We start from the raw sequence: 72089 nt of genomic DNA on the forward strand, positions 1-72089 counted from the left end.
GCTTCTGAAGGGGGATTGGAAGTGCAATAAATATTTTAAAACTTTGCCCAAAAGCGACTAATAAGTAAGCCAAATAAAGAATAAAATTAAAACATTTGAGGAGCGAAAGACTTGCAGTTGGTGGCGCACCGTCGGCGAAGTGGACAACAGTTGATTGGCGCCTTTTACCATGTTCTGGGCTCGCGCAGGACTATTAACCGCGCGCCGCTGGTGTAGTGGTATCATGCAAGATTCCCATTCTTGCGACCCGGGTTCGATTCCCGGGCGGCGCAGGTACGTTTTACAGCAAAACAATTGCCCCCTTTTCGTACATAATTTGTAAATAGTGTTATTATTTCCAACGCATTTTCTCCATTGCAAGTTACTTTTGCTTCAAGTTTTAATTCTGTTGATCGTAAAATCATTGCTTTGATTGACTCCCCCTACCCCCCCCATTGCTTTGTCAGTAAAACTACATGCACGTGTTAAGCATATTTATGTGAATTTACATGTGAAAAGCCTTTCGATCTTCAGTATTGACTGGAAGCAGAAAAAAATGATTTAAGAGAATTAAAAAATTCTTTAGCCCGCTGTGAAAACAGGACAACGTGGAAAACAGGGCCTCCTAAAATGAGGGGGGTTGGGGGAAAGAGAGAAAGAGTTGTTAACAGGTAGTTGCATAACTCATTTAAATTTTTTTTTAATCTGTAATTTAAAAATGGTATATTTATTGACGCCTCATGTACCTTCTCTCAAAAAACATGCCAAAGCATTCCATAGGAAATGGATAGTATTGAATGCAGGCACTGTCCAAAAAAAAAGTTGTACACATTTCTTAAATAAAAACAGAAAATGCTAGAAATGCTCAGCAGATCAGGCAGCATCTGTGGAGACAAAAGATTGAACATATTTATTTGAGATTTCCAACATCCACGGTAGTTTGCTTAAAAATATATTTCTTTCTTTGCCTCTGCAATTCTTTTTATGTATATTTTTTCTTTGCATATATTTCTTTCTATGTATATAGAATCTGTTTCTTTCTATATATAAAATAAAATTGATCTTTCTATATGTTTTACTATATCTTTATGTAAATATCTATGTATTGAAAATAAAATGTATCTATTTCTATAATTATTTATTTCTATATATTTCTTTCTATAAATATCATTATCTATATAATCAAATGGAAATTAATTTCAATGTATATTTCTTTCCATATATGTATTTATTTCTATCAATATCTTTATCCATATATTCAAAATGAAATGTATTTCTATGTTTATATTAATGTCTTCTTCTTTGGCCTCCTTGTCTCGGGAGACAATGGGTGGAGGTGGTCAGTGGTTTGTGGAGCAGCGCCTGGAGTGGCTATAAAGGCCAATACTGGAGTGACAGACTCTTCCACAGGCGCTGCAGAAAAAATTGGTTGTCGGGGCTGTTACACAGTTGGCTCTCCCCTTGCGCTTCTGTCTTTTTTCCTGCCAACTGCGAAGTCTCTTCGACTCGCCACACTTTAGCCCCCCCTTTATGGCTGCCCGCCAGCTCTGGCGATCGCTGGCAACTGACTCCCACGACTTGTGATCAATGTTACAAGACTTCATGTCGCGTTTGCAGATGTCTTTAAAGCGGAGACATGGAGGGCCTGTCGGTCTGATACCAGGGGCGAGCTCGCTGTACAATGTGTCCTTGGGGATCCTGCCATCTTCCATGCGGCTCACATGGCCAAGCCATCTCAAGCGCCGCTGGCTCAGTAGTGTGTATAAGCTGGGGATGTTGGCTGCCTCGAGGACTTCTGCATTGGAGATACGGTCCTGCCACCTGATGCCAAGGATAATCCGGAGGCAGCGAAGATGGAATGAATTGAGACATCGCTCTTGGCTGACATACGTTGCCCAGGCCTCGTTGCCATAGAGCAAGGTACTGAGGACACAGGCTCGATACACTCGGACTTTTGTGTTCCGTGTCAGTGCGCCATTTTCCCACACTCTCTTGGCCAGTCTGGACATAGCAGTGGAAGCCTTTCCCATGCGCATGTTGATTTCTGTATTGAGAGACAGATTACTGTTGATAGTTGAGCCTCGGTAGGTGAACTCTTGAACCACTTCCAGAGCGTGGTCGCCGATATTGATGGATGGAGAATTTCTGACGTCCTGTCCCATGATGTTCGTTTTCTTGAGGCTGATGGTTAGGCCAAATTCGTTGCAGGCAGCCGCAAACCTGTCGATGAGACTCTGCAGACACTCTTCAGTGTGAGATGTTAATGCAGCATCGTCAGCAAAGAGGAGTTCCCTGATGAGGACTTTCCGTACTTTGGTCTTCGCTCTTAGACGGGCAAGGTTGAACAACCTGCCACCTGATCTTGCGTGGAGGAAAATTCCTCCTTCTGAAGACTTGAACGCGTGTGAGAGCAGCAGGGAGAAGAAAATCCCAAACAGTGTAGGTGCGAGAATGTCTAATGTCTATATATTCAAAGTGCAACTTACTTCTATATATATTTCTATTTACATCTACGTCTTCATAAAAATATCTAATGTGAAATATAAAGCAGTACAGCATGTTCTGCTGTCATTATATCAATAAGAATGGGTTTGTTGCCAAAGTTGAGTTGGAAAGTTTGTGAAAGTTTGGTCTGAACTTGCTGCAGCCCCGCCCCTGACTGCATGAGGAGGAGGGGCCAATGGCAGGCGCAGGCGCACTGGGGCGAGCCGCCATTTTCTCTCTCCCAGTGTCTGTGGAGTTATTTTGCTCTCTGCCCGCCCGACAATCTGCTTAAAAACAACCTCCTCCCTCCGGGCTTTGTTCGGACGCTGCTTTCTTCACATTCAGAAAAACAAAACACACCTAGGCAGGTTAATCACCGGAAGAAAATTAATTGTCTTCTTTATATAAAAAAAAAACCCCGAGGCTCAGCGCTTCACACGACGCTCCCACCATGATGATGGAGGACGACGGGCAGCCGAGAACCCTGTGAGTAGGCGGCCGGGAGAGGCTTGCGGCCTACAATCCACTCGAACGACCAACCCCCCGCTTCCCCCCCCCCCACCCCCTGGGTTATGGGTGCAGGGGACAAGATCAGGTTCAGGGGTGGGAGGAAGAAGCCCTGAGTCTCTGCTTCATCCTTCCCCCCCCCCCCGCCTCAATTTTCTCTTTACGCTCCAACTCCTCTGAAGGCCTCAGGCCTCGAGTCGACCGGTTATATTTGTTTTTGGTGACGTGACGGTGTGTTGGGGAGAGAGCATCGCACTTTCCTCACTGCAAGTGCCTGAATAAATCCAATGTAACTCTCAAGGAAAACTTCCCCTGAGGTCAGAGGAGGCATTTTGTCTTTGCCGGAAGACATTCAAACTTGGCTCAGCCTTGTGTGTTTACATACTTAACGTCCATTCTCCTTTCATTTAGTGATTCAGCTATTCCTTCACCCCCGCACTCAATCTGAATTTGGAGTTGGGGAGACCTCAGATTTTTTTTTTTTTCTTTCTATCCCCACCTCACTCCTCCCCAAGTTTTGTGTGGGTCTGAAGAGCCCTATGTTACTCCTTTCACATATTTAGGCTTGTTACCAAAAATCCTCGTGGGATTTAAGTTTAGACATGACTCTACCCATTGTCTCCCAATGAATTGTGGAGTTCCAGTGGATGAGACAAATCCTGATTTTTTTTTTAAATATCAGTTTGAAATGCAGTTTGTGTTCAGTGTTTTTAAGTGCTTTTGTGTTTGGGTGATTAATATAATGTGCCAATTAGAGCATTTTTTTGTTTTACTTTGTTTTTAGAATAAAATCTGTGAGCAGTTACGCAGTTGGGAGTTGAGTACAGTGGGTTATAGAAGAATTAGTTGGTGGTTAAGTGCGGACAGAACAATATACCTAACTTTGAGGGATTTGTCAGAAGCGCTTATCCTAAGTTGAATCATTTGGCATATTAAATTCTGTTCTTTGGTTGGTCAGTGAAAACTGCAGTATATGAGAATATATATAGTTGTACATCTGGTTGACTATTGAGAGTTTAATATGAAGACTGCTCACTGAAATGTCTCCTCCATTTGAGAGTCTAGTTTGTCTGCCACCGCTTTGCCAGTCGGTTGGCCACAGTTGGATTTTAAAACTCATAATTTCTAGATTAAAAACCCCAAAGAAAATTTCCAGTGCATGTATTGGTTTCCAGTCTGTTTTTAGTCACATTATGTGATGTATTCAATCCAATCACAGAACTAAAATTAGTATATTACAAAATGTAGTCATTGAAACTAGTCCTTGCATCATCCAACATCTGAATAGGAAACAACATTATCTCTCAGGTTGTGCAACAAGTACAGTACGTTGCATTTACAATCCTGGGAAGGACAATACAAATGGTGCACTTTTACCAGTGGTCATCTTGTGTGATATTCTGCACAGGGCAACTTTGAATTGTAGAAATCGTTCAAGATTTTTAAGTATTATTTTGATTCTCTGATAGTGTTATTGGCAAGAATCTGGCAGCCAACGGAGAGTGTGTTTGATTGTCAGAATCTTGCCATTGGAATATATGAGGAATAGTTTTAGTTCAGTCATGTGATTTTTCCATTGGCTTTGGTTAAGTTTAAAATTCCTTTGTGGAAAGTGAGCTGAACTATTGAAAATAGCATAATCTTAGCCAAAATGGCAAACTGAACCTGTTATTGTAATGTCTCTTCACACAGCACACTGGTAGCAATACACAAGAAAAATTGCACTCAAGGCCCTTCAATGTTCTGTGTACTCAATTCATCACAGATTGCTCCCACCACTAGTACTTCATACTATCCTATAGCTGAAACTGTTTTCCAGATATACAAACTTGGGAGAGCAGAAACTGTAATTGTATTGCTGTTTTTTTTTGTTTAATCATTCAGTGGCACATTGTATGAAATGTTCACATGTACTTTGCTAAAATTCCTAGTGACAGCACTACATTTTTGATGGTGGCTGCCCTACTTGAAAAGATTCTGTTGGAAGATTACATGCTTGAGGTGTTTTTCAAATCACGTGGACAGTTGCTCCGTTGTCGCGACCAGGTTGGCAATAAATGCTAGCGAACCTTACTGTGATGCTTTCTCTTCCAACTCTTGTCTACCATTTGTTGCATTTAACTCTTTGCTCCATAGTCCCACCCTTTTGGCTTTTACTTTCAATATAATTCTTTCAGATTGGTGCCTATATTCCATTACTTTAATAATAAAGCACACCTGCCTTTCTGATTGGATACTGGATCTGTACTGATATGTAAGCCACTCCTCACTACTTTATCTTGGTCACTCTGTCCCCAGCTGATAGATGCAACCTTGGACAGCCCAATCCAATGTGTTCATGTGTACTTGTTTAATAATGCAATGACATTACATTTCTACATTACAATAGTGACTACACTTCAAAAGTACTTCATCTTCATGGGTTGTAAAGTGTTTTGGGATGTCCTAAGGTCATGAAAGACATATAAAGGCAAGTTCTTTCAGTTTATTAGCCCCAGATTCTCTGGCACAGCTCACAGCTGGAATTAGTAGTCGGGGTGTTAGCCTGCTTATTAATGGTAGTGTTGTCTATATTTTTTGTTTTAATTCCTTTTGCTGATGATTTCAATTATCTAAAATTAATATTGAAATGAGAGTGATTGAACTTTTTTTTTTACTGTAATTTAAATTATATTATGGTTCTTAAGATAAATCGTAAGCCTGAACTGGTTAGCTACTGTTGAACCTCCTGTAGATACTGTCTACAGTGCACATTGTGGAGTACTACAGTGGACCAACAGAAATTAAACTCATACAATGATAATCAAATCCCATGTCAAAAAAATGAATTCAATGAATAAGCAATTACACACGAAGCTGTGTTCTGCATTGGTTTATGATCGTTGGTAAACTTTGTTGATTCTCAATTGAAGGTTCAACACTTAATCATGTGGAAAATTTTATTTATGAAGTGACTTCAGTAAGATCACTTAGATCAGGTCCTCTAAATGTGATGTGTTGATGAAGAACACTCAATTCCCAGTGAAAAATGTGATGTGCTGATCTGGAACACCCAATTCCCAGTGAAAAATGTGATGTGCTGATCTGGAACACCCAATTCCCAATGGAAAATGTGATGTGCTCATCTGGAACACCCAATTCCCAGTGAAAAATGTGATGTGCTGATCTGGAACACCCAATTCCCAATGGAAAATGTGATGTGCGGATCTAGAACACCCAATTCCCAAAGATATAAATGTGCTGTGCTGATCTAGAACACAGAATTGCCAATAATAAATGTGATGTGCTGATCTAGAACACCTAATCCCCAATAATAAATGTGATGTACTGATCTAGAGCACAGAATCGCCAAAGATAAATGTGCTGTGCTGATCTAGAACACAGAATCGCAAAAGATAAATGTGATGTGCTGATCTAGAACACAGAACTGCCAATGATAACTGTGATGTGCTGATCTAGAACACAGAATTGCCAATGATAACTGTGATGTGCTGATCTAGAACACAGATTTGCCCATGATAAATGTGATGTGCTGATCTAGAACACAGAATTGCCCATGATAAATGTGATGTGCTGATGTAGAACACAGAATTGCCAATGATAAATGTGATGTGCTGATCTAGAACACAGAATTGCCAGTTGTCAAAGTTGTAAATTTAAAAGAAAGCCAAGTGAACTTGTACATTGAAGGAGTTTTGCCACAGAATATTATGCTCTCATTGCTTTTTTGCTCTAATATAAAGAAACTAACCTCCCAGAAGCTTAGCTAAATTGAGTACCCACATTTTTAAGGATATTTGCCATGATTGCTGGGTTTCCATTCAAAACTTAAGTTGCAGAACCCCATTCTTCCTCCCCGTTCCCCCCTCCCTAACAGAATTGCAAATCTCGAACCTTCAATAGGACTTTATTAAGAACAGTGACCTCATTATAAGTAAAGTGGAAAAGCAGTGAACAGAGATACCAGTTCTCTATTGTGGTGCAATTTTCCCAGAGCCTCTTAGAAAATAAAACTAGTATTAATTTCAAACAGAAAATCTGTGGCATGAAAGCAAATGTTTTCATGGAAGTAGCAGAACTTTATGTGGCACTTGGATTGTCTTATTTGGGCTGTTCCCTCATGATCATTGAAACTTACATTTCGATGAGCCTTTAACATGGAAAAATATCCCAGTTAGACATATGACTTTTTTTTTTATAATGTGTATAACTAACTTTGGAGTTAATTATTCATTGCTTTGAACAGAAGTGTTTGAATAAATCCATGAAACAACTAGAGTTTTTCATGTTGCTCATCTTGGTATACTGAAAAGGGTATAAGTGCACTCAGTTGGTTAAAATTGTAACATTTTACTGCTGGTGTTCCATAGCACGTAGTCACTGTGACCATGTTCTGGTGGTTTAAAGGGCACATTAAATGAAACAAAATGTAATCTTAGTTTGGACTAAGACCTAAAATCAAAAATGGCAGGAAATGGCAAGTAATGTAACATTGTAGCTTTCTGAAAGGATCAACATGTGTTAACTTGGCATAGTTTAGTGAAATTGCTAATGTCGAAATTCTGCTGCAAAGAGCAGCTGTTAAAATTTTTATTTGGCAATATTTTAAATCGGTGAAAATGTCGGGGAGTGGGATCTCTTAGTATGTCATCAGATTTATCATTTACATTGTGGTGTGCTAAGGGAATTGAGATTGCTGCTTCCTGTCTGCAGTGGACTCCCATTTTCCAGGTACTTGGAAGTTTAGTAGGATGGGGTGGGAGAGTGGTGCGTTGGTGGAAGTTCTGTCCCGGGCTGTGTAAAAATAGTTGATCGCACTTCATTGCAGCAGAGAGCGCACAACGGTGGGCCTCTAGGTACGGGAGGAGCATCAGCCAGAGTTTCTGCTCCTGATCACTGTTTAGTGATCTAGATGTCAAATGCAGGTGTGCATGACAGGTGAGAGCAAAATCAAATCTCGTGGACAAATAGTCTGCTGGAACATTCTATTCACTCGCATGTGAAAAGTCATCTCTTCGGTGAGGGACTGGATGGCTGTCACGACATGTGGAACCATACCTCAGCATGGTTGCACCTTCAATAGAGCAAAGATAAGATTGTGGTAAAGTTCAACGTCTGTCATATTTGTGCTCAGGACTTTGAAAGATGGGGACACATCTTGTGTCCCAGTGTAAGTGGTCACTTGCCACTTGGCAAAAGTGATAACGTAGATGTTTCAGCAATACTCTGTCCTTGAGCAGTAATACTGCAATTATAAACGTATGCCAATGCATAGAGAGTAATAACATCTCATTTTCTGTCAATTCTTAGTTAGAACTTCTTAGACTCCTGACATTTTTTGGTCAGGTTCTTGAGTTTTGTCAAAGCTATTGGGAATTCTCTCTGTGGCAAAATATTTAATTTCACCTTTGCATATCAACTAAAAAGAGCCATGTAGGATCTGCAGTCAACTGCATTCATATTCTGTACTATTGTAATCCATTTTCTTCCCTATTATGTTAAACAGTAGTACTTTTTAAAAGTTTTGATGTCAGTGAATCTTTGTGTTGGGCTTTTTGATCGTGCATCATCTTTTCTAGTATTTCATGAATGTGATAAATAAGAATCGTGAACAAGACCAGCTTGATCAAAGGCTAAATAGTAGTAAAAAATCAGTAACACTTTTCTTGTGTAGAAATGATCATAGAATGATACAGCACAGAAGGTGGCCATTCAGCGCATCTTGCTTATGCCGGCCCTTTGATAGAGTTATCCAATTAATCCCACTCCCTTCCTCTTTCCCACAACACTGATTTTCCCCCGCCCCCAAGTATTTATCCAATTCCCTTTTGAAAGTTAGTATTCAATCTCCTTCCACAACTTTTTCAGGCAGTTCATCCCAGATCACAACAACTTGCTGTGGTTTTAAATAAGATTCCTCATCGCCTCTGTTTTCTTTGCCAATAGCCTTAATTGTGTGTCCTCTGGCTACAGGCCTTTCTACCAGTTTCTCCCTATTTACTCAAAACCATTCATGATTTTAAACACTTATAGCAAATCTCCTCTTCACCTTCTCCTCTTTAATGAGAATAACCCCAGCTTCTCTGGTCTCTCCACATCACTGAAGTCCTTCAACACTGGTACCATTCTAGTAAATCTTCTATTCACGCTCTCTAAGGTGTTAACATCCTCATCGAAGTGTCATGCCCAGAACTGAACACAGCACTCCAGCTGAGGCCTAACCAGTGTTCCATAAAGATTTAACATAAATTTCTTGCTTTTGTACCCTTTGCCTTGATTTAATAAAGCCAAAGATCCTACATCCTTTTGTAACAGCCTTCTCAACTTGCCCTGCCCATCTTCAAAGATTGTGTGCATATAGCCCCAGGTCTCTCTGTTCCTGCACCCACTTGACAATTGTCCCATTTAGTTCATACTGCCTCTTCCCATTTTTCTTACTAAAGTATCAGTTCGCACTTCTCTGCTTTACATTGCATCTGGCATATGCCTTCCCATTTCACCAATTTGTCTTTGTTTACGACATTTCCAAGTTTCATGTCATTTGAAGACTTTGAGATTATGCCCTGTATACCCAACTCCAGGTCATCAATGTATATTAAAAAAAAATGTCCTTAATACCTATTCCTGGGGAGCGCCACTGTATACGTCTGTCCAGTCTGAAAAACCTTTCACCGTGAATCTCTGCTTTATGTCCCATTGCCAACTTTGTATCTACGTTGCCACTGTCCATTTAATCCCATGGGCCTCAACTTTGATAAGTCTACATTAGCGTTGGTTTCCTCAAAAGTGCGGACGTGCATTCTTTCACAAATGAGCAATACATTTTAATCCATCTGCATTAAAAAAAATGCCCTTTTTACATGGCACTGGGAGCTCTGTTCTTCACCTTCTTATCTCTTCCCTTTTTTTGAAAAAAGTATCGCATCATGAAGAATTGGATAGTGACTGCCTTAAATGGCAGTTCTTAATTTAACTTAATCATGTTTTTAACTTGTAATTATTCGGAATATATAAATGGTTGTGCTGCAGAGTATTTTAAAGCTTTTCAAAAATTAAAAATGCACACCTGGATGAAGTTACTGATTTACAAGAGGAAAAACTCAGGTAACCTTATCTACAATGTTTGCACATCTGTGATGGGCCAGTGATTTTTTTTACTGTGAGGTTAGGTGTTGACATGAAAATCCATAACTGGTTTGATATTGGTGTTCAAAAAAACAATTGTCAGGGGGTAAGGTAAAGAGTTGTGCTAATACTTCTATCCCGGAGGGTGCTTTTGCAGAGGGAGTAATTTTGTTGTTGTTTCACCTTAAACCATGCTGATCCACCTGTGAGAACAGCTTTTGGAAAATCTTGAGCAGCTGAATATGAAGAAGTAGCAAAAATTAAAACTCAAGTCCTTGCGAGCTTTTTTAAGGAAGTGGGGTCTTTAAACTGTTCCATCATGGGGCATTACACTCCTATCATACTTTTAAAAGAAAAAAATTGATTGTAACATTTTTTAGTGCAATAGATTATTAATAAAATTCAAACAGTGGCACAGTGGTTAGCACCGCAGCCTCACAGCTCCAGCGACCTGGGTTCAGTTCTGAGTACTGCCTGTGCGGAGTTTGCAAGTTCTCCCTGTGTCTGCGTGGGTTTCTGCCAGGTGCTCCGGTTTCCCCCCCACAGCCAAAGACTTGCAGGTTGATTTGTAAATTGCCCCTAGTGTAGGTCGGTGGTAGGAGAATGATGGGGATGTGGTAGAGAATATGGGGTTAATGTAGGATTAGTATAAATGGGTGGTTGTTGGTCGGCACGGACTCGGTGGGCCGAAGGGCCTGTTTCAGTGCTGTATCTCCAAATACATAAATAAACATTCCCATTCATGGAAAATGAAGCAAAATAGTGTGTTCAATATTGAAGTCCTAAAGGTGATTTAAGTCGCTAAATTTTTCGACTTGGTAAATACAAGGTACAACTCTAAACTTATTGCGCAATTTCTATGGATTCTATAACAGCAGTACATTAATGCATCTTGCATAGCATTCAAGCTAAAAATTCATTTGTAAACCTACGGCTTCTTAATCTGAAGTTTAGATTTGGCCTTTTTCTCCCACCTGCCGCCGCCCCCCCCCCCCCCCGGCCCCTGGATTAGGCTGGGGAAACTTTATAAATGTATTATGTAGCCACATGATCTCCTTACTTCTACAAATTGTGATTTGCTAGAAAATGTGACTGTTCATCCTAGTGTTGTTTTCAGATTCTGAAGCAGACCCCACATTGCTGTTCTTGGTTAATAAAAGCAAAATACTGCAGATGCTGGATATCTGAAGCAAAAACAAAAAGTGCTGGAAATATTTAGGTCTGGCAGCATCTGTCCCGAGAGAAGCAAAGTTCACGTTTCAGTTCTGTCAACATTCATCAGAACTGTTCTTGGTGTCTGTCCACTTTATTCAGACTACATTGTTTATTTTACTGTTGTCCGATGGTGGCAAGAACAGACACATATTGTTGCAATATTTCAATCCACAGGACTTTCTGAAAATATCAACTTGAATAATGAAGAAACCCAGAATAATACCGTATATCTTTTCATCAAACCCTCAAATGAGTATCAGAATAGAATATCTTCCACTTAACTTTAGCTCTTTAGAGGAATTCCCATCAAGATTGTTAATTTTAATAAAATAACAACTTCAGCATTTCTGGATTTTTCTTGTTGGTAAAGGTTTCTACCTTTTCAGTTTTAAAATATATAAATTGGGGTAGCATTAGTTTGGTGAACTCACCAATTTGGAATGGAACCATTAACACATCTACTTTCCCTTGGATGAGGACAGCAAGACTGTTGATTTGTAGGATGCAGTTCTGCCGTCTTACACTGTATATTCCAATGAAAATTGGTACCTTCAGGAGTAGAGTGGCGGAAATTGCAAGAGAAACAAATTACTGAATGATCCAAAAGGTAGTTTACACCTGTTAATATTTCTGTACCAAATGTACAAGACAGCTTTGAAGTAATTGAATTGCAAGCACACTAAATTTGAAATTTGAAGACTTTTTGACCATTTCTTGTGTGGCACTTGAATCTAAATTTAGAAGTGCCAGGCAGTAATCATCTCCAACAAGGGAAGTGCTAACCACCTTTCCTTGACATTCAATGGCATTATCATTGTTGAATTCCCCCAACATTAACATAAACTTAGCTGGACCAGTCACACACATGCTTTGATTACAAGAGCAAGTCAGAGGCTGGTTATTCTGCGGCAACTAACCCATCACCTTACGAAAGCCTTTCTATTATCAAGGCACAAGTCAGGGTCACTGCTCCCTCTAATTTCTGTTTGCTGTGTGTGGCGTACTTGTTGCACTGCGCGGCCCCTTGTATATTGCTCCGCATGATTGCTGCGTGGCTTAGAGGGAAGGTTGGTCAGGAGTGTGATGGAATATTCTGTGGTTGCCTGGATGAGTGCTGCTTCAACTATACTGAAGAAGCTCATCATCCAGGGCATAGCCTGCTTGATTGGCACCCCACCCACGACCATAAATGTTCACTCTGTCCACCACCAGGGCACCACATCTGCAGTGTGTACCATCTACTAGATGCAGTGCAGCAACTTGCCAAGGCTTCTTGATGAACACTCTGTCCGTTTTGAAATAATGGTTCAAAATGTTATGGATAGTGTCGTCAAAGTTTGCTTTGGAAATAAGTGAAAGCTTAATATTTGGGCAACATTTGTTGCACTTAGCTGGTGCTTAGCAAATTTTAGGAAGTTTTCTTGTATTGTTATTCTATTACCCTTTTTTTGAAGCATCCAAATGGATACAAAGTTTGAATATTCCCCCTATGCAGTATAGGTTGCCTGCATGCAGTAAGAGGATATGTGCAGAATTTTAGAATTCCGTCAGGTTTTTTTCCCCCCTGTGAGTGCACTTTCAAGTGAACTCAGTTGAAACTTTGTCTGTGTTACTATTTAACATTACAAACTCAATGAGTGGGTCATCTATACCCTATATTTGTACAAGTGAAAATATACCATGATAGAGTTCACTACTGTCTTGACAGTGAGCCAGCATCAAGTCTTTTTTCCTTCATGTTTATGTGGCTGTGCTGTCCAGTTAAATTCTGACAGTATACGTGCACATTACATATGTAGGTGAAGGTTTATGCTGTTAGTATGTTGACCCATTTATGATAAATTATAAATTCCGCTGGTTTGTTCAGTGATATATTTCGTGTTGGAACACTAAGGCACAGGTTTCAGTGCCCACTCTAGATCGACAGTGGACAAAAGCAAAATATTTTAGAAACGGGGAAAGGATATATTTGCCGCCAGACCTGCTGTATGTTTCCAGTACTTTGTTTTTATTTCAGATTTCCAGCACCCGCAGTATTTGCCTTTATTAACGGATATATAATTGTCTTTTGATTGAACTCAACCCCATCTTCTCAACATCTCCCTCTATTGTGTTGAGAGGTGTTCCTTCTTACCTGTCTTAGACTGAGTTAAATATTTGCTTTATTAATTGTGCATGATCTCTGCTTTTTGAATCCACACTGGCAAGCTTTTGTTAGTTTGTATTTTTCCACGTGTGACCCCTCAAACCAGTCTCCTTGTGATGTATCAAAATACTTTCTGTGGTTGTTCCTGCTTCAATTAAAAGTGACTGGTCGATAGTTTTCAGGTATTCCTCCAGACTTTTTTTTTAAAACAGTGGAGTTCTCTTTTTTTCCATATTCTAATTGAGAATCTCCCCAGAATAAAATAAACTTTTAAAAATGAAAGCATTATTAATTCTGTTATCAACATCCTTTATTTCGTTCATGCATGGGATGTGGGCGTTGCTGGCAACGCCAGCATTTGTTGCCCATTGCTAGTTGCCCTTGAGAGGGAGGTGGTGAGCTGCTGCCTTGAATCGCTATAGTCTGTCTGGTGTAAGTACACCTACAGTGCTGTTAGGGAGGGAGTTTCGGGTTTTTGATCCAGCGACAGTGAAGGAACGGCGATATATTTCCAAATTGGGATGATGTGTGGCTTGGAGGGGAACTTGCAGGTGGTGGTGTTCCCATGCATCTGCTACTGGTAGAGGTCACGTGTTTGGAAGGTGCAGTGGAAGGAGGCTTGGTGAGTTGCTAGTGCATCTTGTATATGGTGCAGACTGCTGCCAATGTGTGTCAGTGGTGGAGGGAGTGAATGTTGAAGGTGGTGGATGGTATGCCTATCAAGCTCGCCACTTTGTGGTGGTGTAAAACTTCTTGAGTGTTGTTGGAGCTGCACTCATCCAGGCAAGTGGAGAGTATTCTACCTCACTGCTGACTTGTACCTTGTAGATGATGGACAGACTTTGGGGAGTCAGGAGGTGAGCTAGTGAAGAATTGCTAGCCATTGACCTGCTCTTGTAGCCACAGTGTTTACATGACTGGCCTAGGAGTAGGCCTAAGTTTCTGGTCAATGGTAACCCCCCCAGGATGTTGATGCATTTTTTTTTGTTTATATTGCAGATTTACAGCATCTACTGTACTTTGCTTTTTCAAAAATAGTTGTCTGCTGCCTGAATAATATACATCAGATCTAAAAAGAGAAAATGCTTGAAATACTCAACAGGACAGGCATCATCTGTCCAGCGAGAAACCGAGTTAACGTTTCAGGTTGATTACTTTTTGTCAGAACTGGATAAATCAGATATAAAATAAAAGCAAAATACTGCAGATGCTGGGAATCTGAAATAAAAGCAGAAAGTGCTGGAAATACTCAGGTCAGGCAGCATCTGTGGAGAGAGAAGCAGAGTTAACGTTTCAGGTCTGTGACCTTTCTGCTTTCCATTTCTAACTCTAGTGCATTCCCCACTTATCAAAATTTTATAAATTAAAGCATCTTTAGAACTTGTAGATGTGAGTTGCATGGACTTGTGATTTGTCTGCTTAAGCATCTAATCTTTTTCTTTGGCCTCCTTGTCTCAAGAGACAATGGGTAAGTGCCTGGAGGTGGTCAGTGGTTTGTGAAGCAGCGCCTGGAGTGGCTATAAAGGCCAATTCTAGAGTGACAGACTCTTCCACAGGCGCTGCAGATAAAATAGGATGTTGGGGCTGTTACACAGTTGGCTCTCTCCTTGCGCTTCTGTCTTTTTTCCTGCCAAGAGCTAAGTCTCTTCGACTTGCCACACTTTAGCCCTTTATGGCTATCCGCCAGCTCTGGCGATCACTGGCAACTGACTCTCACGACTTGTGGTCAATGTCACAGGACTTCATGTCGCGTTTGCAGACATCTTTCAAGCAGGGACATGGACGGCCGGTGGGTCTGATACCAGTGACGAGCTCGTTGTACAATATGTCCTTGGGGATCCTGCCACCTTCCATGCGGCTCACATGGCCAAGCCATCTCAAGCGCCGCTGACTCAGTAGGGTGTATATGCTGGGGATGTTGGCCGCCTCGAGGACTTCTGCATTGGAGATACGGTCCTGCCACCTGATGCCAAGGATTCTCCGGAGGCAGCGAAGATGGAATGAATTGAGACGTCGCTCTTGGCTGCCATACGTTGTCCAGGCCTTGCTGCTGTAGAGCGAGGTACTGAGGACACAGGCTTGATACACTCGGACTTTTGTGTTCTGTGTCAGTGCGCCATTTTCCCACACCACCTTGGCCAGTCTGGACATAGCAGCGGACACCTTTCCCATGCGCTTGTTGATTTCTGCATCGAGAGACAGGTTATTGGTGATAGTTGAGCCTAGGTAGGTGAACTCTTAAACCACTTCCAGAGCGTGGTTGCCGATATTGATGGATGGAGCATTTCTGAAGTCCTGTCCCATGATGTTCATTTCCTTGAGGCTGATGGTTAGGTCAAAATTGTTGCAGGCAGCCGCAATCCTGTCGGTGGGTCTCTGCAGACACTGTTCTGTGTGAGATGTCAATGCAGCATTGTCAGCAAAGGGGAGTTCCCTGATGAGGACCTTCCGTACTTTGGTCTTCGCTCTTAGATGGGCAAGGTTGAACAACCTGCCATCTGATCTTGTGTAGTGGAAAATACCTTCTTCTGAAGACTTGAAAGCATGTGAGATCAGCAGGGAGAAGAAGATGCCAAACAGTGTAGGTGTGAGAACACAGCCCTGTTTTACGCCACTCAGTAGAGGAAAGGGGTCTGATGAGGCACCACTATGCTGAATTGTGCTTTTCATATTGTCATGGAGTGAGGTGATGATACTTAGTAGCTTTGGTGGACAGTCTGAAGACACCACGTCTGCTGACAAGGTCAAAGGCTTTGGTGAGATCTAAGAAAGCAACGTAGAGGGGCATCTGTTTGTGTCATTTCTCCTGCAGCTGGCGAAGGGAGAACAGCATGTCAATGATGGATCTCTCTGCTCGAAAGCCACGCTGTGCCTCAGGGTAGACATGCTCAGCCAGCTTCTGGAGCCTGTTTAAAATGACTCGAGCAAAGACTTTACCCACTATGCTGAGCAGGGAGATTCTATGGTCGTTGTTGCAGTCACCGCGGTCACCCTTGTTGTTATAGAGGATGATATTGGCATCGCGCATGTCCTGTGGTACTGCTCCCTCATCCCAGCACAGGCAAAGCAGTTCATGGATTGCTGAGAGTATAGCAGGCTTGGCACTCTTGATTATTTCAGGGGTAATGCTGTCCTTCCCAGGGGCTTTTCCGCTGGCTAGAGAATCAGTGGCATCACTGAGTTCCGATTTTATTGGCAGTTCGTCCAGCTCATCCATGATTGGCAGAGACTGGGCTGCATTGAGGGCGGTCTCAGTGACAACATTTTCCCTGGAGCATAGTTCTAGGTAGTGCTCCACCCAGTGGTCTATTTGCTTGCTTTGGTCAGTGATCGTGTCCCCTGATTTAGACTTGGGGGTGGGGGTGCGATCGTCTTGATGGTTGGCCCAAAAGCGCTCTTAATGCATTCCTCTGATACCAGCATCGGAGGCCAGCTGAATACGATTGCATCGGTGTTGCCAGTAGTCATTTGCACAGCGCCTGGCTGTTCTTTGTGCAGCGCTTCTGGCTACTTTAAGTGCTTCGGATGTTAACTCTTAAACATCAAATACTTTTATTAAAATCTTGTAGCATTATTTATGCATTAAATATTTTTGCTTTCCTTGGAAATCTGATTCTGTGCTTGTCCAAAGATTTACCCTAATCTTCTTGAGAGATGCAAAGTAGCTTATATAGCATTATTTCTTTATCAAATTCTGTTACTCACCATCAGCTTTAAGTGACAACAGTGCTCAAGTGAAGCCCTTTTTGTAGAGTTGTGAGGATGTGAAATTCACTTACTGGGTTAGTGGTTGAGTAGAGACTGTGTCACAAGTTGTGGGGGTCAGTTGCCAGTGATCGCCAGAGCTGGCGGATGGCCATAAAGGCGGGGCTGAAGAGACTTAGCAGTTGGCAGGAAAAAAGACAGAAGCGCAAAGAGAGCCAACTGTGTAACAGCCCCGACAACCAATTTTATTTGCAGCACCTGTGGAAGAGCCTGTCACTCCAGAATTGGCCTTTATAGCCACTCCAGGCTCTGCTCCACAAACCACTGGCCACCTCTAGGCGCTTACCCATTGTCTCTCGAGACAAGGAGGCCAAAGAACAAGTAAGAGACTGTGTTGACATTCAAGATTTGATTTGCTTAGCCCAATGCGGAAAAAGGGGTTGAAGGGCTGTCGGAATAGGATGAATAAGTGTTATTAGAACTATTTGCTCTTGGGGATAAATACTGACGTGGGAATGTTGATCTGGATGGCCTGTTTCTGTATCTTTTATCATTTAGTTAATGTTTAATTGTTTGAAAATCTACTTGTTAACCAAATTGATTTCTGCAGTTTGACAATACCTTTTGCTGCTTTGAAGTTCTTCCAACTTTTATAAACTATAGTTTTTCCAATCCTCCTCTAGCTTATTTGTATTTTGAAGTGTATTCCAATTATCACCTACACTAAACTTTAAACCCTACTTAATCAAATTGGTCTGTCAAAATGTTAGGCTGCTGATGTTTTGCAAGTCAGCATGTTCGAACTATTGCAAAAATATGTGTTGGAAGTGATGTTGAATCGGTTCTCGTTTTTCACACTGAGCACTTGAACCAACATAGTTCATTATTTACTAACTATATTTAAGCAAAGCTAAATCTCCATAAACCATTGGTGTTCCCTATCTGCTGTAATATATTGTTTGCTTCCAATGACCTTGAGCCAAGAAATGTTTTGTTAAATGAAAAATGGTTTTAAAAGATCCAAAGTTACTTTTTAAATAGAAAAAAGTGGTCTTGTAACACTGCGACATGGTTGTTTGGTAATGTATTGGTGTGGAACGAGTCGATGCATTCTGAATCTTAGCTAGGGATGAGTTTACCCTACTTAGTTTTTTAGTTAGGGAAAGGTGTTTAAGGGGATGTAATGGGAAAGATTTGCAGATAAATTTTTTGTTAGTTTTCTGAATGTATGTGTGTGTTTGTAGATAATTCACTACTTTTGTATGGTTACTTGCTTTTTATTCTTGTTTTGATAGCTATGTGGGGAATCTCTCCAGAGATGTGACGGAAGCCCTCATTCTCCAACTTTTCAGTCAGATTGGACCATGCAAAAGCTGTAAGATGATTGTTGAGGTATGATGGCTTTTTTTACACAAAGGAAGGGTGTTTGATTGTCTGTCATATTTATTCATTGAAAGGATGCATCTTTGACAAAGAACACTTAAACCCAAATATTACTCATTGGAAGAAATGCAAGAAGTTATTCTCTTACGTCATTTTTCACTTTTTCTAAAAAAAAAAGTTCCATTGCAAAGCAAAATTAAAACTGAATCACTTCTCTCCACTTTAAAAATGATTTAAAAAACTTTCATTGAGTAATGGAAGATGTGCAGTCGCACAATATTTTTAAACATGTTTAGTCTTTTTAAGAGAGGAATTGTTACTCCAATGAATCAAGTTTTATAGCAGAAATTAATTATTGTAGTATAGCCATTGACTTCACTCGTGCAAAGTGACATTTCCATTCTTTGCATTCAATTTGATAACTCAAATACAAGAATTGGGGGAATTTTGTTCACAAACATACTTTGATTTGCCTGGCAGAGGTTATTCACTAATGTTTCCCGTCTTTGTCAACTTTTCCTCACTCACCCTACCATATAACTGTCATTCCTGTGTTAGCTGAACATGTTTGTGCTGTTTGGTTTGTGGTCCATCCAAGCTAGCAAAATCCCTGATGTGTATTGTAAACTAATCTTTTGTAAGCTAATCTTAGCCAGGGAAATCATTGAGGTGCTACACATGCCATGAGTTAGGGAGAGGCGAATTGAACAAACTTCTCATTCCTGTCCTGCAACCACTGCAGGAAGCGCGAGTTTCGGGTGAGAAACAGTCCAGCTAGGCTGTGTCGAGCCTCTCGGCCAGCGCATGCTAACACTTGCTTGCAGAAGAATAATGGCTATGATTGCAGCCGTGCTCTGCAAGACATATTCAAAAGAGCATTGGCGAAATGAACAATTTAATGATTTGCCAGAGTTTTAGGCTTATTTGGTTCGGTTTATGCCACATCGATTTTCTTGTAACTTCTGAAATCACAGCGCTTTTGAGATCTGTTTTAGTTTTCCCAACACCCCGACCACTTCCCCCACCTTGCAAAACCCCTCTTGAAAGAATCAATCTGCTTTTGTTTTGCTCTTCTAACAGACTGGCAATGATCCATATTGCTTTGTGGAGTTCTATGAGCACCGGCATGCAGCAGCAGCATTAGCAGCTATGAATGGGCGGAAAATTATGGGTAAGGTAAGTTACCACCTAGTGTAATGGTGAGTTGTAATTGGAAGGGAATGTGTGCATGTGAATTGCCACTTGCATTTGCTCTGCTGTTTAAGAAAAAAATACTGTGGCACCATTTGTTATGGCATTCCAGTCACAAGTGACTTAATTTCTTCTTCAAATTGCAAGCGTGTCATAGTTCAATCTTTCTTAAGGTTTCTTAAGCGACTACTTTTATACCACCAATTCCCACATAACCTCAATTCTGCAGTCATCTATAAAACAAAATGAGTTATACGGAAATGTTGCTGTATAGCCACTCTGAGCCAATAATGTTTCCAAGGAAAATGAGTGGTGAAAATTGGAATTGACTTTCAAAATAAATGACAACTAATTGTAATCAGGATTGAAACAGTGGTCTAATCTCTCGAAACAAGTTTTGGAAGTTGAAATAATGAATGAAGTTTGTTGCCATTCAAGAATAAATTTCTTAGTATGTGTGAGAAGTGAAATAACAATTGACTTTTTTTGAAATGTACACTGAAAAATAAAATTTGAATGAAAATACAGAAAGCAAAAGCACATTTTGGACTAGAAATTTTCCATGAATTAAAACTGATGCTCTTAAGGTTAAGTAACAGGAAAGTAAAATTTGAACTTATTTTGAGTTATTTCGAAGACTAAAGGCAACATGATTTTGGTGTGTGCAGATTCAATTCTGAGTCCTTATTCCAGAATTGGGACTGTCATTCAGTGACCACTGCCATTGGTGGGTTGTCTTGAATACAAGACAATGAACTGCTGGGTAGTTTCAGTCACGTGACTGGAAGTCCGTCTGGCATCTTTTTCCCTATTGTGAATAGAGTTGTGTCCAACATTATTCATAAATACTCTTCATCTTTAACACCCAAGATAGATTCTTCCCTTGTTTGCTGTATGTAGTACTGCTGTTGCTGTCAACTATGCCAACCTGTTCAATTGACTAAATGTAAAATGTTTCAAGTAAAGCCTCACTGTTCAGATTGCTGAAGGTGTCACAAGGGGCTTGCTGAAGTGAAATGTTGCTTTGCGGTGGTGAATAGATAAATGTGAATGCTGAAAATCTGGGGGAGAAAGTGAAAATTCCAATGGTCTCGGTGTATGTGGAGGAGGTGGTCAACTTGGTGTCCAAAATGCAAACCTTTCAGCAGTTGCTGTGCTGTGCTCAGACTCTGTTCTCTGCATTCTTGCACAGTATAGAATAAATCCAGTGCTATTGACAGTGGTAGTTCAATTCCAAGTGAAAGGACCATTAATGAGATCTGCATGCAAACCAAAAGGGAGTGTGGAGTGCTTCTTTTAGACGCCAGTGAAACAACAAATGTGTTTAATCGATAGCAAAAATTAAGTGAGATTGATGCTTTAGTGTACAAGTGTAAATTTGACTTGTCATGCTGCATCTTCAACTTGGAAGGTGATACTTGTTGGCAGTTGCAGCAACTAGCAAAACTAGCTGTGAATATATCAACTACTGTACACATGCCTAAACTGTAAAAAGTATCTAACAAGCCACTTTATAATGCATCCTATGTAACAAATAAACCTGAAAATACCTTAATGCCTGTCCTATGATGTTATGTCTTCAGGTTGAGGTGTCACAGTTAGCTGTAATGTCCTTTGTCCCACATCCTGCTTCTTCAGTCTCCCAATTGCATTCAGCTACACACCACAAAACAGTAAGGAAAAACTTTCTAATTGTGATAAATACAATGTACAAAAAAAAATTTTGTATGCTAGTGGTTTATCACATCCTATCAGCCTGTTGATGGAATTGCTGCTGCCCATGTATTCTGTGTACAGGACCCTCAGTACTGTGTCTCCATCGTCTGTCACACAATGGTGCCCTCACATGAATGTTTAAATAAAATTGGCTACATTGATTGCCACTATCAGCCCAATTGATAATGATAATAGACCAGAATCCTGATGACTGCCAGCTTTGTAAAATAAAATGTAGGTCATGCTGTATATATGTGATGTTTATTGTGATTTGTTTATTTCAGTCATTTATTATTAATCTAACTGCTCAGTTAACATTAGCTTTGCAATGCACTGTAGACTAGCTGCTGCTGTATGTTCAGATTACTGCCTAAATATTGTTTCCAAAACAGGCATTGTGGATTAAATCCACCAATTATAGGTGGCCACATTTCGGTGAAATGTAAAGAGGGTGGCAACTCAATTTTAGAATCTGTCTTTAAGTATTTAACCACTTAGTGAGATAACAAGTACAATAAATAGGGACACTGAGTGCAGGCTAAACTTTTGAGTGTATAATGCTGCATTGAATAAAATTGGGCTAATGTATTTTATTCTAATCTCTGAAAAAAATTTAGGAAGTTAAAGTGAACTGGGCAACAACTCCAAGTAGCCAAAAGAAAGACACAAGTAGTAAGTATTACACTTAAAACATTTTCCTTTTGAAACTGAAGTTCATTTGACCAGTGCAGTAGGCATTTTGTAAAACATTTGGAGGGTGCAGCCTCTCTCAGTTTTATAGTATTTTGTCAATTTGTGTTTTTTAAACACTTTTGTGTCATTCTCATTTCGAAGTCAAGGCAGCTGGAAGTTAAAATACCAGTTATAATTTAAAGCACAAAACTTGATTGGAATGAACTGGTGTGTATAACATTCTATTCGCTAGTAATGTATAATGTTAAAGAAACTCAAATGAGAGATATCCTGGAGCTATAGTTACAGACCTTGACAGTTTCAAGATAACATTTAAAAGTCAAGGTGTTTCATCAAGTCATTGCAAGCTGCCTGACCTTTTCTATTCATGAGTGGGTCATTTCATTGATGTACAAATCTGAAATCTAAGGTACGTCACTGAAAGGGATGGAATTTTTTTTCTTAATATGACATGCTGGTGCCTGCTCCTGCAACTCCTGGCATTATGGATCTCAACAATTCCACTCCTTGGTAGGTTTCAAGAAAGATGGCTTTTCCCAGTCAGGAAATGCTCATTTCACCAAGCAAGCACAGAAGCTTACCCTGTTAGAATTAACAGGGTTAGTTTAGAGTTAGAGAGATGTCGGTTTAAGACCTCAACAAGGTCTGTAATTTATGTATTTTAAGAACCATTATATCCACCTGCAGTTAATTGTGCAGTTAGGCATTCCATATATGCATTGCGGTGTCATTCTTGCACATGTACTTTCTAAAATTAAGTCATAGACTTGTAAATACAGTACATTATCACAATGAAGCATCATGTCTAACCCAGTTTTAGAGGAAAGCAGCTTCTTTGAAAAGTATCCTTGCTGATTGTTATGGTCTGCAAAATAATTTTCAAGTATGAAGTAATAGTTGAATCCAGGTGCATTATAAAAATCAAAGTCTACAATGTTGGCAAGCTAGATCATTAGTATATTCTTTCTGATTGCAGAGATGATAGTTTAATTATCAGGTGTCCATATTGAGCACATAATCAGAACCAATTGTAAAACATCTGGTGCAAAAACTGAATTAGGATTTTCATTTATTTTCAAATCTGCCTTTTTAAAAAATTGTATTTGCCGAGAATCATCTCAAAATGGACTAATCTCATTGTGCATTGTTACGTTTTTAGCTCTTTTTGGTCTACTGTCAGCAAATAACAAGACTTATTTTTGCAGATCAGGCCTTCAAGGGAAGAACCTTTAGAGGTTGGAATAATTTACATATTCTAGCATCTTTGTGCATTTTGCTCTGTTGTTTTTGTCAGTGTGTAATTCTAATGCCACTGAAATATTGTTAAATCCTCTATCTGCAGGGCAGTTGCCCTTTGACAAGTTTTACAATTTTAGCTTCATCTGCTATTTTTTAAAATTGAAAATAAATTGTTTCCAATGTTCAACAGATCATTTCCATGTATTTGTTGGCGACTTGAGTCCAGAAATCACCACAGAAGATATAAAAGCAGCTTTTGCACCATTTGGAAGAATATCGTAAGTATATCTTGGTGTGTTCCTTTTTTACACTGTGGGCTTTAAGATGTTTATGGTTAAAGCACTAGTTCTTGATAATTTCAGTGTTTCTGTCTGAGTGTAGTGTAGTGACATCTGCACTATGATCAGAAACCTTTTAAATCCAGATGGGTGTATTTGTATTTGTGGATTGGTACAGGGTAAGGGTTTCAGAAAAGGAGACATTTTTTGCTTTCTTGAAAACTTCATGTTAAATCTGAGTGAATTGAAAAACGCTGCATTATTCTTCTAAGTAAGCATGCAGTCTTGATTCACCCACCTCAGCAGTAGAATACAGCACTTTGTGCATATACGCTTGGTTTGCACATAATGTTTTGAATTTGACTGCGTATGTAATCTTCATTAATAACCATTCTGGAGTTAAACTTAAAACTCTGCAGCTGAAAACAGTGGTTGGAACTGTGAACTTCTTTAAATTAACATCTCTTTATTCTGCAGTTTCAAAAATGCCAATTGCACTAAGATTATGAACAGTTTTTCAAGCTAAATTCTATTCTGACGTGAGAATACAAAATAGTGAAAGGGCCCACTTGAGTTGTTGAGAGCTTTTCCTTCAATTTAGTTACTATTATCCATGCAAAGATGCTGACGTGAAAACGTCATGCTTATTTTTATGAAAACTTGAATGCAGTTGGCTAACTGAATTGTTTTCAATTAGTGTAGAATTTAAAGATCCATTTATAAGGACTTTTTCTTTGACTCGAACAAGGATGTGACAACTCTTTTCACTTGAGAAGGAGACAATCTTTCTTTTAATAGTTTCTGTAGCTCTTTTGCTATTTAAGTGTATCACAGTGAATTTTGCTAGATTTTCTGTTTCACAGAATAATTTATATAATTCTGTTGCAACAGATAGAGAATAACTTTTGCTGAAAATTTAGGTGATCCAGGCTAGCTGAGGATCAGCTGTATTGAAATCCTTCAATACCATTTCAATAATTGTTTCTTCATCCAGCTATCACCAGCCATTAAATGCTTGTTCTTCATTGATTTTTACCAAAGTAAACCCTGGTAACTTGAAACCCTTTAAAGTATCAGTCATTTATACTATACATTAATCCAGTTGTGTGTTGAAAAGCCTTAAATCTCAATTTTTTTTTAAAAGTTTGTGTAAATTGTTATCTATTAAAGAGTACCTTTACTCAAGTTTTTTCATTAAATATTGTATTCTGAGGTCCCCTACAATTTCTTTTAATTAAGTCCTGGAGTAATTTCTTTGAAATGTTCTGTTTAATCGATAGTTGCAAGTTTCTTAATGTTGCAAAAGCCTTTACCTTGAGTAAACTATTGCAGCTAGAACCAATAGGAAGCCATAGGCTAACGGCCCAAATTCTCCATTGTTCTGGATCACGAGCTGTTCTGCTGAGGGGGAGAGAACAGGAGATGTTGCAGGCTCGCTTCTTCCCCATAAGAATAAAATCATACTATCATATTGCACAGAAAGGGGTCATTAAGACCATTGAGTCTGTGCTGGCTCCTTGGAAGAGCAATCCAGTTAAGTCCCACTCCCCAGCTCTTTCCCTGTATCCGTGCAATTTTAGTTCTTTGACAAAGGAAGCAAAGTCACACCAGATGCTCACCAACAAGTGAACTGAAGAAACAACTGTCCCTGTTTTTACTCGGGGAATTCAGCGTTTCCCAAGGGGGAGCAAAGGGATAGAAATTTTCAAGAAAGCAAATTACTTGAAAAAATTCACTGCACGAGAGGTGGAGAAGATGGTTATTAGGTTAGATTTCTAGGATAATTTAATGTTTTCTGTTAGTCAAACTGTAAACGTGTGTAATGTTTTAATCATTTTAGTGCTAAAGGGAAAGTTTAACCTCTAATATTTTTGCAACAAGAATCAAACAAGCCAGTGCTCTTAGTTTCTTGGATCAGTGTGTACGACTTGATAAAACTTTGGAACTTAGCAATCATTGCAGTAAGCTGGAATTTTGCTTCGTGTCCCAACTCCAGACTTGGCAAAAAATTTGTGTTGGGCTCTTAGTTGTGTTAATATATAGTTGTCAGGGGCTTCTGGTCTGTGGGTTTACTCCTCCAGGAGTAACTTAAAATTCTGCATATGAAGACTATAGTTCAGTGTGTTGGAATATTTTGGAATGTTAGAAGTGACCGTTTAGAATCTAAAAATTCTCCCTGTTAGGATGTTCAGTATCCAAATAAAGTGGGTTGATGTAGTCTTGATGTAGTTTCCGGAGGACCTTGATTTACAGTGTAAATTACTTTTGAATCTAGCACATAGAACTTCTTTAAAATAAGCAATTAGCAATCACATTTTCAATGTAGACTTGTATTCTGAACTATTTAACACAACTGTTCAACCCATCTGAAGGATGAGACGTCTGCCCTCTCAGGTGGACATAAAGGAACCCACCGCATTTTTCGAAGGAAAGCAGAGGAGTTCCCCCAGTGTTCTGGATAATATTTACAACATCACTAAAAGAGGTGGTTTGATCATTTATCTGATTGCTGTTTGTGGGACCCTGCTTTGGGCAAATTGGCTGCTGTGTTACCCTTCATTGCAAGAGCGATTATACTTCAAAAAAGCCACAAAAACATTTTGGGGCATCCTAATTGTGAAAGATGTTAGTTCTTTCGTAGTAAGCCTGAGTACAGTCCCTTTTTTGACATGTTGGCAGTGTGTTCTTTGTATCCTGCTGAGTTTCCCTATGACCAGTCAAGGGACCATTATTAGGTGATAATTAGTGAAGTGTTAAAATGAACAAAGATTATTTTCTGTGTATTGTATTTTGCAAAATCACAGGTAGTGTGTGACGTAGCAGCTCAGCTGCTTTTCAGAAATTGGAATTGTCAATTTCAGAAGATATAAATTCTCTTGCTGTTTTTTTAACTTGGGGTTAATACTTGATGCGAAACATTATTGGTTTGATTCTGTCGCACAAAAGTTAAAACCGTATTGCCTCAGGGAAGCAGCACCTATTACAGTGTGTCTTGTGTTGCATGAAAAGTCTGATTTTTGTTCCCCTTTAAGATACATTTTCCTTGTTAAATATAACACTATACCTGTTACTTTGTATTCTTCTAAACCTTTTGTTTTCAAGATTTCTGTTCAGGTAAGTACAATATAGTTCATTTTCATTGCTCAAAGTTTTAACAGCATTTTGCATAAGTCGATCATCCGGGCTCAATAATTTCGATGTTTCTTGGGCAATTTTTCATGAATTTTTTTTTTTTAGTAAGCTTCTTAATGTTGCCTTAAGGATAGTGTGGTGACAGGTTAGAATACCACTTTCTATAAGAAATGCTGATACTTAGAATCATAGAAATTTGCAGTACAGAAGGCGACCATTCAGCCCTCCGGGCCTTTGCTAGCTCTTGGAAAGAGCAGTCGTGCTTAATCTCGCCTCCACGTATATTCATTAACCCTCATCCTCAAGTACCTATCCAATTCCCCTTTTAAAATTGTTTATGGAATCCGCTTCTACCACCTCTCTTAGGTAGAGCTTTCCCGATCTCGACAACTGAGTGAAAAATTTCTCATCTCCCTTTAAATCTTATTTCCAATTATTTTTGAATCCACGTCCGATAGTTATTGACTCACTCACCAGAGAGGATATTTTTTCTGTCTACTGTATCAAAACTGTTCATCTTGAAAATCTCTATTAGGCCAACTCTTAACCTTCTCTGTTCCAAGGAGAACAGTCCTAACTTTTCCTCTGTACCCTTGTTAAGGCCTTTATGTCTTTTCTGGTGTGATGCTCAGAATTGTCCACAGTACTCCAGCTGACGTCCAACCAGTGATACATGAAGTTCCAGCATGATCTCTCTCTTTCTCTTTTTATATTTCATTTCACTATTGATAGACCCAAGTAACCCAATGCTTTTTTAAATAACCTTATAAATTTGGACGTGAGGTTCTTTTTCACAACCTTATCAACTTTGTGGAGTCCCATCTTCACACTGAGGATACCTTTCATCCTGTTGTGTGGTACTACCACCATACGAAATAGGATCGATGCAGCTCAAAACTGGGCTTTCGTCCAGCAGCAGCAAAATTGTATAACACCACAATTTGCAACCTCATGGCCTGGCATATCCCTCACTCTACCATTACTACCAAGTCAGGGGAGAAACCCTGGATCAGTAAGGAGTGCAGATGAGCATGACTGGAGCAGCAACAAGCATAACTAAAATGGAGGTGCCAACCTGATGAACCTACAGCACAGGACTACATGCATGCTGCAAACAGAAGCAGCATGCTGTGATCAGGGCTAAGCAATCCCATAACCAACAGATCAGAACAAAGCTCGGCAGATCTGCCGCATCTCGTCATGAATTCTGGTGGGCAATTAAACCACTAACGGGAGGAGGAGGCTCTGGGAACATCTCCATCCTCAATGATGGTGGAACCCCAGCAACTGAATGCAAAAGACAAGGCTGAAGCATTTGCAACTATCTGAATTAGCTGATGATCCATCTCTGCCACTTTCTAAGTTCCTCACCATCACAGAACCAGTCTTCAGCTGATTAAATTCACTCCACATGACATCAAGAAAAGGCTGGGAACAGATACTGCAACGACTATGGGTCCTGCCAACATCCCAGCTATAGTGCTGAAGACGTGCAGTAGAACTAGCTGTGCTTCCAGCCAAGCTGTTTCAGTAAGCTACAACACTGGCAGGCAAATTGGAAAATTGCCCAGGTATGTCTTGTTCCGAAAAAGCAGGACAAATCCAAACCAGAAGTTAACCACCCCATCAGTCTACTCAATTGTCAGCCAAGTTATGGAAAGTGCCATCAACAATGTTATCAAGTGGCACTTACTCTGCAATAACCTGCTCACTGATGCTCAGTTTGGGTTACGCCAGGGTTACTCAGCTCCAGACCTCATTGCAGCCTTGGTCCGAATTCCATAGGTCAAGGTAGTGACTGCCCTTGACATTTTGGCAGCATTTGACAGAGTGTTGCATCAAGGAGCCCTAGTAAAATTGAAGTCAATAGGAATCGGAAAACTCTCCATTGGCTGGAGTCATATCTAGCACAAACAAACAAAGATAGTTGTGTTGGCTAGAGACAAGTCATCTTAGCTGCAGGGCATAGCTGTCAGAGCTCCTCAGGGCAGTGTCCTAGGCCCAACCATCTTGTGCTGCTTCATGAATGACATTTCTTCCATCATAAGGTCAGAAGTGGGGATGTTCACTACACAGTGTTCATTTCCATTCGCAACTCCTCAGATAAGCAGTTTGTGCCCATGTGTGTGGCAAGATCTGGGCAACATTCAGGCTTGGGCTGTTAAGTGACAAGTAACATAATGGCACGCAAGTGCCAGGCAGTGACCACCTCCAACAAGAGAGTTTAACTACCTTATCTTGATGTTCAACAGCATAATCACTGAATCCCCCACCATCAACATTGGGGGTCATGATTGACAAGGAACTTTACTGGACCAGCAGCATAAAGTAAATTTTGGCCTCTTGGAAGATGAGAATGGGGAGTTTATAATGCGAAATAAGGAAACATTTTGTATCTGTCTTCACGGTAGAAAACACTAAAAGCATCCCAATAATAGTAGAAAATCAGGAGGCAAAAGGGAGGGAGGAACTTTAAAAAATCATTATCGCTAGAGTCAACTAGTGGGCTAAAGGCTGACAAGTCCCTGGACCTGATGGCCTGCATCCTAGGTTCTTAAAAGAAGCGGCTGTAGAGATAGTGCATGCTTTGGTTGTAATCTTCCAAAATTCCCTAGATTCTGGAAAGGTCCAAGCAGATTGGAAAACTGCAAATGTAACTCCCTATTCAAGAAAGGAGGGGAGACAGAAGGCAAGAGATGGTTTAAAAAAAAAAATGCTGTAATTCATTATTAAGGAAGTAGTAGCAGGACATTTTCTCATAATGCAATCAAGCAGAGTCAACAAGGTTCTATGTAAAGGAGTCATGTTTGACAGATTTTAGAGTTCTTTGAGGATGGGCCGAGCAGGATAGATAAAAGGGGAGCCAGTAGAAGTAGTGTATTTGGGCGGGGAATGGCTTAAAAAGGGCGCCTTGAGGCTTTCTTTCGTGCACCATGAATCATTTGCGACTGAGTCAGTAGCTGGCTGCTGGTGCCACTGTGTGGTAAATGACTCTGTAAACGCGCAGTCATAAACTTGTGTCCTGCCCTGTGTTAAGCTTAACACTACTGTCCATTTTTATAGAAAATGGTGACTGACAACAGTGCTATTGGTGTTTAACTCATCAGTACAGTTGTGTAGGGACAGCATAACTCTTTTTAACTAAATCAACAATACGTGCTCATTCATGCCTTTGTTATGAGATTTGACCATTCAAGCGCGCACGTGACTGGCCTCCCACAATCTCCCCGCTGTAAATTTGAGGTCATCCAAAAACTCTTAGTCACACCTAGTGATGGAGCCATCCAGTCATTTTACAGCACAGAAGGAGGCTGCTCGCTGACCTCCATTGGTCCCGGTCAAGCAATACCTTAATTGTAAAAAAGAAAAAAATTCTCATCCTTGTTTTCAAATCTCTCTCTATGGCCTCGCCTATCCCTATCTCTGTACTCTCCTCCAGCCCCACAATCCTCCTGAGATATTTGTGCTTCTCCAATTCTGGCCTCTTGAACATCCCCCATTTTAACCACTCCACTGTTTCAGCAGCTGTGCCCGAAGGTCTGTATTTCCCTCTTGACATCTCTCCAGCTCTCGAAATTGCTTTCCTCCTTTAAAAGCCTACCTCTTTGACCAAGCATTTGGTCATCTGACCTAATATTTCTGTGTCCTTTTGTTTGATAATGCTCTTTTGTCGCGCTTTGGGAAGTTTTATTACGTTAAAGGCACTATATAGATATAAGTTTTTAATGACTGTACATGATCAATATAGCATTTATATTTTTCTATTGTTTTGCCTCTCCTGGTTGGCAGGATGCATTGTATAGGAGTTTCAAGTTTAACAAGGAAATTCTGTGTAAATCCCCTTTATTTAAAATGTTGTAATCAATGGATTCATGTCTTCATTGCCATGATATCCTTGTTAATTCATGTCTGAAGTTTATTTATCTCGATGGCATTTGGTCACCCATTGAAGCCATGTATCAGATGTTAGTGCAACAAAAGCCACAAATGTGACTGGTTCATTTGCATACTGTTGAGTTGCATTTCATCCAGATAGGTAACTTTTTAGTACTTAAATCTCCATGGGGTACATCGCCTTCTGAGTGGTGTGCAGAGTTGAATCTGCAATCTTCCATCTATACCCAAACAACAGAACCTTTTAAACCATCTGTGTGATGAAGTGAAACCTGTCGCAACTTGTTCAGGCAGTAAAACTTGACAACTTGTGTCGATTTGTTTGGTAGGGGGAGGGGGAAGTGGAGAATCTTCTAGCTTCCTTACAAAGCCTACTTTTACTTGAAAGCTTGGTTGAAGATAGATGTGTTTCTAAAATGAAAAACTGATCTTTGTATATTTATGTTGAATGTTTTGAAGGTGTTCTTGCAAAGGGTATGTTTTTGATGCATGAAATAATCTTCCAATGATCAAAAGGCTCTGGGAATTTTAATGTATTCCTCTCGTCCTGCATTCTAATCAGTTGTTTGCAGAATGCTGTCTGTCTTTTCCATATAGAAGGTACAAGTTGTTGATTCTTAATCATGTTAACATCTAGAACAGCATTACAGTCTTGGCTTCAAGATATGATTTTTCTAATGTTAAACCTTCATCCGTTTCAATTTGAGGAGACCTTATGGTTTTTGTTTTGGTCTTGTTTGTTGAGCTACATGGATGTGGTCCAGAAGCACATAGTATCTTTCCAGCAAAGTTACTGTTGGTTAGGTTTAGCCTGTTCCTTATTGGTTTTTTGGCATTAGCTTTGGTTGTTAATGGATCAAAGCTTTCAGCCAGGGCAGCTCAGTATGCAGTCTCAAGTTTTGCGCAACCTGTTCAACAGAAAGCTGAGCTTCTGTCTATTGTGTATCATCACAACAATAACAAATGAAGTGAGCACCACACTGTGAAATGTTTAATATTTAAATCATGATTTGTGACTACCAACTCTGAGCTTCGGGTGGTTTTCTTCAGTTACTGTTTCAAATAATGTTCGTGGCACTGATCTGCAATGTTGTCTGCAACTTTCTGCTAGAATATCCAGTACAGCAGCGAGTTTCCAATCTTGTCATGATAGTTGGTGGATGTCAAGTGGAAGGGAGATGTTTTTTGGTTGGATTGGAAATCTCCCTGGGTTGCTGGGAAGTGCCTTTTGTGAGATGGTTTGCGAGTTATTGAGGACTTGGGAGCAGAGCAGACATGCACCTCTTGCTTGGGGACTATGTATGGCATTGGAAATCTAACCTAGGAATTGATGAAAAAGTATCTAGAATTCTTCTTAGTTTTCTCAAGTTGAGACATTTTGTGAAAAAAAATTACAGAAAAGCACATGTTGCAACTTAGTCGCTGCTTCACAACGTCATAAAAATATGTGTGCCTGATGGTACTGTTGACATTTTTGGGGTATTTTGGATAAAATCCGATCTATGTGGGCCAACATAAGGCAGCCAATACCTGGCTTGTTTCAGGGTGAATCTTCCAAACAGCTGGTTTAAAATGATTGGAGCAGTGAAAACCAAGTACTCATACCAGATTGAACAGCACATGTCCTCACAGACCGTTTGTGTCCTCTACTCTTGATCCACACAGAGTTGGTATTTTCACGTGCGGTTGCATGGTAATCTCATGTTAAACGTGGACTGCAAATGCATTTTTATACAGGAGCATACCATAGATGTTAGTAAAGCATTCACACCTGAAGGTAAAAACAGCACTTTATTCATCCTAACAATAGATTTCTTTAAAGCATTTTACAAAGTTATTTTTGAGTTAACAAATTGCCTAAGAAACATTTTATACTAGACAAACCACATAATTGGGGAAAGGAAGATACACCACAGTTGGGTTCTGAATCAATTTCAAATAATAGGGCTCTGGTTATTTTACAGAATGTCTCTGAAGAATGGACAGGATTTCCATGGCTAACTGCAAGGGACTGTCACAGTGGATAATCGTTCACTCAGTTGTAGATTTCTTATTTCCTTTTGTCTTTGTATACAGATATAATTGACTTTGTTTTTTTTTTCTATTGTGCTTAAAATAGTTCTCGATCAATTCTTTAGTGATCTGATCCTGTCTGTATATAATGCACTTTTCGTAAATTGATGGCTAGTCTGCGTAGTTCTGTTAACACTTTTGGAAGTACAGTGTCTTATTAGTGTTTTCACTTTTTCTGAATATTGCAACCGTTTCTGAAAATCTCAATTTCTCAAAATTTACAGCTGCCCACAGTCCAAAAAGGGGTAACGAATTCACCCTACCGAGAAACTAAAAGAATTGTTAACAGGCGATGTATGCCTTTTAATTCCTATTTTTTATTTTTCTAGTTTTTTTTCTATTTCATATACTGTATTTTTAAGAATAGATAGAAAACTTGTTGGCAACAAGTACTAAGTAATGTGCATGGTTAAGGAAAGCCATTCAATTAATCTTGCAATCTACAATGTTTTTTTTTTCTTTTTGATTTGGCCTGGTGACTCATACCACTAGGAATAGCTGCTTTGACCATGCCTAGCAGACGTTTTACTTTTTTTTAATGAATGAACTTACAAACTATTTCAATAGTTTTTAAAAAGAAAATAAATTCTGTAAGAAAATTAGCCAGCTCAGCTACAGTTTGCATGTTTACCACATTAAAGTTAACAATGCTGTTTATAACTGAATTAGCAAATCAAGTTGTAGTAAACTAGCAGATGAAGACTTAGTACATTTTATAGCGGAGAGGGAGAAAGGTGCTTTGTAGAATATGGCGCTCTTGCAATAAGTGGTCCCTTTATCAAAGGTGAGACGTGATGAATTGACAATAAGCAGTATGTGTGTGGTTCCTGTCTTTTATTCTCTACAGTAGGCTTACTCCAGCAAGAAACCTGTTCGTTCATTATGTCTTATTTATGTTTCCAGCGATGCTAGAGTGGTCAAAGATTTGGCAACTGGAAAATCCAAAGGGTATGGCTTTGTGTCCTTCTACAATAAGTGGGTAAGTAAATGAATATTCATATTGGGTAAATAATTACACACAGATGAGAGCAGTCACTTTGTCGGCTAATGAACACTTTTAAATCCCAAATGTTCAATTTGTCTAAAGAAATAACAGATGCGAGGTGTATGTCCGAGTGTGAACTGAACAGAGAAATGCACATACAAAATTATGAGGGGCATAGATAGGGTAGATAGGAAGAAACTTTTTCCCTTTGCAGCAGTGTCAGTAACCAGGGGGCGTAGATTTAAGGTAAGGGGCATGAGGTTTGGAGGGGATTTGAGGAAACTTTTTTTTTCACCCAGTGGGTGGTTGGAATCTGGAACACACTGCCTGAAGGGGTGATAGAGGCAGGTACCCTCAAACTTTTAAGAAGTATTTAGATGAGCCCTTGAAATGCCATAGCGTACAAGGCTACGGGCCAAGTGCTGGAAAATGGGATTAGAATAGATTGGTGCTTGATGGCCGACACTGACACGATGGGCCGAAGGGCCTGCTTCTGTGCTGTGTGACTCGATGACAAGCTACTGTAAATATCAAGTGGTTGTTGCCCTCTGCCGTGGCATCTTAAATATGCATATGTGGATTATTATTGCTCAGCCCTCCCTATCTGTGCACCTTTATTCCAACATGCCTCCTTTGCTCGTTCTGGCTCCATCTTCAATGGCAGAGCCGTGAACACTTTTTGACTGACGTTTGTGATGCTCTCCCTCCAGCTTTCATAAGTCTCACTGAAACCGAACGCTTTGATCTTGCTTTTGGTATCTCTCTCACCAGTGGTCGCTGTCTGTGTACTTTTTCACCTCTATGAAACATTTTGGGATTTTTATTGCAGTGAAGATGTTATAAAGGTCCCAGTTCTGTTTGAGGTGCCAAACAGTGGCAGAATACCTTCCCACAGAAAGAAAAGGGACTAGATTTTGACGGATGACCTGTATTGGAAAAGGCTTATGATGGGTAAATAGGCTAGTCTCTTGGTTGGAAATTAGCACATAGTGCAGGAAAATGGAGGAATTGGAGAAGCAGTACCTTGTCAGATGGCTCAAGTTTTACGAGGAGCAGCTACTCGTGTCCATTGCTAAAAGCCTTTTTATATTTGTTAATGAACATTTTGACTCTTTCATCCAGTTGCTGAAGACTTGTGTTGCTCTGTTAATTGTCAATGGTTTGATTATATGCAGGTAAAGAGTATTAATTGAGCACTTAGAAGCAGACATTTGCTGAGACGAGTGGAGGGTTTTGAGTGAGGAGCTACATGTTTGTTATTCCTTTTCCTCCGCACAATAAATGTGAATCTGAGTAAATAGAAGGTCCAGCATTATTGTTTCATAACGAGCTTTCTGGAATTTAACAATTTGTTTCTATTTTATTATTTCAAATCACAGGACGCTGAAAATGCCATTCAACAGATGGGAGGGCAGTGGCTTGGAGGAAGGCAGATCCGAACAAATTGGGCAACCCGCAAGCCGCCTGCCCCAAAAAGTACATCAGAGCGTAAGTTCAGTAAGCAACATATTGGAGAAACAGCAAGAGCAAGTGGTTGTATTCCATATAACGTCAAGAAGTATGAGTTTTGCAATCAATACTGCCCTGATAATGCAGCTTGCCCTCAGTTCGCAGCACTTGTGCATCTTAACCAGAAGGCCGTGGATATGAGTTTAATTTTAATGTGTTTAATGGTGATGCTTTATGGGAAATCAGGGGGGGGCTCCAACATTTTTTAGAATAAAGTAAATTGTCGTGACAGCATGTGTGAAATTCCAAGTACCCTCCTTTCCAGGCTTATTTTGTGAATATCAGAAGAACAGAGTTTCAAAGAAAACTAACAAAATCTACAGCCATCCGTGGCCGTATCTTTTTTTCTTTTGACCGGTGCATATTTTTCCTTTGCAGCAAATACCAAACAGCTCTCCTATGAGGAAGTTGTCAATCAGTCCAGTCCCAGCAACTGTACTGTCTATTGCGGTGGCATAGCGGTTGGACTTACAGGTAATACTTAATATCTGAAATTTGAGTTTTAACTGTGTGGCTGTTGTGGGGAGAAGCTGCAGTGATGGCTTAGAAAGATCATCTGCAAAACTTTGCCATGGAAGCTGCTTGATATGTTTCATCCTGGTAAATGATGTACACTTCACACATCGACACCCACAAGGACTGCAAGCAGCAAGTTCACAACCATCAACTTAAAGAAATGATCAGTGGGCAATAAAACTAGTTGTGCCTACATTCTAAAAGCAAAACAATACCCACTTCGTCACTTGAATTCTCTTTTATTATGGAGCAATTTCCATTTTTTTTTATGTGTATCCCATTAGTATGTACACGTGCATTGCATTACCTTTATCAGCATTAAAGTATGTCTGCCATTCCTTAATCCACCCACTTAATTGGTCCAGTTCCCTTGAAATGCTATTAATCACCTTTATGCTTGTCATCTACTAGTAGTAACAGCACATTTAACTATATTTCTTGAAACACCTAGAATACACTTTGAATTGTTTCAATAAGAAGACAGAAAAGCTTACTGTCATCAGCAACTGTTTTCCTTTCAATGATTGTTACCTTCCACTGACTGCTAAATCACTTCGTGGCTCATTTGCTGTTCCCTGTTCATTTTTTATTTTTGGGCTGATAAAGCTGAGAGGTGTTGGTAAATGAAATGTCAAGTGTCGGCATCAGGCAGTCCCAAATCAGCGACAGCACAGATTGCTGTAAATGATTCTGATTCTATATGTAGAGTAAAGTGCTCTCTGCTTAACAGTGTGTCACAGAATATAAACTAAAAGCATATACTGCTACTTCCTTGTGAAATTCTTCTATTCCCCACCCCCATGTACCATTTTAATACTGATGAGCAGTCTTCCACAGAGTGCCCAAACTGTGCATGCCCATTTCGGACTGTCCAAGCTCTTTCTATGGTGGACCCTTAAAGAAAATAAAAATAGAAAACTTGCATCCAGTCAATCTGAGCTGGTGATTCAAGCTTGAATCTCCGAGGTAAAAAGCTGCTATCCAACATAGTACCGTACTCCAATCTTGAAGCTCATCTACCTTAAGCTCCATGGGCCTTGATCTGAATCTTCTGACATGATGGATGTAAATGATGGGTGGCTTGGAAACAAAAATTTTCTTTGTTACTTCCTAATGCAGTAAATCCTGTCTGATAAATTATGAAAGTTTCTGTATTTACAACAAAGCTCTAAATACTGTTGTTTGACTGTTCTGTTTTAACAGAAAACTCTTAAACTGTTATGTATCTATCATAACTCATACCCAAGTTGTATTCAAACACAAAAAAGTATGATTTGGGGTGGCCTGTGTCCTTGTCAGTATGACCAGTATTTTTGATGTACAATACTCTCATTAAACCCTTAATCTATTGCAGAAGTTTCAGTTAAATATATTAAACATGAATATGTGTCTTTTAGAGCAACTTATGCGCCAGACATTTTCGCCCTTTGGACAGATCATGGAGATCAGAGTGTTTCCTGAGAAAGGATATTCATTTGTACGGTATGTTTCAATCTTTGAATAATTAACATTTGGAGTTGATTTTTCAATTCCTTGAGAAATAAGAACAGAAGAGAGCGAACAAACTTGTATTCATATTGCATGTTATCATGTCTATCAGAACCTCCCAAACTGCTTCTGTAAAGTGAATTACTTTCAAGTGTTGCTCATGTCGGCAACCATATCGGTCAGTTCAAATGCAGCAAGCTCAGACAAACAATAGTGAGACTTATTTTTGAGTGAGACCAGTTAACTACTTTTTATGTTGGTTGAAGGAGAAATGTTGGCCGGGATACAGCACTCCTTGGTCGTCTTAGATTCCATGGGTTCTTTCTTGTCCACTCCTCTCAAGTCCTTGAAAGTGCTGTCAACTCCCAAATCTATGTCCATTTTTCCCAGATCTCCATGTTTGAATGCCTCCAATCAGGTTTCCACCCTGCTGAAACAGCTCTTGTCAGAGCCACTGTGATGAAGGTTAACTATCCTGCCTCATCCTTCTCGATCTGTTGCAGCCTTTGGCAGGATTGACCACACCATCCTCCTCCAGTGCTTCTACATTGTTGTCCAGCTGGGTCTGCATCACCTTGTTCCATTTTTATCTATCCAGTCATAGCCAGAAAATCATCTGCAATAGATTTGCTTCCCACATGGTAAACTCTGATGTCTGCCAAAGTTCTATCCTTGGCACCCTCATATTAGTCATTTACATGTCTGTGACATCATCTGAAAACATAGCATCAGTTTACACATTTACTCTGACCACACTCAGCGCTACCTCACCACCATCTGTCTCGGCCCGTCCCCATCTCCAAATTGTCAGGCTTTGTCCGACATGCAGTGCGGAATGAGCAGAAATTTCCTGCACTAAAATATCAGGAAAACCAAAGCCATTGTTTAGAGATACAGCACTGAAACAGGCCCTTCGGCCCACCGAGTCTGTGCCGACCATCAACCACCCATTTATACTAATCCTACACTAATCCCATATTCCTATCACATCCCCACCTTCCCTATATATTTCCCTACCACCTACCTATACTAGGGGCAATTTATAATGGCCAATTAACCTATCAACCTGCAAGTCTTTGGCATGTGGGAGGAAACCGGAGCACCCGGAGGAAACCCACGCAGACACAGGGAGAACTTGCAAACTCCGCACAGGCAGTACCCAGAATCGAACCCGGGTCTCTGGAGCTGTGAGGCTGCGGTGCTTGCCACTGTGCCGCCCATGTGCCTTCTGTTTCTGCTACGTGCTCTGTTCCCGAAATGTCGACTCTCTTCCTCTCCCATTCAACTGTCTGAGATTGAACCAGACTGTCCACAAGTTGGTTTCCTATTTGACCTCGATGAGCTTCCAACTACATCCACGCAATTGATAAGACCGCCTGTTTCCACTTCTGTAACATCGCCCAACTCAGCACCTGCCTCAGCGCATCTGCTGCAGAAACCCTCATCTGTGCTTTTATTACCTCTAAACTTGGTCATTCTAATGTACTCCTGGCTGGCCTCCCATCTTCCACCCTCCATAAATTTAAGGTCATCCAAAGCTCTTGCCTGTGTCCTTAGTGATAGCAAGTCCCGTTCACCCATCGCTCCTGCATTCCCTGACCTACATTGGCTCCTGATTAAGCAACACCTCTTTTTTCCCCCCCCCCCTTTAATTGCCATCTTTGCTTTAAAATCCCCGCATGGCCTCGCCCTGAAAGATATCTGCGCGCCTCCAATTCTGGCCTCTTGCGCATCCCCGGTTTTTATCTCTCAAACCATTGGCAGCCATATGTTCAACTAAAATTCTGGAATTCCATCCCTAAACCTACCCATGCTTTTGCACCTCTCTATATTCCTTTTAAGGCACTCCTCAAAACTTGCCTCCTAAACTTTTGGTCATCTGTCTTAATATCTGCGTAAGTGGCTTAATGCCACAATTTGTTCTATAAAGCTCCTGTTAAGCGCCTTGAGATGTTCTCCGTTAAAGGTGCTTCACAGGCGAGACTTTGTGTGAATGAGTCCGCTGTTTGACGTAGTTTCTTTTTTTGTAGAACAGATGTTGGATGGGTTGTGATATTTTGGATAATGAGTCTGCTTCAAGCAATGCTGAAAGGGGATTTTGCCACTAGCTCTGAAGAGCTATACTTAGTTCAGTTATTTAACTGCGGAGCCATCATTGCACTTTACCTCATTAGAGGTACCCTGATGAACTGAAAACTTGGCAAGATTCTTCGTCACCTTATTGCAACCGTGATTCAGTTACCTGTGACAGTCCAAATAATTCAATGGAAAAGGGGTTAAGACCAATGGGAAATTGTGTTGTTATGGCTATTGTGGTATCATTGTTCCAGTGGTGACTAATCTTGCTGGTTCCTTTGTCCAAGCTGTTTATATCTAGGGACTGTTCACCTTCTGTAAATCGTCTGTTTTGAGTTGCTGCATTTTCTTATTTTAAAAAAATGATTCATTGCTTTGGCTGCACAATTTCCTTTTTGAGTTCTCATTAAATACTTTCTGCATATTTGATACAGTGATGTCCAAGAAATTATGAAGTGTACAGTGTGAGTGCAAAGAATGGACCCCCGTCTGTTTTGAAGGGATCATTTTTCGCCATTTGGGGTGGTGGTGTCTCTGATCTGTCATTCAGAAGGTTTAATTTATAACCCCAGTGAATAACTTAATACTTGCGTGCAAATTAAATATCAAGTGTGGCAAAAAGAATTGATACCTGAGACTTAGTATTGACTGCATGACTACATTGCTTATGCCATATGTAGAAAAGTATCACTTATTCTTCACCATTCATATCTTTTATATCACTTATATATTCAAGCAAGGTACAGTTGACAATCCAACACTTGCGTACCAGATACAAACACCATCAATTGCACACTTGCATACTGCATAAGAATCTCATAGCTAATGGTTAATTTATTGGTTGAAGCATTTTAGAAAGAAAATTCTACAAATAGTAACGAGCGATTTCTGAAGCAACTTGAATGTCATCAGTCCTGTCGTGATCCAGTATAATTTTTAAATCAAGCTTTTTACACTGACAAGAATTTGGATAAATATCATCGCTGTCTTAGCAACTCATTGTTGGCACTATTTTATAAACCAGCATATGAAAATGTCAAAGCTGGTTTAACAATGTAATTTGAGAAGCTGGGCTCTATCAGGTTTGATGGTTTTAAAAAAAAAAGCAGTGAGCTTCCCTTTTTTTAAAGAATTAATTAAGTTGGTCACACGGCCAATGTTGGACAGTTATTGACCAACAAAATACAAAATCTACTTTCGACCTCTTGTTGGCAGTTGTATAGTCAACATTCTTGAGACACATGTCCTACCATTATCCTGCTTACTGACTCCATGTGTCCCACGTGTAAAACACAGTCTGTAATAGTTGTACTACGGAAGATGGAATAATTCAATCTTACTCAGTATTCAAGATTTTTTTGTTTTTTTCTTAGTTTTTCATCACATGAAAGTGCTGCACATGCTATTGTCTCAGTTAATGGAACCACCATAGAAGGACACATTGTCAAATGCTACTGGGGGAAGGAAACACCTGACGGAATGGGCCAATTTCAACAAGTGAGTTGAAATCAGAGAATTTCTTTCTAACTGTTATAAATCAAATTAGTATCTGGCAAATGCTCGACTTTCCGTGGAAATTGAGTCACCATCTAATATTTTGTGAAGCTGTTTTTATTTGGATATATTTGTAATTTGAGAGACAACAGCCACCAAGTTAAAAGTGTGATGTTTTCTGTTAACTCAAGATACTGTCAAGAACTTGTTTTGGGCAGCACCACTTTGTTGGGCCACACATGAGTTATCTTGTCAAGCAGTCAGTGCCTTATTCAGAAGAGCATTAAACAAATTGAACTGTTGGTTTTAGTCACAGTCAAATTAATATCCTCTGCCTTGAGGCTTGAACAGCTGAAAACTTTGTAGTCTGAGCAGGTGTTCAACTGAGCAGGGAGCAAATAAGTCTGAAAATGAAGTTATTTTTGTTCAACACTAGGAAGGATGGGGAAAGGAAGATGAGGCGTTGTTTTGTTTTCATTATAGAATATGGGAGTAAAACTATGCATGAAATTTATGAAGGGTTTGTATAGCATATGGACTGATTTTTTTTTTCTTTTGTTAATCTATGGGGACAGTATTGCAATGGAGCTTCCCGTAGTCTGATTTCAGTGGCATGTTGGGATGCAGTTAGAAATGAATGTAATGGGGGTGGAGTTTTATGGAATTGACCTTGACAATTTAAGTTTAGAACAGGGGAGGATTTGTGGAGAATTCGTACTCTGGTGTCACAGGTCAAATCTGGAACTTTTCTATTGTGAAATGCATGCTTCTGCAATTTTATTCGAAACATAAACTGCTTTTGTAAATTTCTTGGACTGTTCTCAGAAAAATATTAGCATCATGCGTCTCCTGCCCCCTCCCATTCCCTTTTTGTTTTTCAGCAAAATCAGATGGGCTACGCTCAGCCATGGAGCCAGTTTGGCCAGTGGTATGGAAATACTCAACAATTTGGCCAGTATATGCCTAATGGCTGGCAAATGCCACCATACGGAGTTTATGGGCAAGCTTGGAACCAACAAGGATTCAGAATGGAGTAAGACGATGCATGTTATTTTTGTTGTATTTATTTACATGGATTGTTGCATGTTTATCAACCAATTCTATTAACCGGACTAAAAGTGAGTAGTTTTCACGAGGAGTTTTTTTTCTTTTGAGAAAGATTAATTAGAGTTGGTGAAAGAGTAGAAGTTTAGCACACAACAGAGATGGGTATGTGTCCGAGTCCCTAGCTTTGGCTGTGACTGTTCTTGTGCTTCCAATGGTGGCCTCGAGAGCAATGGCAACTGAGGCATTGTATGGGAGGGATCTAAAGACAAAGAGTAACAAGATTTGAAACAAAATCAAATCAGAGTCTTGATTTGTTTTAAAATATGACCAGAATAAATAATTGTTCTCATATCAAAATCAACTCTTTTCTCCCAAACGCACTCCTAAATTTTGCATGAATAAAAATGCACCAATGCCTCCTACTGCCAGCAAAAGAACTCAGTCTTTATAAAGAAGCACATGGATTCCTGTGTGATCATTCAGGAAAAAACTGGGCCATGTTTTATTTTATACTTGGTAATTTGAAACAACTGGTTCAATTATTATTTCAGCATTTTGAAAAATGGAGCCCTTTTGGTTTATAATGGTTCAATATATATCAACACTTTGTGGCTGCCTTGGGAGGGTGGAGTTGGAAGGTGGCCCTTCCTGTTACTATTTGTTATTCAATACACAAATGCAATCATTTTTTGTTGCCTCCAGCTAATTTTTGTTTTTGTTTTTCTTTCACAGTCAGACACCGTCCACTGCCGCGTGGATGGGTGCTAACTATGGAGTCCAACCTGCACAAGGTCAAAGTCCTAGTGTGATAGCCAACCAAGCAGGTTTTGGCATGGCAGGCTACCAAACCCAGTGAGCTGAAAGGACTCTTCTTCCTACCTATAGCCAGTGGTTTCCTGCCACAGCGGACACGTCAAGCCTTTGTTTACTTAGATGTTTTTTTTTTCAAAGCCAGATCAATGAAAGATGTCAACTGCGTTGTATTTATTTTAAAAGGAAAGCAATTCATTTCAGAAATCATGGAAATTTGTCTCATCCAAGCTTCTGTCTAAAGATGCTGGATGTCTGCCAATTTTTGTGTCCAGTTTTCTTTGAGATGTTTCAAAAAATTTAAAATCCATTTCCTATGGCCATTGGAAAGAATAAACAAAAGCAGGGATTTCTAAGTAACGCTGCCACTTTTATAAAATGAGGCAGACACATTGCACAATATTAGATGCTGTGTTTCTATACCGATACTGGGCAGTTTAGTTTTGCATTCCACAAATTTGATTTCAAACTGTAAAATTTATTAATCGTATGTTTTCCACATTTCTATTGTACAAGGCCATACTTTGTAAATGTAGGAGGTTGTTCAAAGAGAAATGATCCTTTGGAACATGGAAAAAATGTCGAGTCCCTTGAGCTCTCAGCATGTACACAGCATAGTTTAAAGCAATGAAATAATATAGTAAAATGTTTGTGTTCTTTTTGTTATTTTGAAGTAGTATTTTAATCATTTCATTAAAGAAACCAAGTAAAAACTTAGTGATGTTGTAGACAAAGCACTTCTGAGTGTTGACTTGGATTCTAGCTGCTCTCCCAGTGTCATCTGAAGCACATCTTCTGGGAGGACAATTCCCTGGTCTTGGCAGTACAAATAACAATGGTGTTCTCCTTGGTACTGCAGAGCATTATCATCAGGAACTGGTGAAAAGTGAAATTTCCAGATGTGTAGGTGAAGCATAACTTGACTGTAAGACAGTTTAGGGTATCTGCTTGCTCCCAGGATCTGAATTTGGGTTTCCATTTTAAAATGAATACACTTTCATCTTTTTATATAAAACTAAAATGTAGCTACTGGCAAAAAAAAAACTGGCGCAATTTCTGCCAAATGGTAGGTGGGGTGGGTGCAGTCTAAGTCCTGATGCACTCAGTTTTAAGGGGACATTACCTGTTTTGCCAGGTTATGCAATCTGCATGTAAAGATGATTAAAATATACACAACCTCCACTGTTAACACAAGGCAACTTTTTTGGTAAAACCCTATTTTTGGCTGTTTTTTTTTGTGTGTTTTTGATGATTTCAAGAGGCTGATGGTAGGAATCAAGTTCACTGTCGTAGTTGACTACTGACTTGAGTGTTGTCTTGTTAACACTTGGGAGGTTAACAGCAGTGTCTTAAGAAGGCTGCAGTTTACTGTTGGGGATTATTGTGCATCTCGAACCAAAATAACAGCCTGCGTATGCGAATGGTAATTTGGAGAGGGGGGGACAAAATTTACATACTGTCTGTGATATGCCATCACGGCAGTCTCAGCACTGGCTTCTTAACCAGATGGTTTTGGGTTCTGCTCCATGGGCAGGGGGTGCCCAAACCATGCAGCGAGTCCATCTGCCACAGTTGATATGTTTTGTCTGTTCTTGGCTAAGTTGCTATTTGGAGCACCTCGTAAAGAATTTCAAAAAAAAAATCTCTTGATGTGTCTCTTCAGAAGGTGTCCAGAATGATGTAGTTTTCTAGTGTAAATGATCAGCTATGCTCGCAATATTGGCTACATATGCATAAGAGGTACTGTAAATGTATTTTATTGCATATCAGTTGCACATTGGTTTTAAAATGCTCTGTCCCAGGATTATTGGGGAGTATTCATGTTTTCCCACCAATTGTCTCCCAGGCAGCACAATTGCCTTGCAGGTCCTTCCAGCTGAGATTCTTTTCTGGAAATCAGGAAGACTGCTAACCTCACAAGCTTTCTTCAATATCGTCTTAATGTGATTGTAACGTTTGCCTGGGCTTCTGGATCAAAGGGTCAAATAAGGCTGTGCCAATCCAACTGATTTTAGAACATTTTATTTGACAAAATGGAGACAACTGACGTCATTAAGTCATTTGGTGCAGGCATGGTTAGTGTACTGTGCACGTAGGATCTGGTCATTCTAATCCTCTTCTGTAGAATACTTGTGGTTACAGCAGTAAATCAAATGTGAAAGTGTTTTTTTTTTCTTTTTGAAAACTGTTAGCTTGACAACTCCACCTGTGTACTGGTCGAAAGAAATAGTATCTGGGTCATCTGTGTCTTACTTTCAGATGACTTGTGAGCAAATTCTTGCCAGATGCACTATATGCACACTTAACCAATTTTAAAATGGGTTAATGTATTTTTTATTGGATTGTTTGGCAAGGTTTGTTTTTCATAATAGATGCTGCATTTAGTTACCAAAATGCATAATTGGTTGGCCCAACCCCAGGAGTTCAAGTAAATTGTCTTTTTGGAGTGGACTGATGCACTGCAGATTAATCTTTCAAAACTGCTGGATCATTTTGTTTTGAAGTCCTGAGCTAGAAAGCACTGGAGACTGTATCCCTTTTGTTAACCTACAAGGGCTGGCACTTGGAAACTGACGTCAATTCCAATTAATACTGTGCTGTCATTTGATTAAATATTTGATGTGGAACTTTTACATTTGCCTCCAACTGTTTTGAGGTTCATTGGATGTTGAGGCAGTTGAAACAAATTGAACAGAGGTATTTCCAAAGATGATGGTATTTGTTTCAATGTCACTCCAATTCCCCACAAAAAGTCTCCAGCTTGTACACATGCTCCATCAGTTAAGAGAGCACAAGAAAAAGTTTCAGATGATATTTTGTCATGGGATAAGACTCTTTATGTGCAACTTTCTCCTAGATCTAGTGCTGTATTCTGGGGGAGAGGGATGGAATAGTCCCACCGAACAGCCTCCCTGAAGTCATCACAGGTTTGGGTGGCAGATTAACTTTCTGGAGTGAGCAATACTTACGTTTTCAGATAGGAGTGGGGAAATTGAATGCAGTCTATACCGGCCATAAGAAAAGGGATAAAGTCTCTACTTTTTGTTTAAACTGCATCAGCATTTGAAAAAAAATCTTCACCTCAGGGGAATTCTATTCCAGGCAAAAATCACATGAACTAGGTTTGTGAAGGACCAATTGACTTGCATTCGGGTTTGTTAACTGCACGGCCTTGTTGGTATTATAACTGTAGCAGTTATTAACGGTCAATAAATAAAAACGGTCATTGGGCCATCATACTGAACTCCTTCATTCTGTTTAATCACAGCTATTTATAACACTTTCTGCTTAGTTTTGTTATCTTTACTGAACAAGAAGTGTACTTGAGGATTGTCAAAAGTGGTCATTGCTTGCTTTGATAATGAATTGTATGAATGCTTGTATGCACATTTGTGCCAATTCACACTAAGCCTTGTTAAGGAAGAAGTACATTGCACACGCAATTGATTCAGGGTTCTGTTTTAAGCGTTCACACTGCTTGTTTGGGATACTTTGACAGCAGTGATTTTGCTGTTGCTTCCTTTAGAAAATTAACTTTGGCTTGCATTAATTTGCCTTCAACAGAAAATGTCACCAATCCAGTGAGTGCTGTGCTACCTACAGCTGTTTCCTTTAATCCACAATATTGCTATGCAGCCCAAATGTTCAACTAAAACACAGTAGCAAAGAGTGATGGAGATACATTGATAAACATGGTCTGTCAAATGTTTTGTGATAATGACACATTTCCTCATTTTAAAGACCACATGCACTGTTATCACCTTAATACACATTGGTGCGGACCAGTTTTCACCATAAAGGAGCGCAACGCAGCACACTCGTGGATAAACCCAAGGTATCTTCTTGACTTGCAATATATACAGATAGAGATAAATGAGTAACATTTCATCAAAGTCTCAGTAATTAATCTGAGAAGTTAACTGATTTGGTCCCTAACTGAGCCTTTTCTTGTACCTACTTTATAAAATTTTATGGATTAAGATGGAAAAATTAATCTCGCCATTCTTGGTAAATTGAAGCTTGCTGAAATTCAAACCCATAAAGATGAACTGTATACTGAAGGCAAAATCTTTTGGATCAACGTGAACTCAAATTCTAATTTTGAGTCTGTCTTGGCAAGATTATGTGGTAGAAGTTGCATTTCACAGTGGGTGATTGGGAGCAAGGAACTTAATGTAGACTGGTTTGATATGAAATTTGAGGTAAATTTACACGCACTTCAAAAAGTTGAGTTTTCAATGCAATCTTTTAGCAATGACCTGTCAATCAGTTTTTGGTTGTTTTGCTTTGATAGAAGTCTACTCATCCGACTGCCTCGAACGATCTCCTCCCTTGAGACGCTCCTTAAAACTGACCTGTTTCACCAAGCTTTTGATCACCTGCCTTAATATCTTTATGTGGCTCTGTCATATTTTGTCTGATGACACTTCTGTGAAGTGTTATCAGACAAAATATGACAGAGCCACATAAAGACATTTATATAGTGCTGTTAACTAAGCAAAACATCCCAAGACACTTCACAGAAGTGTCTTGGGATGTTTTGCTTAGTTAACAGCACTATATAAATGCAAGTTGTTGAAGGTTTCTGGAAGTGTAGACACATACACGAAAAGCTTTCTAATGCATCATTTCCTCAAAAGAACAGTCCAGGAGGTTGATCAGTTGGTATCTTTCCCTTTGGACCGTGTGTGGCTGCACTTTGCTAGGTCATTTGGATTATTGCATGATTACAATTTTTGTGAATTACCAATGCAAGGTAAATGGACCTGTACTTGCCTGGATTTGTTTAGTTTTTTGGAAGTGTGAACTGTGTTGGCTTCCAGCTACTGTCACTTGGCATCTTTTGTATACGTGCCCTTTTTTGATCGCCAACGTGGTGCTTCCTTTCAATTGATGTCAGTCATTGAGTGGAACGTACTATTATGACGACATCTTAGTATCTTTTCATGTGTATATTTCCACAAAGCAATCATGCAAATTTTAAGCTTCTCCATTTTAACCCTTTTCCCATCTTTATACAATCTGTTCTTATTCCTCAACAGCATTTTGCCTTTTGGGCAAATTAAGCAGCCAAAAAAAACTTGAGTTCCAACTTTCTAAAAACCAAACCACACATTGTTGTGTTAAATGCTTATTAAAAGCTATGTAGGTGGTGGGCTGTCTGGGCAGGACAGCATTGGGCTTGGTTGTGTTGTTCCTCCACAGCTGAATCAATTTCTGAAGAATATGGAAGCTTATACGTTGTGTCTGCAAGTGAGGGGTAAAATAGCTTTAGGCTGCAGCAATCAGTGGAAGTTTTATCCTAGCTTGAATCGCTGCTTTCATGCTAAAAGAGGAAACCTGATATGATTTTCTTTCAAGTTTTCATGGATGAAGTGGTTTGTGAACTTGAGAAAACATGTCTTCACCTGATCATAATTGCTAACAGTTCTAAGATTGAGGGGGAAAGATTCTGTAAATGATTGTGACAGTAGTTAGGAAATTTTTTCATGGAAATTATGGTAGCTGAGTGCAAATTGGTGACCCTTAAATTTGCTTTTGGTGCAGACAAACACTAGGACAGAGAAACTGTATTGGGAATCAGTAGGTAGATTTACTGGCTGCATACTCAACTTTCCCAGTTCAGTGTATAATCATGGATCAGGGAGTGAGATAAAGTGACCTAATTTTTTTTATATTAGTTTGACCAGTTTTGCCTCTCAGAATTTATAGCTTGAGCATATAGTCCAGACTAACATTTCTCTGCAATATGAAGGGAGCATTTGCAGTGTTGGGGACTGTTCGTTGAGATGTTAAATGATGGCTTCACCTATTAGTTGCTGGTTAAGGTGGATGTTAAACTCCTGTTATTTCCTGTTGCTTTCTGTTCCGCTTAATATCTTGAAAACTTGAATCAAATCAACTTTATAAATTGCAGGAAATACAAACCTGCAATTTACCCTTGGAGTCCAGGTATTATTCTGGTAAATCTGCACTGCAATTCCTCCAAGGCCAATATATTCTTGTTAAGGTGCGGTGCTCAGAACTGCTCTCAATACTACAGGTGTGGTCTAATAGCTTTGTATAACTTCTACCCCCTTGTATCTTAGTTCTGTAGATATAAAGGCTAGCATTCCTTGAGCCTTTTTGATGTACCTGTTCATTATATTTTACTCTATGTATCTGGACCCCCAAGTCTCTTTAGACCTCCCACTATTTCTAGCTTTTCACCATTTTCAAAAGGAGGCCTTTTTAGGTCCAAAGTGGATGACCTCACATTTGCCTGCATTTGGCAAAATTCTGGCTAATTAATTTCATTGTTAATCTACTAATATCTCTTTGTAATCTTATGCTTCCATCTACACTGCGTACAATGCCACCTATCTTTGTATCATTAGCAAACTTGGATATGTCCTAACAGTTCTAAGATTGAGGCTTGCTATTCTGTCATCTAAGTCATTAACAAATATGAATATTTGAGGCCCTTGCAGGTCACCCCTAGTCATATCCTGCCAATTAGAGTTAACTGCCCATTATCTCCTGCTATGCAGCCAATTTCCTAACCAGGTCAATAATTTACCTTCAATTCACTAAGCTTCAACCAGGTCTCTTATGAAGAACTTTGTTAAATACTTTCTGGAAGTCCTTATAAATAACATCCATAGGCATTCCCCTGTCCACTACTTTAGTCACCTCTTCAAAAACGTCAATCGGGTTTGTCAATCCATGCTGGCACTCTACAGCTGAAAATCTTCAAGGTTTTCAGTCACTACCCTTAATCGTTGACTCGTAATTTCCTAACAGATGTTAGGTTCACTGATCTACAATTCCCTGGTTTCTCTCTCTCAAATTACAGTGACATGCTCAATTTCCAATGAAAAGGAACAGTTCCTGGATCAAGAGAACTTTGGGTGATTATAGTTGGAGCATCTGCAATGTTCTAATTTTTAAAATCCTGGAATGGAAAACAATCTTGACCTAAGGATTTGTCACTCTTTCGTGCCATAATTTTCCTCATTACTGTTTTCCTTCTGTTTTTTGGTGAGTTCCTGTCCCTGATATAATCTTGAGCATGCTGATCTTTTGCTCTGCTGTAATTGCTGACACAAAGTAATTCAACATGTCTGCCATTTCCTTATTTTGATTGACAATATTGCTGTTATCAGTTTTCAAGGAGCCCACATTCCTCCTAACCAATCTCTTTTTCTCAAGGTAAATTTTTGTGCTGATTTTTGATCTCCCTTGCAAATTTCTTTTCATGCTCCTTTTTGTCACTGTTGCTATCTGTTTTGTCACTCGTTGCTGTTCTGTGTATATCTCTCAGTTGCCAGGATCTCTGCTTTGTCTGCATTTCTATATGCTTTCTTTTCGTTTTATGTTGTTTCTTAATTCCTTAGTCATCCAAGTCTGTTCTTTTGGCAAGTAGAGCTCTTGCTCCTTAGCAATACAAACTGCTTCTGTAGCACATATTCTTTGTAAACACCTAACATTGATGATCTGTCTCTTTACCCATGAACAGATTTGCCCAGTTTACTGTGGACAGTCTTTGTCTCATCCCACTGAAGTCAGCCTTACCTAAATCTAGAATCTTAGCTGTTTTTCATTTCTCCCTTTCAAAAACTACATTGATCATGTTAGGATAAATCATATCTCCCCTGCTCTCCCCCACCCAACTGTTGAATCTGCTTTCAGCAGCTAGTCAAGAATGCATTCAATTTGAAACTGTACAATAGGTTCCGAGTGTTAGTCAATAAAACAATTGTAGATTGAGATTTTTGTTAAATAAGGATATTGCTTAAGACGCAAACAAGGAGAGTTGAGGTACTAATCAGCCATGATCCAACTGGATGGTATAACGGGCTCAAGGAGATGAATACTTTCGTTACTGTTTTCATTAAAACAATGCAGATTATGGGTCGAATTTCTCGATGCCCATTTTCATTTACTCTTGGGTAGCAAACTCCTTGCCTAAAGTTCTTTATTTTAAATAAAAATGCGCACTCATTCCATCCATGTTATGTATGCCGTATCACTTCCACGGCCTCTAATCTATGGCCTTCTCTTCTACCGTAATTCTCACCAATTGCTCTACGTCGTCACCTGTGGCTAATGTGGCTTCAGCCTAGCAAACTTTGGCAGGTTGTGGGCAAAATTAGATGAGAGGAGCTGGGGCATTTGTGTCCTGCGTGCTGGCAATACCCATCTCCTCAGTACACAATGTTGCAGTAGATATGCTAATTTCTGTATCTTAGAAGACATAGGAACAATGCTTCACCGAAAACTCTACCCTGTGGGAGAAATGCAAAGCTATTAAAGGCTATTTACTGCAACCTCGCTTATCTGCCGGCATCTTGGCACTGGAGCCATTGGATTCAGAGGCGGGGGCAACTAGAGTGCGACAAAATCTGCCACCTTCTCTCATTTAAATTAATCTCCTGTTCCATTCACCTCATTTTTGTATTTTATAAAATTGGAGGATATTCTGCTTATCTTGGATAGTGAAGAACATAGTTGTTTGTACTTCAAGATAAAATACAATAAAACTCGTTAAAATTGGGATTTTCCTAACCCTAACCCACTTTTCAAAGCACTCGTTTGCTACATCCTACAGTTTTTAGGTAAAAGCATTCCAAAGCAGTTAACAACAGTGCTGCAGACGCTGCCATCACTGTTAATGCCACTGCGGGCTCTGCAAGCAGCTGAAGGTGGGAGGCGGCCGGCACCTCGGCATTCTGGGAGATGTAGTACCAGAGCGATGCCGACGTCGGACCGAACCTGAGGCACTGACCCGGGGAAACTACATCTCCCACAAGGCGCCGGGGGCGGCTCCTCCCCAGGTGACAGCGGACAGCCAATAGGCGTTGGCGTTACAGCCCAGCGCCGAGCAGTTTTTGTAAGGCGAAATGGCGGCGCGTCTGACAGGAACCCGGCTTTGACCGGGTGTTTACGTCCAGAGCAGCGGGGGGGATGGGAGGGGGGGGTAGGGAAGAAACTGGCCCAGAGGAAGGTGAGTCTCTTTTATTTGATTTGTGTCATTGCTGGAAATCCATATTAAAACGGCGAACAAGCGGTTCCGAGTGACACACCATCGCCATGAAAAGCCCATCTCCTCGCTGTTAATGCAGTTTGTCGGACGGGGCGCACAAGTGGGTTGGGCCTATTGGGCCTGATTGGCAGCTGGCTTCACCAATTAGATTCCAATATTGTGGGGTTTGCCTCAGTTTAGGCCAATAGGAATTGGCGTTGAGGGCGGGACAGTGGAAGGTAGGCGGGTCTATCACCTGTCAATCAACTGCCAATGGTTAAATAGCAGCTTGGAGGTGGCATGAAACGGGAGGATTTGCAGCACTTACTGGTTTCAGTGAAATTTTTGAATTAGTTGACCCAGGATGGGCAAAATTCCAGAAATTAAAATCTATGGGCGGTGGTAGACTAAATTTTAGTATCTTTCTCTCCCTGTAATAAAACGTTCAGAAGTTTGGTGGTTCTGCATTTTACTGGGATGGGTTGTGCCACTCTGAAACCAGCCCTTTTTTTCTTGCTGTGGTCTGTCCATTATCTAGTCATTTACTTCATTGCTGTTGATGGGAGCTTGTTGTGCACAAATTAGCTGCCAAGTTTCCTATTGTACAACACTTCAAAATATTTCACTGACTGCAAAGTGCTATGGGACATCCTCTTATCGTGAAAGGCAGTATATAAATAAAAGTTCTTTCTTTCTGATTAGTATTCCCAGCAACCCGACCATTTAATGAAACTTGATTATTGGGTAAGTCCAATACTTTGCAAAGCTGTTGCATTGTAATGATGGTTCAGCTATATACTGTATTAAGATTTAAAGAAATTGTTCGAAATGAAACTTTCACCATTAGCAATTTTTCAATAGGAGCCATTCTCCCTTGGTGGTGGTCACCAGAGAGTTGGGATATGCCAGTTTATAATAGTTAAGGATGTTGATAACAGTTTGGGATGGGAAATAAGTGCGCACGTTTATAAAGCTTTTGATTTCCTGTGGCATAACAGACAGAGAGTCACGCTTACTTGTACTTTCTAGGTGAAGCATGGTGCGAGGTCAGAGTATCATTGGACTAAGAAGAAGCACTTCCATTTATATAGCGCCTTTCAAGAATTCAGGATGCTTAAAGGGCTTCACAGCCAATAACTTGCAACGTGCTTCAGAGGAGTATAATCAGACAAAAACCGGCACTAATTCTGAGGAGGAGGTTATCGGACGGATGATCAAATGCTATTAGATAAATGTTCAGGCACTGTTAACTCAATCTGACTCATTAATCATGACTCAACCTAATATGGCATGTCCCCTGGTTGGAGAAAATGATCCTGAACAGTAAAATAATTCACTGCCTTTCCCCATTTTAAACCAGTCTGCATTTGCTAAATGCTTGTCTAAAATCTGCATTTTACCTTCTACCATTTCGCAGCTGCTACCAGTGGATCAATGAACCACTCCCACTACATTCTTAAATTCTTTTTTCTCTTTCCTAATTCTACTCATAAAGTGAAATGCCCACAGAGATCTCTGAGGTTTGTAGGGCAGGGAGTGGTTACAGAGATGGGAAGGGGTGAGGCCTTGGATGGAATTGTACACTCTGGTAAGAATTTTTAAATTGAACGTAGGTGGGTCAATGAAGATAGGGGATTACTGTTAGAAAAGTGAAAGTAGAAACTGGTAGATTTTTTCACAAGAGGGTTATTAGAACAAGGAATGCTTCAACAGAGTGGTTATTGAGGCAGACACTAGAACATCTTTCAACAAAGACTTAGTATTTAAATAGGAAGACTGTGAAACAATACAGGAAACGGGCCAATAATCTTTCTGTGCTGTGATTTCTATGATTTTCTAACTCTGTGTGATTTGTCATTTTTTTGTGTAGAATTTTGATCAAAAATATGGACAGAGCAAGCAGGAAAAAAACTAGGGTAGTTTTATTGAAAAATTCTAATGAAAAAACTAGTTTGGCCAAATGTGCTGCAAAATTTATATCTATTGCAGTAAAGACAATTATAATGATTAAGTGTTTTGGGCATTTATCTTGAAATGAAAATATGAAACTGTACATATTTAGTTATTGCATAGAAGTCACAGATTATTCAATATTTTCACCGGGTAATGGCAAAAGTATAATATAGGAAGTGGACACAATTCTGTATCTGATAAGTAGGTTTTAAGGAGCGACATAATGGAGGAGAGAGAAGTGGAGAGGTTTAGGGAGGCTGTTGTGTTTAGGACCGAGCCATCTGAAGACATGGCCACCGATCGTAGGTGATGAAAGTCAGGAATGCACAAGAGAACAGAATTGGGGCAGCCAAGAGATCTCGGAGAGTTGTATGGCTGGAAGAGGTTACAGAGATCAGAAAAGGTACACTTTCTGCCTCACCGTATCCGTTGATGTCCTGCCAAACTTGACACTTCCTCCCAATTTTAGGGAAATAGAAATTTTCATGAAACTCCAGAACGCAGTCGAAGGCTTCTCATACCTTATGCGCAGGTCCCTAATGACTTGTGTGGCAGTCACTTGAAACTAACGTAAACCACTGTGGCATTTCAACATTGCGATTTTGGAAAATCAAACCCATTTTTTTTTTGCATGATTGTTTGAATGTTTTCCTATTTGCTATTATATGTTTTTGGCATCCATATTTTAAAATCAAAATACAGACATGTAAGTTTTTTTTATTGAAAAGTGATTGGGAATTGTTGAGACTAACATCAGGCCTTTATAAGAAAAGGCTGTCAGTTGCATCGTCTATTCTTGTAAATACCTGAGCATTTTTGAACAGTTTTACACTGTGTCATCCACTGGTGCGGTCAACAGAATTGGGACTGGGTATGATAGGATTGACCATCATCTCAGTCATCGTGCTAATAGCCCCTTCCGAAATGGATTCCTTTAGACCTGGTCCTGACCTCTTCATCGCACCGACAGTAGTTAAGTGTTGTAGACAAGTCGCCTCTTCATGCTGCACTATAATTATCTTTGAAAGCCTTGCCTTGTTTACTTGACAAGTTTAATCCCTCTCCTCTCCAGTAGGGTATTAACAAGACGAGTCCTATGAGAGATGGAGCAGCACTCCGAGAGGGCGAAAACGCCGGCTTTCCTCGCCGACTTGGGCAAACCTACTCTTCGGGGCATTAAAAAGTGCCCCAAATGTGGGACGTTCAATGGTACACGTGGGCTGAGCTGCAAGAATAAAAGCTGTGGTGCTGTCTTCAGGGATGGAGTTCGGAAACAGCAACCCAGCATTGATGCCGTTCGCATAGTCACCGGATCTGCTTCGCAGGTGTACTCGGTGAGACTTCGAGACCGAGGGCCTGACTACAGGGGCTTTGTGGAACTGGGCACAACGGAGGCAATTCAGACAGTGGATGGCACCATTATTACCCATATAACCGGGCGCTGCTTAGTCCCCACCTGTTTCAAAGTATCCTCTCAAGGAGTCTCCGAGAATCAGTGCCAGCACATCAAGCTTGCAATGGAGTGTCATGTGGAAGCCACTCCGCATACTCTGAAGAGCTCTGTGCTGAACTCTCTTCAAGTGGCCACTGAAACCAAGCAGGCCATCTGGACCTTGGCGACCGAATCGAGTGGACCCCTGGTGCAGAGGATCACAAAGACCATTATGGTGGTGAAGTGCAAAGCCAGCCCAAAGCACAGCTTAGGCTTTCTGCACGTTTCGTTCCATGAGAAGACTAGGAATAAAGGTGTGATGGAGCACAAATTTTACTGTTCATGCCAGGCTTTCAAAGCCAGTAAGTTGAGCTCCAGCACAGAGGAGCCACCAAAACGATGCATTCACTTCTACGCATGTGTCTGCGCCTTTGCCAGCGATGAGAAGTTGGGGCAAGAATTTTCGTATTTCATCAACTTTGATTCCTCGGGTAGGTGCAGAAATTCTGGTAAGTATAAATTAAGCTGCCTTATGCACTGAATTGTCAGATAATGTTGCAGTCATTGGAAGGTCCTGGGTTCAACCCCAGTTGATGGGGTGAAAGTCTCCTTTCTGATTTGGCTCTTGAGTCGAATGAGTTTTGATAGACTTAGCTTAATGTTAATGTTAAATCGAGGCTGTGTCTGCCCTCTCAGGTGGACGCAGGAGATCGCCTAGTACTATTTGAAGAAGAGCATGGGGAGTTCTTCCCCCCCCCCCCCCCACCCTGGTGTCCTGGCCAATATTTATCCCCGAGCCAACATCTCTGGTCATTATCACTTTGCTGTCTGTGGCAGCTTGCTGTGCCTACTTTGGCTGCTGCTTTTCCCACATTACTATAGTGACGACACTTCAAAAGTACTTGATTGCCTCTGAGACACTTGAGGACATCCTGAGGAGGTGAAAGGTGCTACAGAAATGCAAGTCCTTCTTTCTAACCCAGTTCTGTTTAGGTGTAGATCAGCAGAATTGAGTAGTAGGTGGTCAGCTGACCCATTACAATTCATGTTATGGGAGAGCCACAAATAAAATTGCCAATCTTTATAGACCGTACAATATAAAGGAAGATGTGGACCTTAGTTATAATTTCATAGTTCCCCAAAATAGTTCATATTTTATGTCTATATGTGATGACCATTAAAAGAAAAATTCCAAGGCTTTCTTCATCAGTACTTGGCACCGTATCAAACAAAATTCCTATGTTTTCCACATCAAAGCTATCGCTGTTGAGTTTTAATTTTGTACAGAGCGGACATCAATTAACTTAACAAACAGTCAAGAAAGGGGAGGCGGTGGCGTAGTGGTACTGTCACTGGGCTAGTAATCCAGAGCTCACAGCAGATGGTGAAATTTAAATTCAGTTAATAAATCTGGAATTTAAAAACTTGTCGAAAAAGGTCACCATGAAACCATTGTCAATTGTTGTAAAAACCCATCTGGTTCACCAATGTCCTTTCGGGAAGGAAATCTGCCGTCCTTACCTCGTCTGGCCAACGTGACTGCAGACCCACAGCAGTGTGGTTGACTCTTAACTACCCTAGCAAGCCACACAGTTCAAGGGCAATTAGGGATGGTCAATAAATTCTGGCCTAGTCAGCGACACCAACATCCCACTAACGAATTCAAAAATTTCAGTTCGAGGCTTGATCTTTGTTCTCTGAGTTATGACATCTTGTCCCTTCAGCCAAATCACTGCCTGTAATCATTACTAAATATCCCATTATTTTTCCTTCCTGCTCACTCTCTCCCTTCGCCTTCTCTCCTAAGGACAGGAACTCTCTGATGGGGTGTTGTTCCATTGGTACTTGAGTGCCTATTCTTTTTGTGAGAGCTGAAACAGTGAGTTTAGGGAAGCCGGTCAAGCTGATCGGGTACCACAGCTAAACCAGGACGACCACACACAAACTTTTCAACAGTTGCCCGGGGATGGTGATCAGGAGTGGGGAACCTTGGCTGATTTTCTTTCCCTCTCTTTGAAATTCTGTCCTGATGGAAGGCTGCAGCTGCTGTTGTCCTTGATACATGACCCATTCAAAATGATGGATTACCAGTTATAATGTTATTACTTTGCCAAGAAATCATCTATGGTGGAACACCCAGGAAGCCACTTAATTAGCATATATTATAAGTGCTTAATATACTAACACGTAACTGTGGTGTCAAGGATATACTTACAGTTAGGAGTGAGACCAGCAGTATACTATTTTTTTATTTGTTCATGGGATGTGGGCATCATTGGCACAACCAGCGTTTGTTGCCCATCCCTAATTTCCCTTTATTTATTTATTTAGAGATACAGCACTGAAACAGGCCCTTCGGCCCACCGAGTCTATGCCGACCAGCAACCACCCATTTATACTAATCCTACATTAATCCCATATTCCTTACCACATCCCCACCATTCTCCTACCACCTACCTACACAAGAGACAATTTACAATGGCCAATTTACCTATCAACTTGCAAGTCTTCGGCTGTGGGAGGAAACCGGAGCACCCGGAGGAAACCCACGCGGTTCACAGGGAGAACTTGCAAACTCCACACGGGCAGTACCCAGAACCGAACCCGGGTCGCTGGAGCTGTGAGGCTGTGGTGCTAACCACTGCGCCACTGTGCTGCCCTTGAGAAGGTGGTAGTGAGCTGCCTTCTTGAACCACTGCAGTCCATGTGGTGTAGGTACACCCGTAGTGCTGTTAGGAAGGGAGTTCCTGTGTTTCGACCCAGTGACAGTGAAGGAACGGTGATAAAGTTCCAAGTCAGGATGGTGTGTGACATGGAGGGGAACTTGCAGGTGGTGGTGTTCCCATGCATCTGCTGCCCTTGTCCTTCTAGGTGGTAGAGTTTGCGGGTTTGGAAGGTGCTGTCGGGAAGGAGCCTTGGTGAGTTGCTGCAGTGCATCTTGCATTTGGTACACACTGCTGCCACTGTGACTGGTGGTGGAGGGAGTGAATGTTTGTAGATGGGTTGCTGATCAAGCGGGTTGCTTTGTCCTGGATGGTGTCGAGCTTCGTGAGTGTTGTTGGAACCACATTCATCCAGGGCAAGTGGAGGGTATTCCATCACGCTCCTGACTTGTGCCTTGTAGATGGTGGACAGGCTTTGGGGAGTCAGGAGGCAAGTCATTCACCATGTAATGCTCAGCCTCTAACCTCTTGTAGCCACAGTATTTATGTAGCTGGTCCAGTTCAATGTCTGACCAATGGTGACCCCCATGATGTTGATGGTGGGGAATTTGGTGACGGTAATGTAATTGAATATCAAGGGAAGAGAGTTCGACTCATTTTTTTGGTCGGAAGTGTAATTGATGGGTGATTAAGCTGCAGGGAAGGCCATTGGAGGAGACAATGTGAATGTTTTTAAGAGGCTTATGGAGTGTATGGATTGAGGGATATGTTGAGATGGAGTTTACCATTATACTGGAGCCTAACATTCCCAATATTGTATAGAATTACACAGCATAGAAAGAGACCATTCAGCCCAACTGGTCTATGTCACTTCATCTAACCCCATCAAGATATCCTTTCCCCCTCATGCAGTGATCTATCTTCCCTTTAAGGATGTCTATGCTATTCACCTCAACTACTCTTTGTGGTAGTGAGTTCCACATTCTAATCCCTCTCTGGTGAAAGAAGTTTCTCCTGCGTCTATTATTGGATTTCTTAATATTTATTTTGTAATGCTGTCTTGTTTATCTTGGATTCAATTTTCTTTAACTAGGGCTTCAGGCAAATTCTGAGACACGATTGCTGGCAATTTACCCCCAGGACCCCACAACCCAGGCTGCAGCAAGTGCAGTTTCAAAAGCAAAGAAGAAGAAAAAGGACGATGTAACTGGTAAGCTCCCACTGAATGCAACTCAAATTTTGCCTTTTTTTAATGGGAATTTTACAGTCACAAGGTGAGAGCTGCTAATGTTGAGGCTGCACTGTCAGTAACAGGATGAAGCTTCCTCCACTCTCCCCAACAATGTGCCTCCGTTCCAACCTCAATAGAGTCTGCACCCTGGCCCTGCTGCATACTGCACACTTGGCTTGTTTTTCCATTTCCCACACCAGCTGTCCTGTGACTTCTCTGAGTGACATTTTCATTGCCCCACCGTTGCCAGCTGTGCCTTTAGTTGCCTAGGTCCTAAGCACTGGAATTTCCTCCCTCAACCTCTCTGCCTCGCTGCCTCTCTTTTCTTCTTTGAGATGCTCCTTAAAACCTACCTCTTTGACCAAGCTTTTGGTCACCTGTCCTAATATCTCCTTATGTGGTTCGGTGTCAAGTTTTGTTTGAAAGCGCGCCAATGAAGGGTCTTGTGAGGTTTTGGAAGTGTTCATTCATCATCACTAGGTCAAAATCCAAGAGCTCCCTATCTAACAGCACCCAGACAGCAGTGGTTCAACAAGGTGGCTCACCAACACCTTCTCGAGGGCAATTAGGGATAGGCAATAAATGCTGCCCTTGTTTCTGATGCTCACATCCCATATACAAATAAAAAGAACTATCTTTATAATTCTAAGTAAGGGACAGTTCTGTGCTGGTGGCCCACAAATGTTTACTCACCAATTTTAAGCCAGGTGCCTCAAATGTGCACCCACAGACCCTGCTTAACCAAACGACTGAGATGTTCGCAATTAGTGTCTCTGTTTGCGAGAATGGAATTCATACTGTTTTCTTTGAAGGAGACATACCAGTTCTCTAAGCACAGAGAGCTGATGCTCAGGTTGACAGTGCTCAGGCAGAGGGAGTGCTTCATTAGATTAGATTAGATTAGAGATACAGCACTGAAACAGGCCCTTCAGCCCACCGAGTCTGTGCCGACCATCAACCACCCATTTATACTAATCCTACACTAATCCCATATTCCTACCAAACATCCCCACCTGTCCCTATATTTCCCTACCACCTACCTATACTAGTGACAATTTATAATGGCCAATTTACCTACCAACCTGCAAGTCTTTTGGCTTGTGGGAGGAAACCGGAGCACCCGGAGAAAACCCACGCAGACACAGGGAGAACTTGCAAACTCCACACAGGCAGTACCCAGAATCGAACCCGGGTCCCTGGAGCTGTGAGGCTGCAGTGCTAACCACTGCGCCACTGTGCCGCCCTCATGTCCCAAGGGAAGGGAAGGCACCCACCCACCCAACAAGGACAGCCAAAGAAACAAATGAACATCAAAAGTCTTTGTCTGTTGGTATAGCAGTAACTGATGCCAGTGCAATGACCTTTTTTTCTCTCTCTTTCAGCGAGTCAACCCATAGATGAATCCCAAGTGACTCTGTCATTTCAGGACTGGCTTGCTAGCGTCACTGAACGCATCAATCAAACTATGCATTACCAATTCGATGGTCAGTGAGTGTTTTTACAAGTCTTTCTTAAAGGAGCAGGGGCTCAATTTTTTGTGGGACGTTCCCATTATTGTTGGTATCGATGCCTTCGATACAATGATTTTTCTCTTTCTTTTAATGGCTGGAATGGATTTGCAACAGTGCAATTTAATGTGGCGATGTCTGTTGAGGGAACCCAACTGTAAATGTTATCGGCCCACTACTGTGGAGTGTTGGCCGTCAGCAGTGCTAAAAGGGAACGCAAACAGTGGTCACTGCAATCAGAGGCTCAGGCAGGAAAGCCTCACACTCGTTTCCTCTCCTAAATATCATCCTTAAAATTATTATTCAGAGCTCATTCCAAATATTCATAAGCGAGATAAAGGTATTTGTTAAAAGGCTTACAGTTTGGGGAACTCTACCTTGAAAAGGCACTTTATCTCAGCAACAACAACAACTTGCATTTATATAGCACCTTGAATAGCGTAAGATGTCCTAAGGCCCTTCACAGGAGAGTTAGCAAACCAAATTTGACACTTCTGCATGACTGACAGTCTTTCTGGTGACGCCACCCTTACCAACCATATAAAATCATAAATGTAAGGTGTGCGCATGGATTTGTCATTGTCTCAAATGCAGTAATAGGCAGAACAGCTGACGTTGGCTACCAGTTCCAGTTTGGGTCGCCAACTTTGGTATTCCTGGAGGTTACATCATGGGACCTCCAACCACTGGGCCTGGTTAAGCAGCTTTATTTTTTTTCCCCTCCCCATCTCCAATATTTTTATAACTAATAAGTGAAATGTGTTGAAAGAGAATGAAAAATAGTTTTTTTTTAATGGTCCTAGGATTTATTTTCCCTGGGTTGCTCCCACCAGTGTCTAGGAAATTAATCCTGAATGGTAGGTACTCCAGGATAACAGTGGAGGGTTGGCAAAACTTATCTCCATCTGGTCGCGCAGTAATCAGCACCAAACCTGGATCTGATTGGGAGTGTTGGAGCCTTTGGCATTTAGCACCAATCATTCGATCTCGAAAGCTCTGTATGTTGTGTTCCCATAGTTTAAAGTTAATGAAGTAATTATAGCTGGAGAATTTGATTACAGCAGTATGTTACCATTCTGACTAACTGCAGTGTTTTTCCATCACCCCTGTGTTCACTGACATTGGTTCCATGAATGGCTTGGTTTTAAATTTCTCATCCTCTTTGTTCAACTTCCTCCATGGTCTCACCTCTTCCTTCCTCAGTAGCCTTCTGCATCCCTACAACCCTCCAAAACCTCTGTGTTCCTCCATTCCACGCCTGTGCAGCACCTTGGGGCTTTATGAATGCAAATTGTTGTTAAAATAATTAAATCAGTGGAGGTTGTTGCAGGCATGTCAAAATTGCAAGTTGTTGTAAAGACTCTGTTGTTGTTAATACAGGGAAGCCCGAACCACTGGTGTTCCATGTCCCACAGGCCTTTTTTGATGCCCTGCAGCAGAGGATTTCAATGGGCAGTAAAAAGAAACGTCTACCCAACTCCACCACAGGTAACGCATGTTACTCACCTGTGCAGGTGTTGCATTGCACCAAATTCCAGGACAAGTATGTCGAGGTGAAAGTGTGTGACAAACAAGTACGTGACCCTGGTAGGTTAAAGGGATTGGGTAACGCCTTGGGTTACTCAGCATCCTTTCACTTCCGGGAACCTGGGTTCAGATTCCGCTCAGCCAGTTGGAATGAATGTTGCCTTTAGTCTGCTGCCATTCTCCCAGGATTGGAACAATCACGACCCAATTTCTACTTGTGGAGGAGACCAAAGAAGCCATTAATATAAGCTAATAATTTGAATAGGGAATTCAGTTGAAGCAATTTCCTGCAATGAGTGGCTATAATATGGAACTTGCTACCACAGAGAGTAGTTGAGGTGACTAGCATAGATGCATTTACAGGAAAGCTATCTAAACACATGAGGGCGAAAGAAATAGAAAGGTATGCTGATGGGGTTAGAGGGATGGAGGAGGCTTTTCTGGAGCATAAACGCCAGCGTAGACCAGTTGGGCTAAATGGCTTGGTTCTGTGCTGTAAATTCTATGTTATTTATCGCAGCACGAAACTGCTTTTATTGTTTATTATTAGAATTAGGAATTACAGTCAGAGAAAACATGACCGTGGTTGATGTGGGAATTGGTAGATTTCCATTTGTTCCCAATGCACTTTAGAGGCTGTAGAAAGGCACATTGGGTTCAGAGAGGAGTGACTTTTGTGTGCACCTGATGGTGATGCTAAATGAACACTGCGGAAAAGCCATTCCCTACCACCATGAAAAACAAAAATCCAAAACAACTTTTTTTTAAAAAGCTAAACGAAACACTGATTGTTCTTTCCTGCTGTGTCTTCGCTCTCCATGCTGCACACTGTCTTCACCAGATGTGGTGACTTTCGTTCAGATTTCTGCCAGGACTGCAGAAGCACCATTCGCTCTGCAGTTATCCGATGAGACTTGGAACAAACTTCATTCCAATTATTTTCCCCTTTCTCTGGTTCTAGAAGCCGCCCATGGCTTTGTTTATCGACTCTTTGTGGGAGTAATGATGACACGGCTTCGCACAACTATGTCTAAAATGCCATTTAATTTTGCAGAGAAGTACGTAGTGTGTGTGTGTACATATGTGCATCTATAATATATATATATAATATATATATATATACGGCGCTTGAGGTGGCTTGGCCATGTGAGCCACATGGAAGATGGCAGGATCCCCAAAGACACATTGTACAGCGAGCTCGCCACTGGTATCAGACCCACCGGCCGTCCACGTCTCCGCTTCAAAGACGTCTGCAAACGCGACATGAAATCCCGTGACATTGATCACAAGTCGTGGGAGTCAGTTGCCAGCGTTCGCCAGAGCTGGCGGGCAGCCATAAAGACTGGGCTAAAGTGTGGCGAGTCGAAGAGACTTAGCAGTTGGCAGGAAAAAAGACAGAGGCGCAAGGGGAGAGCCAACTGTGCAACAGCCCCGACAAACAAATTTCTCTGCAGCACCTGTGGAAGAGCCTGTCACTCTAGAATTGGCCTTTATCGCCACTCCAGGCGCTGCTTCACAAACCACTGACCACCTCCAGGCGCTTACCCATTGTCTCTCGAAATAAGGAGGCCCAAAAGAAATATATATATATTATATATCTCTAGTTGTGTTTCGTGAATTGTGATGACTTCATGTGTCACAAACAAAAAGCTTGAGTGGTTTATTAATCTCACCTCAACTTGTCAACATATCACTCCTCGGAACACATGAGAATGTTGAAGGGTTCGAGGATTCAGTTAAACTTCAAAGTTAGAAATAAGTTTTTCTACCCGAAAAGTAACAGAATTGTGAAATAAGTTGCCAGGGAGGACATTAATATGCTCAAGAGGCAGTCGGATGCAATTCTCAAAAAATTAATTGAGGGATGTGGTGAAACAGAAAGTGTAAACAGAAAATGGTGCGAACGCTGCGCAGGTAAGGCAGCATCTGTGGCGAGAGGACGGTAAGAGTCATGTTTCAAGTTGATGTTTGTTTGTCTGAGTCTTCACTGAAAGGACAGGCTTGTGTCTGATGCTCTACTGTTGCAAAAAATTCTTGCGTTCTTACTAAGTTTCTGGCTGGTCTCTCATTGCATTGCCCAGGGATGGTCTTGAATTCTGGAGCATGGCTGTCATGGTGCTGTTGAGAATGAGCTGTGTTTAATCCAGCAAGTCCCCTGTGTGAGGAGGGAGAATAGAAACAGGCTGTTGGATCCAACAAGTCGATGCTGGCATTTGTGCTCCATACGAATCTCCTCCCACCACATTTCATGTTCCCTCATCAGCGTTACTCCTTTCTCCCTCGTGTAACTATCTAACTTCCCTTTCAATGCAGCTACACTATTCGCCTCAACCACTCCTTGTAGTGGCGAGTTCCACATTCTAACCACTCTCTGAGTAAAGACGGTTCTCCTGAATTCCAGATTTGAATTAGACAGCTCCTGAGATCAAGTGGAGACTTTTTGCTGAGGTGAATTTCTGTAGCCTGGCAGCTGCTTTTAAATCTGTAGCTCCTGCCCTGGGAGAGAGGCTGGGTGATCCAGGTCGGAAGAAACAGCGCAAAGTAACCAATTTTCTTTCCTTTTTATGCTTTTGGCACTTTGATATGTGACATCTGACGTGTGTGTTGTGCCTTGTAGGTTTTGTTCGGAAGGATGCACTGCCTCTGGGAACGTTCTCCAAATATACCTGGCAGATCACAAATGTTCTGCAGGTCAAGCAGATATTTGATACCCCGGAGGTAGGTAGAGTCTGCAATAAGGCTCCAGTACTCCCACTGAGCAAAGGCCAAGCCTTAAGTCTCAACAAGAGAAAATGTTAGCGACTGCATTTCAACAGACCTCCGCTTTCCATACAGATCCTGTGTGGAGTTTGCAAGTTCTCCCTGTGTCTGCGTGGGTTTCCTCCGGGTGCTCCGGTTTCCTCCCACATGCCAAAGACTTGCAGGTTGATAGGTAAATTGGCCATTATAAATTTCCCCTAGTATAGGTAGGTTGTAGGGAAATATAGGGACAGGTGGGGATGTGGTAGGAATATGGAATTAGTGTAGGATTAGTATAAATGGGTGGTTGATGGTCGGCACAGACTCGGTGGGCCGAAGGGCCTGTTTCTGTGCTGTAGAACTCTATGACTCAATGAGTTTAGATGTCCTATGTGGTTCAATGACTGACTGGCTCACAGAATCATTCAGCACAGACGGAGGCTCTATTTTGGCCCATTATGTCTGTCTGGCTCTTCGAAAGCAAACTCTTTCCCCATAGCCCCGCAGATCGTTCTTTTTCAAGTAGATATCCAGTTTATTTTTTAAATTTACTTTTGAATCTGCTTGCCCACCCTTTCAGGCAGTGCATTTCAGATTATAACAACTCACTTTGTGGAAAAAAATTCTTATCTACCCTCTGGTTCTCTTGCCAATTATTTCAAATCTCAGGTTACTGACCTCACCCTGTCACTAGAATCAGTTTCTCCTTATTTATTCTATCAAAGCCACTCCTAATTTTGAACACCTCTGTTAAAGTAGCTTCTCTCGTCTCTCCACGTAACTGAAGTCCCTTGTCGCTGGTACCATCCTAGTAAATCTCCTCTGCACCCTCTCGTGGGTGTTTTTCATTTAGCAGTCTGAATCAAGCACTCCTGGATCAGCTACAACAAATTAAATGCAGAGTAAAGATGTCTCAAAACTCGTGTGAAAATTCTGTCGGTTAATTTTAGCGCAACTTTGGCCAAATGGTCTATTGTGCTGGAAGCTTTTGTGGTTGTTACCCCTTTTCACAGCTCAATAATTTTAGAATTGTAGAATGGTTACAACACAGAAGGAGGCCATTAGACCTGCAGCATCTGTGCTGGCTCGCTCACAAGAGCAACTCAGCTCGTCCCACTCCCCTGCCTTTTTCCCATAACCTGGAAAATTGTTTCTGTTCAGATAATTATACAATACCTTTTTGAAAGCCACAGCTGAATCTGCCTCCACCACGCTCCCAGGCAGAGCAATCCAGATCCTAACCACTTACTGCCTAAAAAGTTTTGCTTCTTTTGCTAATCACCTTAACTCGGTGCCCACTGGTTCTCAATCCTTCTGCCAACGAGAACAGTTTCTCTCCAGCTGCTCTGTCCAGACCTCTCATGATTTTGAACATCTCTATCACATCTCTTCTTAATCTTCTCTTCTCCAAGGAGAACAGCCCCAGTTTCCCCAACCTATCCACATAATTTAATTCCTTCATCCCTGAAACCATTCTCATAAATCTTTTCTGCACCCCATCTAATGCCTCCGCATCCTTCCTAAAGTCTGGTACCCAGAATTCGGCACAATACTCCAATTGAGGCTGAACCACTAAAGCTTCACCATAACTCCTTGCTTTTCTGCTCTATACCTCTATTTCTAAAGCCCAGGATCCCATATGCCTTATTAACCACTTTCTCAACCTGCCCTGTCACCTTTAGTGATTTGTGCATATTTACCACAGGTCCTTCTGCCCTGCACCTCCTTTAGAATTTTATCCTTTATTCCATATTGCCCCTCTTGGTTCTTCCGACCAAAATGTGTCACTTCACACTTCCTGTGCATTAAATTTGACCTGCCACATGTCCGCCCGTTCCACCAGCCTGCCTATGTCCTCCTGATGTCCTCCTCACCGTTGACAATATTTTCAAGTTTTGTCATCTGCAAATTTTGAAATTGTGCCCCATACACCCAAGTCTAGGTCATTACTATAGATCAAGAAAAGCAGTGATTTCAATACAAACCCCTGAGGAAGCCCACTACATAGCTTCCTCCAATCCGAAAAACAACAGTTCACCACAACTGTTTGTTTCCTGTCATTTAACCAACTTTGTATCAATTTTTAGCCCATCCACTGTCTCAACGACCTCCTCCTTTTCATGATAACTTTGGCAGCATTTTCTTCCTTGGTAAAAATGGATGCAAAGTGCTCATTCAGTTTCTCACCCATGCTGTTAAATTTAACAAGGATAATAATTTTAGCCCGAGTGTGCTGGAACTCCAGAAGACCATCAACCTAGTGAACTTGTCTGATATTCACATTTCATATGGATCTGTTCAAGTGGCCTCTCGAAGGTGAGCCACAAAATTGTGGCTAGTTCTCAGCTCTGGTTTGAAGCCTATGAGGAATGGATAGGTAGTGGCCAAACTTGTCCTGCTCAACATCAGTGCCACCACACAGTGGAGACTTAAATCTAAGTAGATTGGATTCAGGCTCAGTTCCCAGAGCCTGTCCTGCTGCTTAACCACTGAAGTTGATAGGTCTAGAAACTGCTGGAAATACTCCGCAGGTCAGGCAGCAGCTGTGGAGAGATGAGCAGAGTTAACGTTTTTCAGGTTGATGACCTTTCATAAGAACAAGTCAGGTACTTTTCTGACAGAATAATTTTAACACAAGCTTTAAGCATTGTACTTTGACACTGTGTTCGTGCTGTAATGCATCAGAATAGAAAGCACAAGGACATAGATTTAGACCCATGAATGCTGGGTGAAGGCCAAATGCTTAGGAATGTGGAGGGAGGAAACTATTGAGAGACACGTATACACAAAGAGAGAGAGAGAGACAGACAGACATCCTAGCTTCAAAAGTTAAATTAATCTTAGTGCTTTGTATGGTGGAAAACGGCTCTTGGGATTTTTAGCCTCTAATCCAGCGCACCTTATTCCACCTTTCAGATGCCCCTGGAGGTTACCCGCAGTTTCATTGAAAACCGTGATGGCACCTACGAGTTGTTTAAGTGCCCGAAGGTTCAGGTAGAAAGTATCGCAGAGGCTTACGGCCGAGTGGAGAAGCAGCCAATAATTCGGCCGCTGGAACTCAAGACATTCCTGAGAGTCGGTGAGTAATTTGGTACCGAGTGTGTTGCTATTTGGGTGCTTTTATTTTTAATGTAAGTACCTTAATCCCTTGGGCTTGAATTTTTCTAAAGGTCTACTGGGTGGTACTATGTCAAACACCTTTTGTAAGTCTATATGCACAACATCAACTGTGCCACCAGAACACAATCAAGTTAGTCAAACATGATTCTCTTTTAACAAATCTGTGCTGGCTTTCATTTATTAAGACACATTTTTCCAAGCGGCAATTAATTTTGTACCTGATTATTGTCTCTAAAAGTTTCCCAACCACCAGTGTTAGGCTGTAGTTGCTGGGTTTATCCCTGTCCCCATTTTAAACAGGAGTGTAACATTTTCAATCCTTCAATCCACTGGCACCACTCCCATATCTAAGAGGGATGAGAGGATTGTGTCCCAAGCCTCTACAATTTCCACCCTTACTTCCCCCAGTAGCGGAGAGGAGTGTCCCATCCTGACTGGGTGCCTTTTCTACTTTGAAGGCTGCCAACCTTTTAAGTACATCCTGTTTATCTATTTTTATACTATTCAATATTGCTACTATCTCCTCCTTTACTGCTACATTAGCAGCATCCTCTTCTCCAGTGAAGATGGTCCCTAATAAACCGCACCCTTGCTTTTAATCATAGAATGGCCACAGCACAGAAGGAGGCTGTTGGACCCATCTTGTCTGTACTGGCTCACTCACAAGAGCAACTCAGCTCGTCCCACCCCTGACTTTCCGTAGCCCTGCACATCTTTGCTCTTCAAATAATTATGCAATTCCTTTTTGAAAGCCACGATTGAATCTGCCTCTCCCACACCATCAGGCAATGCATTCCAGATCCTGACCACACGCTGCCTAAAAAAAGATTTTCCTCATGTTGCCTTTGGTTCTTGATCCTTCTGCCAATGGGAACAGATTCAGCCTATGCACTCTGTCCAGACCCCTCATGATTTTGAACACCTCCATCAACTCTCCTCTCAACCTCCTCTAAGGAGACAGCCCCAGCTTCTCCATTCTTTCCTCATAACTGAAGTCCCTCATCCCTGGAACCATTCTTGTAAATCTTTTCTGCATCCTCCCGAAAGTCGGGTGCCCAGAATTGGTTACATCAGTCGAGGCTGAACCAGTGTTTCATAAAGGTTCACCATGGCCTCCTTGCTTTTGTATCCTATGCCTCCATTGTTCAAATGCAGGATTCCATTTGCCTTATTAACCACTTTCTCAAGCTGCCCTGCCACCTTCAACAATTTGTGCGCATATACTCTCAGATCCCTCTGCTCCTGCACCCACTTGAGAATTGTATCATTATTGTATATTGCCTCTCCTTGTTCTCCCTCCCAAAATGTATAACTTCAAACTTCTCTGCATTAAATTTCATCTGCCACATATCCGCCCATTCCATCTGGCTGCTTCTCCCGCATTTCCTATTTGCTTTTGTTGCCCCTAATTTGTAAATATCTCTTGTGTTTAAATTTTGTACATGGCAGGAAACCTTCCTTCAATCCAATCTGTCCAAATCTTTCATGATTATAAACACTTCTATAATTTCAAGTGTGTGGAAAACCTCAGGGTAGTCAATCGTTCATCAAATGTCACAACCTTAAATTCTGGGACCAACCTTTGTACCCCGTCCAATAACAGAATATCCTTTTTGAAATAGGGAGACCAAATCTGTACGCAGTACAGCTCTTCCATCCAGTACAATCCTATGGTTCTATTTCCCCTTAGCCCTACCGCAGTATCCAATTATCTGATAAATGCCCATGGGATTTTTGCCTTTGCCTCTTGTCCAGAAGTTCACTCCATGTGCCCTATCTTTGTTTGAAGCAATACTGATACAACAACACCAACTTATATTTGTATAGCACCTTTAACTTAATAAAAAGTCGCAAGGCGTTTCTCAGGAGTATTATAAAACAAAGTATGACATTGAGCCACATAAGGAGATATTGGGTCAGATGAGCAAATATTTGGTCAAAGATTGAGGTTTTAAGGAGTGTCTTAAAGGAGGGAAGCGAGGTGAAGAGGCAGGAAGGGAATTCCAGAGCTTAGAGCCTAGGCAACTGAAGCAACGGTTGCCAACGGTGGGGAGATTAAAATCAGGGATGCTCAAGAGGCCAGAATTCGATGAGCGCAAGTATCTTGGAGGGTTGAAGGTGATTACAGAGATAGGGAGTCTCTTGAGCATCCCTGATTTTAATCACTCCACCATCGGTGGCCCTGCCTTCAGCGGCCTCGACCCTACGTTAAAATTTCCTCCCTAAACCTCTCTGGCTCTCGACCTCTCTTTTCTCCTTTCAGACACTGCTTTGACCAAGCTTTTGGTCATCTGCCCTAATACCTCTTTATGTGGCTCAGTGTCCTATTTTGTTGTGTAATGCCTCGGGACATCTTGGGACATCTTGTTAAATTAAAGACGCAACATAAATACAAGTTGTTGCTGCACCCTTGAAGACGCACACAATGCATCAGGAATGATATGCACAGCATGAATTCCTTTGAAAGCTCTTTGATTTATGGTATGCCTGGGGCAATAACATTTTGGTCATTTTTCTGTTAAGGGATATCCAGTGGATTGTAACAACTTTACTTTAATTGTTGGCTATTGTGAAATTCACTGCTGATTTCTCCTTTCCTTTCAGGGAACATGTCCCCCGACCAGAAAGAACCCACTCCGTTTATAATTGAATGGATCCCAGATATTCTGCCCAGGTTGAAGATTGGGGAAATGAGGATTAAGCTTGAGTACGGTCACCACCGGAATGGACACATTGAGTACAGAGAACAGCAGCCCTCTCCGGAGCAGAGTCTTGAGCTTAGTCCTTCCCTAGCCACCATTAATATTCACTGAAAACAGGGCCACCTCTTTTGTAGGTAGGAAAAAGAAAGGAAATTCAGTACTGCGGTCAAACGGGGTGCAAAAGGACCTCTGGAATCAGTCTCAAATCTGGTCAAAAAAACTGCAATCCAAACTGTGAGTTTGAAGACTGATTGCCTCTGAATGACCAGTGCAGGACAGTAGACTTGTGGGTTGCATTTAATGGCACTTAACATGTTTGTTCCTACGACTTGCAGTCATTAATTTAGACTTTGAAAATGCATCACAGTATTTAAACAATCCTTCTTGTAAGCATTAGATATGCTTTGATTTCCATTTTCTTATTATGTCAAGGAGGTTATCGACATATGACCATGTAGAGACTGTGTAACTCCATGCTGATCTGGGTGTGCGGCCTGTATCTGAATTAATTATCTTTTGTCCTCGGGTAATGGCTGAAGTTTGTGTTGTGGCTTGTATTTGCGTGACAGCGAACCAAATGAAGTTATACCTCGCTCCAGCAAAATAAGGAGCGTGTTTTTAAGGTACCACGTTTGCAGAAATGCTGTATGGACAGTCTGCAGTGGTGATACTGACAGGATAGCAGGGGCCTATTGCGGGAGTGAAGCCACTCACCACCCAGACTGTCTCGGCACTGGCAGGCACCTGACACCTCTGAAACTGTATCTGGCGGGGGAGAAGGGGTGCAGTTTTGGGCCTTCGCAAAATGCAGAAACTGTGTGAAGAACAGTCAAAGCAAGAGATTTCACCTTTGCAATACGGATAGCAGTTAACTCACAAAGCTTTTAAAATTAATTTCTTGCACTAACTCCTCTGTCGTTGACCAGTTTTCCATGATTGCACTTGCTGCATACTGTGCATCTGAATGTAAGACTGTACAGTAGCTGAAAAAGAATCTGTATTTCGATAACATCTCATCAGGCCCTTGCAATGCCCCAAAGTGCTTTATAGCTAATTATTTTTCAAGTGCAGTCACTGTTCTGCAGGAAACAAGGCAGCAAGATCCCAAGAACAACCAATGAGATAAATGACCAGTTAATGTTGTTGGTCGTGTTCGATAAGTGTGAAATGTTGGCCAAAGCATTGGGATAACTCATGACTGCTCTTTGAATAGTGCCGTGGAATCCATTGCACCCACCTAAACAGGCATCCAGGGTCTTAGTTTTATATCAAAAGACAGCAACTCTTGACTGTGCAGCACTCCTTCAGTACTGCACTGGAGTGCCAGCCTTGATCATTTGCTGAAGTGGACCTTGAGCCTGCAATGTCAGAGCTGAGAATAGAATGCTCTCATCTTTTCACGTTGAACTTACTTCACGCAGCACCTAAAAATGTGTGATTTGCATTTTAATATAGCACCTTTCACAATCTCAGGATGTCTCCAAGTCCTTTATAGCCTATTACGTATTTTTGAAGTTTAGTCAGT

The 72089-nt window shown here is 41.0% G+C and overlaps 2 protein-coding genes and 1 non-coding gene across 10 annotated transcripts in view; all 3 read left to right on the plus strand.

Moving 5' to 3' along the window:
- The first annotated feature begins 201 nt into the window (after positions 1–201).
- Positions 202–272, plus strand: trnag-ccc (transfer RNA glycine (anticodon CCC)). Its single transcript has one exon. It is a non-coding gene; the product is annotated as a tRNA-Gly (tRNA).
- Positions 273–2683: 2411 nt separating this feature from the next.
- LOC137357048 (cytotoxic granule associated RNA binding protein TIA1-like) lies at positions 2684–45929 on the plus strand. 4 transcript variants are annotated; one of them, XM_068023012.1, is made up of 13 exons: positions 2684–2949; positions 18457–18553; positions 19625–19720; positions 22069–22123; positions 23350–23379; positions 23574–23661; positions 33664–33739; positions 35125–35233; positions 35633–35728; positions 37168–37252; positions 40708–40831; positions 41710–41861; positions 42608–45929. In XM_068023012.1, the coding sequence occupies exons 1-13, from the start codon at positions 2915–2917 to the stop codon at positions 42729–42731; spliced, it is 1167 nt and encodes a 388-aa protein (XP_067879113.1). In that variant the 5' UTR covers positions 2684–2914; the 3' UTR covers positions 42732–45929. The 4 variants fall into 4 exon arrangements, with proteins under 4 accessions (XP_067879113.1, XP_067879114.1, XP_067879115.1 ...); XM_068023014.1 differs by lacking the exon at positions 2684–2949 and adding an exon at positions 5386–5440; XM_068023013.1 differs by lacking the exon at positions 23350–23379.
- Positions 45930–51581: 5652 nt separating this feature from the next.
- Positions 51582–72089, plus strand: part of c47h2orf42 (chromosome 47 C2orf42 homolog) — a 21719-nt gene continuing 1211 nt past the window's right edge. Inside the window, exons 1-8 of one of the 5 annotated variants that reach the window (XM_068023460.1) lie at positions 51582–51671; positions 54715–55583; positions 58831–58947; positions 60351–60452; positions 61857–61964; positions 64621–64721; positions 67659–67821; positions 70467–72089. The exon at positions 70467–72089 is cut by the window's right edge and continues 1211 nt beyond it. In XM_068023460.1, the coding sequence (XP_067879561.1) occupies positions 54746–55583; positions 58831–58947; positions 60351–60452; positions 61857–61964; positions 64621–64721; positions 67659–67821; positions 70467–70675 (1638 nt within the window). In that variant the 5' untranslated portion in view covers positions 51582–51671; positions 54715–54745 and the 3' untranslated portion in view covers positions 70676–72089. Of the gene's footprint in view, positions 51672–52718; positions 54046–54714; positions 55584–58830; positions 58948–60350; positions 60453–61856; positions 61965–64620; positions 64722–67658; positions 67822–70466 lie in introns of those variants that run through there. The other 4 variants (XM_068023461.1, XM_068023459.1, XM_068023463.1 and 1 more) reach the window with 4 other exon arrangements.

The sequence above is a fragment of the Heterodontus francisci genome, chromosome 47, assembly GCF_036365525.1.
Source record: "Heterodontus francisci isolate sHetFra1 chromosome 47, sHetFra1.hap1, whole genome shotgun sequence".
NCBI classification, from domain to species: domain Eukaryota; kingdom Metazoa; phylum Chordata; class Chondrichthyes; order Heterodontiformes; family Heterodontidae; genus Heterodontus; species Heterodontus francisci.

Excerpts from the sequence above, each read along its gene's own strand:
- LOC137357048 (XM_068023012.1), top strand. The coding sequence starts at position 2,915 with ATGATGATGGAGGACGACGGGCAGCCGAGAACCCT. Across the intron at positions 18,554-19,624 it reads GCTGTAAGATGATTGTTGAG|ACTGGCAATGATCCATATTG; the intron begins GTATGATGGCTT and ends CTCTTCTAACAG. Across the intron at positions 22,124-23,349 it reads CCAAAAGAAAGACACAAGTA|ATCAGGCCTTCAAGGGAAGA; the intron begins GTAAGTATTACA and ends TTATTTTTGCAG.